At 44.4% G+C, this 71,254-nt stretch overlaps 2 protein-coding genes across 3 annotated transcripts in view; both read right to left on the bottom strand.

Moving 5' to 3' along the window:
* Nucleotides 1-19,753, bottom strand: part of LOC125130000 (guanylate-binding protein 6-like) — a 30,896-nt gene extending 11,143 nt beyond the window's left edge. Inside the window, exons 1-12 of the mRNA XM_047785351.1 lie at nt 16,668-19,753; nt 16,131-16,318; nt 12,962-13,052; nt 11,918-12,076; nt 11,381-11,568; nt 9,702-9,750; nt 9,142-9,297; nt 7,627-7,817; nt 5,687-5,903; nt 4,326-4,453; nt 2,011-2,120; nt 1,613-1,809 (exon numbers count right to left, since the gene is read on the bottom strand). Of these exons, the coding sequence (XP_047641307.1) occupies nt 1,613-1,809; nt 2,011-2,120; nt 4,326-4,453; nt 5,687-5,903; nt 7,627-7,817; nt 9,142-9,297; nt 9,702-9,750; nt 11,381-11,568; nt 11,918-12,076; nt 12,962-13,052; nt 16,131-16,318; nt 16,668-16,707 (1,714 nt within the window). The 5' untranslated portion in view covers nt 16,708-19,753. The remainder of the gene's footprint in view (nt 1-1,612; nt 1,810-2,010; nt 2,121-4,325; nt 4,454-5,686; nt 5,904-7,626; nt 7,818-9,141; nt 9,298-9,701; nt 9,751-11,380; nt 11,569-11,917; nt 12,077-12,961; nt 13,053-16,130; nt 16,319-16,667) is intronic.
* Nucleotides 19,754-44,747: 24,994 nt separating this feature from the next.
* On the bottom strand, nt 44,748-69,802 carry LOC125129999 (guanylate-binding protein 6-like). 2 transcript variants are annotated; one of them, XM_047785349.1, is made up of 11 exons: nt 69,586-69,801; nt 64,816-65,032; nt 64,522-64,649; nt 59,984-60,093; nt 59,586-59,782; nt 57,801-58,046; nt 56,560-56,840; nt 55,679-55,891; nt 46,946-47,048; nt 46,423-46,616; nt 44,748-45,468 (listed from the first exon to the last, which is right to left on the bottom strand). In XM_047785349.1, exons 2-11 carry the CDS (start codon nt 65,003-65,005, stop codon nt 45,244-45,246), a joined length of 1,887 nt encoding a protein of 628 aa, XP_047641305.1. In that variant the 5' UTR covers nt 65,006-65,032; nt 69,586-69,801; the 3' UTR covers nt 44,748-45,243. The 2 variants fall into 2 exon arrangements, with proteins under 2 accessions (XP_047641305.1, XP_047641306.1); XM_047785350.1 differs by lacking the exon at nt 55,679-55,891 and having other exon boundaries at nt 69,586-69,802.
* Between the last annotated feature and the right edge of the window lie 1,452 nt (nt 69,803-71,254).

Genomic DNA, 71,254 nt, shown 5'->3' with positions numbered 1-71,254 from the left:
TGTACACGGTAGCGTAGTCGTCTATCAGAAGCTTACTGTACTCACGGCTCCAAGAGTGAAAGGCCAAATGCAACTTTTGCTCTGCTGAATCTCACATAGAAATTGAGCCATGGGATGAAAAAGAAGAGTCATACACCAGGGATGATGGACAATATGCCCTGGAATTTTAGGAATGTCATCCTGACTATTTAAGGAAAACTTTTTTTTTCCTTTTTGTCTTTTTGCCTCTTCTAGGGCCACTCCCATGGCATATGGAGGTTCCCAGTCTAGGGGTCTTAATTGGAGCTGTATTCGCCGGCCTACACCAGAGCTACAGCAATGCCAGATCCGAGCCACATCTGCGACCTACACCACAGCTCACGACCACACAGGATCCTTAACCCACTGAGCAAGGCCAGGGATTGAACCTGCAACCTCATGGTTCCAAATCAGATTCATTAACCACCGCGCCACAGCAGGAACTCCCAGTAACATTATTTTGATGCTAAAAATAATGGGTACAGAGTTAGCTAATTTTTAGCGAAAACCTCTGAAGGTTAACTGTAACTAAAATGTAACCTTAAGATGTCGCCAATAATCTATAAACTCCTCGAGGTAGAGGGTTCTGTTTGATTTGACAGTGGTCCTCTTCTGTCCAGTCATTGTCGCAATACATTGCATACCCAGAAACATGAAAGCAAGAATGAATAAATGAACTGATACCTCTCTCCAGATTTCACTAGATACACACCCCTATATATGTAACCCATTAAAATAATGTATTATCTTGTAAGGAAAACATGGGTAAATATGTGTAAATTAAGAGACAGCTATGATGTGGATGGTAAAATGAATGCTCTAATAATTATCAGAAATATGGAAAAGACACACACTTCTTCAAACTTACAGAGGACATAAAGTCATTTTTAAGATGATATAACTGTATAGGCTTAGACCAGTATATACCTCTTTGAGAAGAATAATCTCTAACTAGGTAAAATGTACTTTTTGTTTCCTTAGATAGATTTTTTTTTTGTCTTTTTGCTATTTCTTTGGGCCACTCCCGCGGCACATGGAGGTTCCCAGGCTAGGGGTCGAATCGGAGCTGTAGCCCCCGGCCTATGCCAGAGCCACAGCAACGTGGGATCGGAGCTGCGTCTGCGACCTACACCACAGCTCACGGCAATGCCGGATCCCTAACCCACCGAGCAAGGGCAGGGACCGAACCCGCAACCTCATGGTTCCTAGTCGGATTCGTTAACCACTGAGCCACGATGGCAACTCCCCTTAGGTAGATTTTTCATTGTTATTTCATATCTAACAAGTATCTGTTCAGATGTTTTCCTCAACAGAGAAAAGCAGAAGCCAAAATAGGGAACATGTGTCTGGCTTTTTGAACTAAATTACAGATGGTATGAAAAAAACAAGTTGGTTTTGAATGATTGCATTTCACTTTGCTTTTCCTAAGTGAACGTCATCTCTAGTCCCTAGAGCTTTGCAACCACTTTCCAGCCACTATTTCTACAGACTTCGAAGAGTCTCAGATACAAAAGCCACCCCAGAGGTGATGGAGCGGGTTTAGCAGATCCCACCCTATCCTGGACCATCCGATGCCCGGGCCGTGCTCTGATACCTGGAATCAGCTTCAAGGCATTCTCCAGGTACTCATCCTCTGTGACAGGGTGACCATTCAACTTCAGGTCCAGGGTGAAATCCCGAACAATCCAGATAAAGTCTGGAAAGAAACTCACAAACTCTGTGCAGTCCTCCACGCCATCGTTTTCTGAGGAGGACTTGGTCCTGATGAGCTCCGTGAGCTCTGTCACATAACTAGGACGTAGTTAAGGAAAAGAAACGCCTTACCCACAAAATTCCGATATTTTCTCACATCAGAGCATTATAAACACTGCCTTTTCCTGCGGGTTCCCTCTGCTGCGTCAGAGGAAACCAAATGACAGGGCAGGGGTCACTGCCCCGATTTCCATTCCCACAGCTCAGTGAGACGTGGTGGCTGAGTTCCTGGCAGGATACTGCAGCTGCTCCAGGGCCTGGTGGTTGATGGTGTTCATGCTGTTGTAGACGAAGACGCTGCTCAGGAGCACGGCCAGGGCGAAGATCCACGAGTCGTTCTTAGGGTCGCCCTAGAAGGCACGTTAGAACAAGAGATTTAGGGCTTACTCTCAAATTAGAAGTTCATTCACACACTTATTTTATTCTTATTTCAGTTGACATACTCACCATGCGAAGAACTTTTTTAAAGACAGACGGAGACATCAGCTTTCACAATTGCGAAGACATTTCTTGTGAATGCACGTTTTTTCACACGTAAATGTCTTCCAAGCTTCACAGAGCTTTCTTTTACCTCATTGGATGAAGTAAAATCACGTGCAGAAAAACCAGTATAGTGCCTCGTGTGGAATTACGTATCAGTAATGAGTGTTAGCACTTACTAATTATGCACATACTTATTAATTGTAGTCCATATAAAATATACCATAGTTGGCGTAACTGAGTATTTAAATTATATCCAATCAATAAATGCTCATGAGAAGTGACTGTATGTTCCCTACTTTTCTTAGATTTCAGAAGCCAGTGTCGTAAATGACAGTCCTTTCAAGATAACAATTTCAAAGCAGTGACAAACATCCATAAAAACCTATGCAAAAAGGATGACAATATCTAGAAAATGCCTGTATCTTGGTAATGGGTATAAGCAGCGGAAGCTATAGCTTTCACATTAAATTAAAACTGGGAAGTCTGGCAAGGTAGAACAGAGCTACGAACGTTGGAGAATGAGTGTTTGATATGAATGCTTCCCTGAAGTCTTGAGCTGAGTATTAAGGAAGAGGCAGAATGTGGTCATGAAGGAAAGAATGTGACCGCATAGATAACAACACCTGCAAAATTAAAATTAGAAGTGGGAAAATACAGACGTGTTGTAATTAAAATAGAGTTATTGGTTTGACTGAAGCAGAGGGTACGTGGAGGAGGAAAGGTGGGCGCTAGTGAGGCTGATGCAGGCCCTTAAAGGCCAGGCTAATTTGTTTGTATAAATTATAGCATTTTCTAAATAACGGCGTAAACACAGAACTTATTCCTTCTATAAGCAGTGTGTAAATCTATTCAAAGAGCAAATGCAAAAATAGATGATGGGAGGGAGGGGGGAATAGTGTATTTATTACTTTATTTTCCAAAACCCAATTTTGAAAAATAATCAATTAGGATAAGAAGATGCAGCACCTATCATCAATAATAAATTATTTCCATAATAAGACTATGTCATTCTTTGAAATAGGGCTTTAAAAATAAACACAGAATTTCTAGTTCCCTTTGAGAAGAAATAAAGAGCTATAGAAATGTAGGTACTATTACCAAATAATCTGAAAGTAATGGGAAAAAAAGCAAATAAATTATTTCACCTATTAGTAGAAAGCTAAAATACACAACTTCCATCTTAGTATGCTTCTTGTAGGAAAATATGTACTTTAATAGAAGTGGTTCCTTCAGAGGCAGCTCACAGCTTTCCAGAATGCTCTGTAACCAGTGGATGAACTTCGTAGAAAATGTAAACCCATCTCCTAACTCCAACCCTCAAATACTCTCTTCATCTGGCAGCTACGAAGGGGACGCAGAGACCCTTCCTCACCCCTGGGTTGGTGTTTCTCCTCCAACCTCCAGGGCAGCCTCCCCTTCACTGTAAGTGGCGGGAACCAGGAGGTGCTGCCTGGATCACCTGCCAAGACTGGAGGACTCGCCCCCAGCTGTTGGAGGGCTGGGGGAAGGGCTTCTTCAGATGCCCGCCCTCTCCATTAGAAAGGCTCCCAAAGCAGCTTCTCCATCGGGGGTCAACACCCTTGTCCCAAGGCAGAATCCTCCAAAGGGCCATTCCAGCCCAGAGCGCCCCTGGGAGCGAGGGGAAGCTGAGGACGGCGAGGCAGTGCCACCTCTTCCTCCACCCAGCCGGCTTCTCTCCCAGACACCCTCTATGAAATCCGATTGTGTGGTCTTGCCAGTGGGAATAAAGACTCTCTGAGGGCAGGACCTGTAGGTCCCTCCCTGATCTCTGCAGTTCTCAGCCCCAAGGCCTGGAACTCTGCTGTTCAGTAGCTGTTTATGGAATGAAACAAGTCACCCACACAGTGCCAAGCGTGGGATTTCTCCTATGGCGTGACTTCCTATGGCGTGCTTTCTTCCTAGGAGTTATTCAACCAAACCACAGGTCACTTCATTTACCATGGTTGGTTTACATTTTACAAATAGATCATGGCAGTTAAATTTCTAGGTTCATGAAGGCATAGGGAGAGAACCCAGAATAAAAAGTATTTCTCCGTGACTTGCTGCCTTACCTTCTCCACATCGCCCAGGCCCTCGGTGTCCAGAAGGACCAGGGTGCGGTCTGGCTTGGAGGGGTGGGGCACACACCACATCCAGATGCCCTTGGTTTCAGACCGCACTGTGGACCCCAGACGGAAACCTGCCAGGGAGGTGGAGAAAGCGACATTCAGTGACGGCAGAAAATCTAAGCAGCCGAGGGGCTACTAAGTCAGACGTACTGGAGCGTAAGTACTCAGCAGACAGGACGGTGCTTTCTCTGTTTCTTCAAGAGTGTCCTGCTTTGTGTGTCTTCTGTTTCAAGGAGGATGAGGCCAAGAAAGCGCTCCACGTGGGGACAGAGTGGCATCCATGAATCAGACATAACAGAGGTCACTGATAACCGTAACAAGAGTATTTTTTTTTTTGTCTTTTTGCCTTATCGAGGGCCACTCCCACGGCACCTGGAGGTTCCCAGGCTAGGAGTCCAATTGGAGCTGTAACCGCTGGCCTACACCAGAGCCACAGCAACGTGGGATCTGAGCCACATCTGTGACCTGCACCACAGCTCACGGCCACACCGGATCCTTAACCCACTGAGCAAGGCCAGGGATCAAACCCTCAGCCTCATGGTTCCTAGTCGGATTCATTAACCCCTGAGCCACGATGGAAACCCACAAGAGTATTTTGAAATAATGGTGAATTTTAAAGCCACAAAGACGTGGGAAAGGAAAAATTAGAAAACAATTGAGGTTATATAGTTTGCCGGACAAAACTAATGTTTAAAAAGAGGAGAGACACTGTCAAGCAGTGGCCTACAAATCTGACTGCAGCAGCTTGGTTCACTGAGAAGGTGTGAGTTTGATCCCTGGCCCAGAGCAAGTTAAGGAACTGGTGTTGCCTCAGCTGTGGCACAGGTTGCGGCTGTGGCTTGGATTTAATCCCTGGCCCAGTAACTTCCATATGCTATGGGTGGGCCATAAATTTTTTTTTTTAAAGGTGGGGGAGGAGAGGTATTAGCCACAATTAGATATGAAATTCAGGAAGTATTTTTAAGGTGATATATACTGAAACATCTCTATATATTCATGAGAATATTCCATAAAAAACCAAAATATATTTTGAGAGAAAGAAGATACATTTCTAAGAGCCCGCAATTGCTTAAGCTGGTAGGAGTTTTTGCATTAGTAGGGGTGATTTTGCTTTATGGGAATAAAACAAAGACCATGGTAACACATTACATTAAGATAGTGATTTCGTGGTGAGAATTAGAAGTGGAAGTTTGGCTTATTGAGAGGAATTTGGTTCTCCCTCCACATGACCAGGGAAGAAAACTAAGAAGCTGAGGTATCACCTGGGCGAAAGCACCTGGCCCCTGACCCAGTATAACCCTCACCATGGTTCCGTCCCGCCAGACGGTTCATCAGGTAGGATTTGCCTGTGCGATACAGTCCTACAATGGCCACCACCACCACGGGCTGAGAAATCTTCTCAAGTATCTCTAGAGCTTCCTGGTTCACTGACAGCAGCTCATTGTTGTTTTTTATCAGACAGATGGGGTCCGTCATGTTGAGGCCAGATGCCATGGCAACCTGGTAACCTAGAAGAATTTCCTGGTAGAAATAAGATCACAGAGTCATTCGCTAGCTGAGAGTTGTGCAAAGCGTCCTTCACCTTAGGACCGGGCAAGCCTTCTGTGCTTTCCAGGGGACAAAACCTAACCCAGAACGAATGTGCTGCAGAGCGTTTCCTCCTTCGTTTCCTCAACCCTCCGAGGATGCTGATGACGGCACACCAGGTGTTATCACTCTCCACAGATGTACTTCGACCGCAGCAAGATCCGAGTTATTGTTACCCAGCACGGAGGGCCTCCAATATGCTAGGCCCTATGACACATCTTAGCAAACCCAGCTAAATTGATACGTACAAAAACCTGAAACTGAGACATCAATATACCCCCTTTCAGAGAAGATAAAAGGGTCTCACAAAGGCTGGGTTAATACGTCACAGAGAAACGATTAAAAATCCAGTCGGCCGACAAATGGCAGACTAGTAAGCTCTAAGCTCTTATTTCCCAAAGGAGACATTAAAAGCAATCAAAGTATTGGCTAGAATGCCTCCATTATATTCCTGTAAAACAGTCAAAAGTATAAAGCAATCAAGCAAATTCTCTAAGAAGAAATGGCCTCATTCGAATGGTAGGAAACTCTGTGGTGGTTTTGTTTGCTCTCGGCCCACACCACTCCCCAGTGCTGTACGGCCTTGTCTGGGAAGTGGGAATTCCCAATTCCTTCCCTTGGTCCAGAGGGAACAGAGCAGATCTTGTTTCGAAAGTTCTCACCTATGTGGGGGCTACGTCTTCAGGTCTCTGTTTCACCTCACATGGACCCACATGGTAGGGGCAAAACTCGAGGTCAGGTAGAAGGAACTAGTGGGTATTGCTTAAGAAAAAATGCACAGACGTATCTCCACAGACGCCTGGACCAAGACATGACCACTGAAGATCTAAAACAGACCATGTAAGGCACCGCTGCGGTTCCCCGTTCCCTTCTTGAGACTAAAGAGGGCAGAGCAGATGGCATTTACAATGTTCCGACATGTCACGGGCTGCCTGAAGGACTGGTCTCTGTCTTACCTCACTTGGACCGCAAGCAAGGAGAAGCAGGGGGCCTTGGCTGGGAAGGCTGCAGGGAGACTGACCAGTAGACACCGCTGACAAGACATCATGCGTGTGTGACATGGAGATTTATAACACGAAAAACATGTTTGGTCTTGGTCCCTGTTCCCGGCATATAGCTTCTAAAATCCTAGCTGATGAGAGTGATGGGTTTATCTTTCGTATGACTTTTGGCCTCTTGATCTGTGGTCTGCAAGAGCTCCAGCGTGATCGAGGTGAAAGTACAGCATGGTGTTATTTGTAACAGGCTCCTTTCAACCACACCTATTTTTAAGATAGGGAGGTGACTGTGGAAAGCCCCTAGATATTCACAGACTAGAGACTGGTCACTAGGTCCAAGTCTCCCCTCTGACAGGATCTGTCTCAGGGTCCCATGAGAGCATTCAGGAATCCCTCAAACAGCAGCCCAAGAGCTGGGGAAGGTATTTATATGCACACATGCTCCGAGGTGCCAAGGTCCTCCTGGACTCCAGAAACTCAGGGAAAACAGCACGAGTGATTGGCTATAAGCCGTGAAACTCTCAGGGGTTCTACTGCATCAAGAGCAGTAAAGAACATGGTGCTTCCTTCTGTGACTTGGCTTTAACTTTCGACCCTTCTCTTCTTCAGGTCCCAGGGCTCGGTCCCAAAGTCACGGCCCAGGCCCAGCCCAGACTTACTTCCAGAATCTTAATCCTCTCATTCATTTGTCTCTGTTCGTTCTCTATTTCTCTTATCTCCTCTATCATCTGGGCTCTAAATCTCCTGAAGGCTTCTTCTTGGTCTTCCAAATCCTGCTGCAACGCTTTAGCATGTTGCTCAGGAAGCTCTTTTTCTCTCTCGGGAAAAGCCGACGCCTCTCCTTTGTCACCTGTTCCAGGAAGATTTGAGAGAGGGAAGAAAGCAACAGTCATCGCTGAGAGCTACAACCCCTCATCTCCCACACCCCCCGCGTTCTCGGTCTGGAAAAAGCAGATGGACGTCGCACTTTGCCTGTGACCCCACACAAGGGCAGTTTTGAGAACGTGCCAGGAAAGGCCCTGACTGGCAGGCTGGACCTGCAGAGGACTCCCAGAAGGACAGGCAGCCCCTTCTTTCTGCTGTTCCCCCTGTTCAGACACGTTCCTCCTGTGTCAGAGTCCCCGAGAGCACGGCAGGAACCCACCCACCCCACCGGGAGCGGAGGCTTCCACTGTGCCCCCGCGTGACGTCTTCCCCTGTCACTCAGCCCCTCTCGCACCACGGCCCTTAAGCCCTTGGAAAGCCGTGGTCTTCCAGCCGGTGCCACAGCTCTTCCAATTTCTGCTCAAGAAGCGTGTTGTCCCTGTCAGCTGCATCCCACTCCGATGACTGCGCTGCTCCAGGAGGATGGGACAGCGAGAAGGAGATTTCAGCACTGTGAGCTGCACCCCCCCAAGCCCCAGAATTCCACAATTCAAGGACCACACTGCCTGGAGAAAGACGACAGACGCGTCTCAATTCACCTGTGATTAGACACACGGGTGGGGTTGTGACTGTGCGAGGAGAATAATGGGTTGTCCAGCTGGACCTACAAGCCCGGCGTGTCTGGTTCTTTTCTGATAGAGCAAAGAGTGTTCCGAGAAGGAGAGGAATGACGAGCCCCTGGAAGTCCCTGCTGTCAAGAGACCCTTGCACGAACTCTCCCAAGACACAGTGGGTGGAGCCCTCCCCTGTATGTGCTGAGAAATGTTCTCTTTCTCTTTTGTCCTCTGTCATTTGGAGTCTTAATCCCTCATAGACTCTTTCTTGCAACTCCTGCTGCAGCTCTTTAAACTGGGCTGGGAGACACTCCAAATCCTTCTCAGCTGCCTCATTTTTGGCCTGTTCTTCTGCTCCAGGAAGAGAGTAGAGAGCAAGGAAATAAAGTCATCCTTAGACATATAACCTGCCTATCCCAGCGACGCATTTGCCCAGGTACTAGACTGTACTGAAAGCAGACAGACATGTCTAAATTCATCACACCCATGAATCCATGGCAGGTGTGAGAATGTGCTAAGAAAGGCCTGACTGACTGGCCGGATGGACCTTGAGCCAGATGTCTTGTTGTGGTCGATGTCTCAGAGGGTGTCGCGGAGGAGAGGACGTGCCTTGCTTTTAGAAGGTTCTCTGTCTGGGGTCTCAGATAGTGCTGCGGAGAACTAACCCCCCGTTTTGCACGGTCGCCTCCCATGTACCTGCTGAGGTCGTTTCTATTTCTCTTTGTTTATCTGTCATGCGGCCTCTTAACTCCTCCAGGATTCTCTCGTGGTCGTCCAACCTGCGTTCCAGCTCCATCATCTTTTGCAGAAGAAGCTTCTCCCTCTGAGCTGCCTCCAGGTTGGCTGGCTCTCCTGTGCCAGGAAGAATGCAGAAAAGGCAGCAAACGGCCATCAGCTGAGAGGCTCCACCTCCCCACCCCCCGCACCCTGTGCCAAACCCTCCACTTTCTCAGGGACCAAGCCTGTCAGGACAAAGCAGGTGGACCGTCTGCATGGACCTGTGAGCCCACATCAAGGGCAGGCTTGGGAGTTGCTAGGAAAGGCCCTGACTGGATGGCGGGCCCTACAGCCACACGGGGCCTGTTTCTGTTCAGATGCAGCAGAGTGTGCTCACGGAAGCAGACGACCACCCGGGCTGCTGGAACTTGTTCCTCTCAGCCTTCTCTGAGGGCACTGCAGGAACCTGGCCCCCCCATGGTGAGCTGAGTCCTGCTCTCTACCTGTTAAGACCATTTCTGCCTCAAGAAGGAACGCACCTGTCTTCATGGAGCCGTCCTTTGGTTTTTCTCTAGCACTCAGTAAGCCCTGGGGACCAAAAGGGGACAAAGGGGACAATGTCAGGCGGTTCTAACCTGAATTTCCACTGAGAAACTCTGAGAAAAGCACTGTTCTTCATTGCTTATCCTGATTGCGTCCAACTGCCTACATCTCGGGTTTCCACGCTCCACCTCCCTCACCCCCTCCAGCCTTCTTGGCAGTGTTGCTTCCACTACCCACGCTGTAGGTTTTAGCTGAGAAAGGAATGCCCAGGTTTACAAGTGCGGAGCTTTTGGTGCTCTCCTGTTTTTTATGTGATGTGTTTTTCTGCCTGTGGTTCTTCGGATAACATCCCACCTTGGATCACACACACATCTTTAAAAATTGTCATCCCGGGCCTCTTCCATTAAGATTGCCTAAACTCCCCTCCCCACGAGAAATCACTGTACCTTACCTTGGTACATTTGCATCGATTGTACATTTTAAATGCATGAACTGTATGTCTTGCCGATTCTACCTCAATAAAACGGTCTAGAGAAACTTGAATACTCCCATGTCAGAAAAATATATCTAAGTGCTCCACTTCCTTTTTCCTTTTTTTTTTTGTTTTTGTTTGTTTGTTTGTTTGTTTTTTGTTTTGCTATGTCTGAGGCGTGTGGAAGTTCCCAGGCCACGGACAGATCCAGGGCCCCTGTAGTAACCCAAACCATTGCAGGGACAATGCTGGATGCCTAACCCTTGCACCACAAGGAAAATCCTGCAGTTCTCTTTTGAAGACTACTAGTAAGAGCTTTATTGCCCTGAGATGTCCTCGTGAAATGTGGGGTTTGCATGCTACACGTTCGATTGTTCCTGGCATCTATAGCATCCTTGGATTCCATCCACAGAGTTGGAATAACAGGGATAAAAATTACAGCAATATTCAGACAAAGAGAGATCTGGTAAGAGGATCTTCCCATAGAAAAATGGGTTTCTAAACACAGAACAGAGTGGAAAAAAGCAACAAGCTCAACATGACGGAAATGTGCTCCAGGCGCATCTGGAAACTGAGCGAGTGTCCATTCACGGAGGAGGTCCGTGCACCTGTACAGACTCAGCTTCACAGGACCGACTTCCAGAAAAAGTGCCGGAGTGTGGAAAGGTAGCAAATAAAAGAGAGTCGCATAGTCCATGAGAACTCTCTGACCAGGAGGAAGCAGATCCTTTTACTGTGAATGCAGCAAAGCTGTGGCCGGTATGGTGGCCACCAGGGAGCAGGAGGAGCATGAAGAATCAACTCTTAGGACAAATCACAGGCACGGCTTCCCTAGGCTTTCCTGCTTCCATGAGATGGACTCGGTTAGAATACCTAGGTGATGAACCCGGGCTCCCCTTTGACTACGGCTTCCCTGGGATCATGCGGGGGCCCCTCCCGAGGGCAGCACACGCCCTCCAGGAGTGCTTTATCATCTGAAAACTGCCGAAGGGACCGAATTCCTCCAGGAAATCTGCACAAACTCACTGCGAACCCAACTCTAGGGCCTGACTCTAAGCCAGGAAAAGCTCAGGGCTTCTGGTGAATCGAAAGCCATGCTGGACAGCGGTGCTTCTCTGGGACTTGGCCCTGATTCTCCCCCCCGCCTTCCCGAGGTCCCAGACTCTATTCCACAGTCCCTGCCCAGATCCGGCATAGACTTACCTCCAGCCTCTCAATCTTCTCTCTCATCTCTCTCAGATGCTTACGTCTCTCTATCATCGCCTCTGTCCTTTTGGCTCTAAATCCCTTGAGGACTTGTTCTTGGTCCTCCAACTTGCTCAGCAACTCTGTAACCTTTTCCTCCAGTGGCTCCTCTTCTCTCCCAGTGGACTCATTTTTGGCCTGCTCTTCTGCTCCAGGAAGATTGTAAAGAGGCCAAAGAATAAAGTCAGTCCTAAGAGCTACAAGCCCTTCCCGCAACCCCATGTTCTCAGGGACCAAACTGTCTGGACAATCAGGAAGGGGACGTGTCTAAATGCACCTGTGGTCCCCCATCGGTCGCGGGTTTGAGAGTCTACTAGGAAAGGCCTGACTGGCTGGACGGACCTTCAGCCACACTGGGCCTTGTCGTGGTCAATGTCTCAGAGGGTGTCATGGAGGAGAGGACGTGCCTTGCTTTTAGAAGGTTCTCTGTCTGGGGTCTCAGATAGCACTGCGGGGAATTGACGCCCCTGTTCTGCACGGTTGCCTCCCATGTACCTGCTGAGGCCATTTCCATTTCTCTTCCTCCATCTGTCATGTGGCCTCTTAACCTCTCCAGGATTCTCTCGTGGTCCACCAACTTGTGTTCCAGCTCTGCAATCTTTTGCAGAATAAGCTCCTTCTCCCTCTGAGCTGCCTCCAGGTTGGCTGGCTCTCCTGTGCCAGGAAGAATGCAGAAAAGGCAGCAAACGGCCATCAGCTGAGAGGCTCCACCCCCCACCCCCACCCCACCCCCGCACCCTGTGCCAAACCCTCCACTTTCTCAGGGACCAACCCTGTCGGGACAAAACAGATGGTCCGTCTGCATGGACCTGTGAGCCCACATCAAGGGCAGACTTGGGAGTTGCTAGGAAAGGCCCTGACTGGCTGGTGAGCCCTACAGCCACACGGGGCCTGTTTCTGTTCAGATGCAGCAGAGTGTGCTCACGGAAGCAGACGAAGCTCTTGCTGGTGACGTTCTGAAAGTCCCTCCTGGTGGGGTCTCAGGGGACCCAGCACGACCCTCCTCACCCAGTGTGAGCCAAACCCTAACCTCCACCTGCTGCTCTCTTTGCATTTTCTTTTATCCCCTCTGTCATTTTGGCACTTGGTCCCACAGAGCATCCTTTTTGTTCCCCTAACTTTTGCTGCAGTTCCCTATCTTTCTGCTCAGGAAGTTCACTTTCCTTCGCAGCTGCCTTGCTCTTGCCTGGCTTTTCTGCTCCAGGAAGATTATAAAGCGGGACAGAGATGGCAGTCCGTCCTGAGGGCGCAACCCCCCCCCCCCACTCCTCTGCTTTCTCTGTGTGCAAACTGTCTTGACAAAGCCAACGGCCATGTCTAAATCCACCTGGTGACCACACAGCAGGGCAGAAAGTAAAATCCGCTGGGAAAGGCCCTGAATGGCTGACTGGTCCTACAACCATGGCTCAGATTGTTACTTTCAGAAGTTGCCGTGTGTGTTCACAGAACGATCGATACTCGTGGTTTCTGTAAGTTCTCTTGGTGGGAGTTTTCTGAGAGCACTGCAGCACCAAACTCCACTGTGAGCTGAGCCCTCACCTGCACCTGCGGATGACTTTTCTGCATCTCGAAGGGGGTCCCCGTTCTTTACGCAGCATTTCTTTCGTTTTTTTGTTATCCCCAGGAAGCTCTGGAGATCACAGAGGGGAAATAGATGTCAGGCAGGTCACCCCTGAACTTCCATTTAAAAAGTCTGAGAAAAGAATTGTTCTGGATCACATGCTCGGTTGCCCGCCCCTGCCCAGAGCACATGGCCCGCCATCCCGCCGCTCCCTGCCCTGCAGCCCCTTGCCAGGGTTCCTCCACCCCCCGTGCCAGCTTCCACCAGTCAGAAGACGGCGCAGTTTTACAAATACGTGTCCTTGGTGCTTTTGCATGCTTCGCATGCTGTTCTTCTGTTTGCTGCTTTTCTGATAACATCTCACCCTGGATGATATGTACCAATCTTTCAAAACTTATTTCACACTGTGAAGTAAACTTTGTCTTTTGTGACAAGACTAGAAAAAATTAAACATAAAACCTTTTTGCTACCCTTTGCCTTGGTCTTTCTCCCCACGCTGCTCTGTGAACATGCGCTATGCAGCCACTGAGCCTCCCTGTCATCAGAAATACCTGCTCAACTGTGACGAGTAACACTCAGCCAGCGTCCGGGAGGCAGCTCCTTAAAAGACAACATTCCAGAGTTCCTGGTGTGGTGCAGCGGAAACGAATCTGACTAGTATCCATGAGGATGTGGGTTCGATCCCTGGCCTCACTCCGTGCATTAAGGATTGGATGCTGTGGTCGCTGTGGTGTTGGCGGGCGGCTGGAGCTCAGATTGGACCCCTAGCCTGGGAACTTCCATATGCCGCAGGTGTGACCCTAAAAAGCAAAAAAAAAAAAAAAAATTTAAAAAGAGACAACAGTCCTTCCTGATCTTATAAGGGGCCACTCACTGCTTAGATACAGATTGTGGAAAGGAACAATCATATGTCATGTGTTGTACAGCCCTCTGTCTCCAAAACCTTATATAACTGTGCCTCAACTTCTAGAGGGCAGATCAGTTCTCAGAGCTTTTGAGATGCTCTTCTTGGGTTATAATCTTCAAATTTTGCTTGAATAGACTTTTTCCATGTCTTTCTTACATTGACTGATTAATTTTCCTGAACATATACTTGGCATGGTTGGCAGGATATCGGACACCCACCCACAGACACCTGGAGGTCACCCACAACAGGTGCTCTGCACCTCCATGGCCCATTGAACCCCCCACCCCCACCCCGGCTTCTCAGTACCTATCAGCTGTCCAGGTGAGTTCTCCTGGTCGTCAGCTCTCATTGCTTGAGTGGTGGTCTTAAACCTTTTAATCGAGCTGGTTTTCATTTTAAGATTTGGAGTCTTAAGGCACAATGGCGCATTTCCTAGGCATGACTTAAAGAGTCTGGGCAGGGAGCTCAGGGAGGCACAGGTGCCTGAGTTTTTAATAAAGTTTTAAGTTTTTTGGCTTAAATTGAAAGAAAAAAAAAAAGAGTGGGTATATGATCTGAACACAACTTTGGCTGTGAAATGAGAGACTGAATTATTCAGGTCTGAAGAATACAGGGGCGGTTTGCTCCATTCAGCCACAAGGCGTCCTCAGGGACTGAGGACCTAGCAGAAGGGTCTGGGGCTCAGTCCTCATGACAGTGTCTTAAGGAGAATCCCACTACGACCAGTGAGCCAACACTGCTCTTCCAGGGGGGCATGACCGAGGCCGATGACTAGTGCTCTGAGAGCCCGCGATGGTTTTAGGCTGTCATAGGAGAAACCGCAGCACATAAAAGACGTAGTCCTACGTCAGGAAGATTTTCTCAATCGTCTTCCTGATGTGCAATCACCGTACACTTACACTGGAACTTGTGTATCCATTATACAATTTAAATGCATGAAATTTATGGTGTATAAATTATATCTCCAAAAAAACTGTTTTTTGAGTTTATTATTACTCCCATCTCAGAAAAGAAAACTGAGGTATTCTTTTTAAGACTACTATTAAGTTTCTTTTTTTTTCTTTTTTTTTTTGTCTTTTTGCCATTTCTTGGGCCGCTCCTGAAGCATGTGGAGGTTCCCAGGCTAGGGGTCCGATCAGAGCAGTAGCCACCGCGGCCTACACCAGGGCCACAGCAACGTGGGATCTGAGCCGCGTCTGCAACCTACACCACAGCTCATGGCAACGCCGGATCCTTAACCCACTGAGCAAGGCCAGGGATCGAACCCGCAACCTCATGGTTCCTAGTCGGATTCCCTAACCACTGCGCCACGACGGGAACTCCAAGACCACTATTAAGTTTCTTAACACCCGAGACATCCTTGTGACAAGCCAGCTTTGCGCTGTGTCAGCTCTAGCTCTCCTCGTGGCTGTAGCCTCCTTTGAGTCTTTCTACAGCGGGTGATTAACAGTGAAATAAGTACCAACAAAACAAAGATCAAGAAAGACATGGTCAGAAATTCCTCCTAGGGAACCTTCTGTTATTATGACTGGAGGAGAATACCCTGAAAACGCAGCAAACTCAAAATCACTTACATGCGTTCAAGCACATCAGGAAATCTTACAAGTGTTCAGTCAAAAGGACCTCTGCGACCCTATGCTACTTGGCTTCAGAGGTCAGTCAGATTTCAAGGAAAAGTGCCTGGGTTTGGAAGAGAAGGTGATGGGAGAGAGTCATATAGTACTTCATCTCTCTCTAGCGCAGATTCTGATTCGGAGGAACTGGAATCCTTCTACTGGAAACACGAGTTGCCCTATGCCCCAGCAGGTGGCCTCTAGGAGGTAAGAGGACGAATCAGCTACTAAGACAGGTTACCACGTTCTGCTGTAGTGACTTCTCCTGCCTTTATTAGATACACTTGGTTAGAACATCTACTTGGTGAGCGGAGAACCGCATTTGAATAGGCTCCACAAGATCAACCAGGAATCCTCAACACAGCAGCAGAAGCCCTGGGAAATTTATTCACATGCCATAAGCACTTGGGGGTATGAAGTTCCCCCTGGACTCTTAGAAACTCAGTGTGAACAGAACTCAAGTGCCTGGATATTAGCCATGAAAACCTCAGAACTTCTAGTGAATCAAAGGCAGACAGGACACGGGTGCTTCTCCCTGTGACTTTGCTTTAATTTCCAGCCATCCCTTCCTGGGGTTCGAGGGCTCTGTGCACAGTCTGTGTGTGCCCTGACCCCGACCAGACTTACCTCGATTGCTTCAATCCTCTCATCCATATTTCTCAGAAGTTTCTTTCTTTCTCTTACTTCCAGGGTCATTTTGGCTCGAAATCCCTGGAAGACATTTTCTTGGTTCACCAGCTTGTGCTGCAGCTTTTTAACATGTTGCTTAAGAAGCACCTTTTCTTCCCCAGAGGTCTCTCTCTTGTCCTGCTCGGCTGCTCCGGCAAGATTTTAGAGAGAGACAGAAAGAAGAGTCAGCCCTGGGAGCTACAACCCCCACCCTGAAACCTCCACTTTCCCCGTGACCCAACTGTCTGGGAAGTGTGTTTGGAGATGTCTGCATTCTCCTGTGATCGCACATGAAGGGCAGGTGTGAGGATGTGTCGGGGAGGCCCCCACTGGCTGGCTGGACCCCAACCACAGTGCACCTTGTTCCTTTCAGATGAGGTAGGGTGTGTGCGCAGAAGGAGAGGAAGCCTCTGCTCCAGGCACTTTCTCCTGCAGGAGTCTCAGAGGACACTGCCGGGACCACCCGCCCACCAGGCGCTGAGCCCTCCCCTGTACCTGTGGAGGTCCTTTCTCGTTCTCTTCCCTCTTCTGTCATTTTGGCAGCAAGTCCTGGGTGAACGGTTTCTTGGTTCTGCTCTCTTTGCAGCTGCTCTTTAAATTGTGCTGAACAGGCTTGTTCCTTCTCAGGTGTCCATCTGTCGGCACGCTCTGCTGCTTGAGGAGAATTTTAGGCAGGGAGGAAAACAGCCCTCAACCCTGAGAGCTCCAATCATCCTATCCCAACCTCCCACTTTGCTTGTGACCCAACTGTCCGGAAAAAGCAGATGGGTATGTCTAAATTCGCCTGTGACCACAGATCAGGGCAGCTTTGAGACTGTGCCAGGAAAGGTCCCCAGTGGGACTCAGTTATAATTGTACCCCAGTGGGTGCAGTTATTTTCATATGGAGCAGAAAATACTAGTGTGTCTGCAGAAGGAGAGGAAGCTCCCTGCTTGAGTAAGTGTCAGTGGTCAGGGTTCTCAGAGGGCATTGCGGGAACCCACCCATCCCACCTGAGCTGAGACCTCCCCTGCACCTGCTAAGACCTCTTCTGCATCAGGCAGGAGCTCATCTGCAACAAGGACCTTGACAAGTTAGTCTACAAATGGATCCCCAGGCATTTTATCAATTGCAAATTACAGAGTTGTGAGGCTTGGACATAAAGTCTTCATCAGAATAAAACAATAATCTGCCAAAAGCACACCATTTCTGTTTGGTCTTCTTTTATTAGAGTCTTCAGGCTCTGAGAAATAAGGGACGTGGAGGTAAAACATAACCCTGAACAGCCACTTTATACTCACTGGATGTGCATTTTCCCCTTTCATGGATGAGACTAAGGGAAACCGCAAAAAGATATGAATTCTTTCGAAAAATCTATTTTGAAAAACTAGACTCAGCTGTGAAAGAACCACACGTTTTAGCTTCACAGAAACAAAGTAGTATCATTCCCTCCTGTTCAGAAGTGGTTTTCAAACTTTAACATAGATGGGGAGTTTCCAAAGTGATTGTAAAACCCAGATTCTCAGGCCTGAGTCTATACGTGTGACAAAAGCCACTAGTGAGTCTGATGTTTTCAAGGGACACCTTTCTATGAAAAAAAAAAAACCAAATTTTGGCTGGAGATAATTTTATCCGATAAAGTCTGTGATGTGGGACTGAATTCATTCTTCGCTGGTGATTTTCAGAGCCCTCACTGCAGAGCTCTATAAATATGAACAACCTCTTTCGATGATAATTGTCCGTAGGCTCCTGGATGCAGCGCACCCCTGTTCTCTGGATGTGCAAACCCCCACTTCTGGAAGGGGATGCTGTTTGATCAAGGAGGTCCACAGAGAGAACTGAGCCTTCCCTTTTGAAAATCAGTTGGAAAATAAGTATGAAAGTACCTTTCCTCGGTCTGCTTAATTGTGGTAAAATGCATTAACACAGTATTTACCATCGAACCACTTTTAAGTAAGTAGTTCAGTAGCATTAAGAACACTCATATCGTGTGCAGTCCTCACCGCCATCCATCTCCAGAAAGGTTTCATCTATAAAACTGCAACTCTCTATCCAATAAACACTCACTCCCAAGCCCCCTCTTCCCAGCCCCTGGCAACCACCATTCTGTTTTCTGTCTCTCTGACTTTTACACAAAGTTCCTCATATAAGTGCAACAATACAGTATCTTTCTGTGACTGGCTTATTTCACGGAGCATAGTGTCTTGCAGATTCCCTCGAGTTGGGCTCTATGTCAGAATCTCCTTCGTTTCTAAGGCTCAATAATGTTCTATCGAGTGTCCAGACCACATCTTGCCTTGCCATTCATCCACCCATGAACATTTTCTTAGGTCTCCGTTTACCTGTTGTGTGTGATGCTGCTGAGGAAATGCATTCACAGATATTTTGTTGAGACACGGCTTTCAGTTTGGGGGTCTGTATTCAGAATGAGACCTGCTAGATCACATGGAGGTTCTGTTTTGGATTTTTGTGGTGTATTTTTAGATTCCTATCAGTAGCACACAAGAGTTCCAGTTTCTCCTCACCCGCGACCTGGCTCGTACTGATTAGTTTCATGGATCTCTGCATTGTTTCTCCATTCTTTACAATATCCCTCCTTCTCTGTGGTTTTACTTTCCATGTTTTCAATTACCTACAGTCAGCTTCAGCACAGAGATACTAAATAGAGCATTTCAGACGTAAACCATTCATAAGTTTTAAATCGTGCACCATGCTGAGTAAGGGGATGTAATCGTGCGCCATCCTGCTCTGTCCTACCTGTGAATGAATCACGCCCTTGTCCAGTGTACCCGCTCGGTGTGTGTTACCTGTCTGTTAGTATAGGATCAAACAAAGTACACCTAAGGCTTGGTACTATCCAGGTTTTTGACACCCACTGGGGTCTTGGAACGTATTCCTGTGGATAAGGGGAGAATCCTGTATGTCATTTATCTTTCCTCTAACTTTTGTTATTTACTTGCTGGCTTTGGATATAGTTTGTTCTGTAATTTTTTTTTTTTTTTTTTTTTTAGGTCGTAGAGGTAGAGGTCTTTTTTTTGATGGAAGCATTTACACTATAAATTTCCTGTTTCACACAGTCTCCCCTAAGTTTTGGTATATTGCGTTATTGCTATCACTCCTCTTTAAGCATTTTTAAATTTCTCCTGTGATTTCTTCCTTGATCTATTGATAGTTTAAGAATGTGTTACTTAATTTCTTCAAATTAGTTAACGTTCCAATTTTACTTCTGTTGTTGATAACTTCATCCTTTGTGATCAGAGAAGATACTTTGTAGGATATCTGGCTTTTAAAGCCTATTGAGATTAAATTGGTGGTCAAATATACACATACGGTCTACCCTGGAAACCCTCCTATGTGCTCTTGAGGAGACTATGTATCCGGTGCTTTTGGTAGAGTGTTCTGCAGTGTCTGTTAGAGCTAGATGATTTCCTTTACTTTTCAAGTCCTCTCTTTCCTGAATCCTCTGCTGTGTGGTTACCCTCTCCACTAGTGAGAGCTGGATATTGAAGACTTCAACTATTATCATAGTTTATTGTAGTTTTTTATTTTCATTTCAATGCTGTAAATTTTTGCTGCATATATTTTATTTTCTGTTATTAGGTACGTAAGTGATTATAATTACATTTTTTATATTGAACATTTAGTTACTAGTTAATATACTTTGTCTCTTGTCACATGTTTCATCTTAAAAGACCAATTTGTCTCGTACAAGTATAGCCACCCATGCTGTCTTAGGGTTATTATTTTCATGAATAATTTCTTCCATCCTTTGACTTTCAAGCAGTTGGTGTCTTTGCTCTAAAGTAAGTGTCTTGCAGACAGCACATAGGTAGATCATTTTTGAAATCAAATCTGTCCATCTCTGTCTTTTGACTGCAGTTTAATCTATGTACATTTAGAGTAATTCCTATTAGAGAGGGATTATTGCTGCCATTTGGCTATTTGTATTCTATGCGTCTTATAACATTTGTTGGCCCTCATTTCCTACATTATAGTCTTTTATGTTTATTTGACATTTTGTACCAAAACATTTAATTCCCCAATTATTTCCTTTTGTGTGTATTCTATAGTTATTTTCTCTGAGGTTACCATGGGGATTATGTTTAATATCCCAAAGCCATAATACTCTAAGTTTATTCCAGCTTAACTGGAATAATATGCAAAATCTCTGCTCCTTTACAGTTCTGTTCCCATCTCTTTTAGTTATGTCATCCAGTGTTACTGCTGGCACAGGCAGCCCCATCCTATGATGCAGTGCGGTGGCTCTACCCAAAGCTGAGGAAACAGGGTCAAGGGGCACTGTGACTCCTGGGAAGCAAGGTCAGCACCTCACCTGAGCGAACTCCCCCCAGAACTAAGGCTTAAGCACAGGATGAGAGAAAACTGTCCGTGAGGCCCATGCGGAGGGAGACCTGCGACTCCGAGGACCTGGGGCACCTGGACACGAAGTGTTACGACACGGGTTCCACGCATGTCTTCCACCGTTTGAACTTAGCTGTTGAAAACAGCTATTAAACGCGTGATGAGGACAGCAAATACCCAACAAAATCTGGAGTTCCCGTCGTGGCGCAGTGGTTAACGAATCCGACTAGGAACCATGAGGTTGTGGGTTCGATCCCTGCCCTTGCTCAGTGGGTTAACGATCCGGCGTTGCCGTGAGCAGTGGTGTAGGTTGCAGATGAGGCTCAGATCCTGTGTTGCTGTGGATTTGGCGAAGGCCAGAGGCTACAGCTCCGATTGGACCCCTAGCCTGGGAACCTCCATATGCCGTGGGAGCAGCCCAAGAAATAGCAAAAAAGAAAGACAAAAAAAAAATCTGAGATTTTAAATTGACAATTCCAGGGGGAGTTCCCTGGTAGTCTAGGGCTTAGGACTTGGTGCTTTCACTGCTGCAGCCTGGGTGCAATCCCTGGTCTGGGAAATAAGATCACACACCACGCCATGGCCAAAAACCAAACCAAAAAAAACCCCCCATAAATCGATGATTCCAATTTAATATAAGACAGGTCTGTAAAATATAATATATGGAGAAACAGTTATAATGTTCCATGGACTGAAGGAGTTTGGGGCTCCAAAAGGGAAAAAGCTTTTGACTTCTCCTTGCTAAGAAGTCATCCAGATTCTTTGGCCACACAGTTTAAGAATCATCTTCTGTGCAGGGAAATTGAGTCATTGGGAAATTGTTTTGTTTTGTTTTTTAAATAGAAATACTCCCCAAAAATAGGATGTACCTTATAAGCCCATGAAAAAGTATATCTTAAATAAAGAGTCAGTGAAGAAAAACAAGAAGAGCAGTTTCTGCACTTTCCGTGGAGCTGGTCAGAAACATTCACGTGAAAAAACCGAGAACCAAACTCGGCTCTCAGGTGGGTCAGCACGACGCCTGGACATGTCGACCGTGGAGATTCATTAAGGAAGAAGAAAGAACTGCTCATTTCCCAGCAGCGCTGAGTTGCTCCTTCCCAATTTTCAGAAAGTCCCAGAGAGAAGCTGCCTGGGAGGGGTCAGAGGCAAGCCTGGCCCTGAGCGGTGGCTTAAGGCCACAAGGCCAGGGGACAGCAGGCTTGTTTCCCAATGCTTATGGTTGGAACTGGGGGTGAGATGAGGCTGCAAATTCTATGCGGCTCATTTGTTTTTGGATCTCATCCCCCGCCCATCCATAAATAAAGGCAATGAGAGCTCTGAGTCCAATATGTTTTCTCTCCACACCCTAAAAAAGGGTAGAATGTGAATCTAGCAAGGTGCCCAGGTTGAGAACCAATGACGAAAGGACATACAGTGAGGACACTCGAGGTTGTGGATGGAGAAAATGCCTCCCCCCCCCCCCCCCCGCCCCGTTCTCCCCCCCTCCCACAAAGCCAGGAGAAGACTCTCATCCCTCATCTCTGCAGGCAGGGTTCTTTCTGCTCCACCTGCTGCTGTCCTGGTTAGGTGACATGGTGTGAGGCTGTCACCTGCCACCCACCACTGGTCAAATGCAAATGCTGAGCTTTCTCAGAACTACAGCCACCGCCTGAACCCTGCAGTGGAGACCATCAGGCTCCATTGCCCATCCTCCCTGGCCTCTCCAACCCTCACAGCTCGGCAGGTCCATGAATTTAAAAACAAAAACAAAAACCTCCCAGTTGTTCCGCACTGATCCTGCTCGCTTACCCGCCCCCCTCCCCCGGCCTTTTCTGTTGGTATAAACCATAGGAGCTGAAAGAAACTGCATTATTTACATTCTCGTAAAGGAAAGAGTGAAAACCTGAAACGAAAAATCACAGTCATTTGGGGTTTCAGGAAGGGGGCCCTGAGGATTAGGGACTCCTCATTTGGAAACAATGAAGGATGAAAAATAGGCTTAGACCATACAGTTGTTTTTAAGAGTTGGTTAGAGAGTGAGAACGAATCATTTCCTATAAGTATAGCGTTGTAGAGTCTTTGGAATATTACATATGGTCCATATAGGAGGGTTTTTGGTTTTTTAAAATATATATATAAATTCTAAGCTTCGCCAGTGCCCAGCAGGGGGCAGCCGGGACGTCTGAGGAAGGAAGGAGGGAGCGGCCCCATTCAGATCCCCTGCGAGGGGCTGGGCATTGGGGGTTGGTCCCTCAGTTCTGGAAAGCACTTCGCCCCCTTGGCGCAGGTGAGGTAGGATGCTCTCCTCCCCGTGACCGGTCCGTGCTGCAGCCTCGCGTGGACGCTGCAGAAGGAGCAGCGCCGCATCCCAGACACAAGCTTGGCAGGCGCCCCAAACGCAGCGGATGAGCCGCCCCAGCAAAGCGCCCCGCAGGCCCCACACGCTTGGGATGGTTCTGGCCGCCAGCAGCCTTCAGGCGTGTTGTGTGGGGTCGGGGCTGGCGGCGGGGGGGGGGGGGGTGGCGTTTATTGTTGTTATTTAACAGAAAGTTGCTTGGAAGGTAAAGTTTAGGAGCAGACTTACCTGTGGGCGCGGATGCTGCACCAGGAGCCACGTGCTCGGCGGCTCTGGGTCCCCCCCCCACCCCGGGGGCTCCGCCAGCGTCTGGCTCCTCCTGAAAAGGATTCTTCTCTTTAGAAGCTGAAAAGCAGGCAGGTTACTAGAACCTGTAGCAGTCCTGTTAGGAACGCTTGAGGAGAAACGAAACTGAAAGGAAGCTTTTTTTTGTTTTGTTTTGTTTCGTTTTGTTGGTTTTTAGGGCCTCACCTGCAGCACAAGGAGGTTCCCAGGCAAGGAGTCAACTCAGAGCTACACCTGCCGGCCTCCCCACAGCCACTGCAGCGCACAGCAGGACCCCAGCCTGTCCGGGACCTTCCCGACAGCAGTCCCGATCCCCACCCCCTGAGCGAGGCCAGGAACCCGGCAAGACCCGCATCCTACCCATTGTTTCCGCTGGGCCACAGGGGGAACTCCCTCACTTGGGTTTTGTTGTTACAGTTTTTAATCTGGTTTTGAAGGAGGCTCAAGACCCAAGACTGTGGCTGAAACCCAGGCTGGCCCCTGGTCCACGGCTGGCTTCGGTGTCCTTGACTCTCAGCAGCAGGTGTAATGTGAGCAAGACAGCCGCGGGCGGAGCTGGTTCCACAGCCCCGCTCTTTTCTAGGAGAGGCAGTGGAGCCTATTTTTGGTTTTAGCTGTTTGCTTTGAATCTCCTTTTGTTTCTCTCTTATTTTAAAGTACTCTTGTTAGTAACCTAAGTACTTTTTCACTAACAACATGTGAGTTATGAAACTCCTAATTTTACGGTCCAGAAATAATCACTATTATTTTGTAGCATACTCTGCCATTTATTTTGGGGGGACGGGGGGGTGGTTGTTCTTTGAAGGATCATGGAGGTCTGGAGGTTATATGTTTTGACTGCTTGTTTCAAATGAAATAATATAAAGGTTACAAATTCAAATATTAATATTAATTCAAAATGGGTAAACATATTCATCAACACTTTTTTTTTTTTTTAAAGCTGGAACATGAAAGTTCCCATCATAGTGCAGTGGTTAACGAACCCTACTAGTATCCATGAGTCCCTGGCCTCACTTAGGATCCGGTGTTGCCCTGAGCTATGGTGTATGATGCAGATGCACCCGGATGCTGGGCTATATCGGAGGTCAGCAGCTCCAGCTCCGATTTGATCCCTAGCCTGGGAACTTTTATATGCTTCAGGTGTGGCCCTAAAAAGAAAAAAAAAATTAAAAGAAAGTGGGTGACTGGAGGAAATAGATTTTTAAATTTTTTTATTATAGTTGATATACGGTGTTCTGTCAATTTCTGCTCTACAGCAAAGTGACCCAGTTATACATATATATATATATATGTTCTTTTTCTAATAATATATTCCATCATGTCTGTCGCAAGTGACTGTATATAGTTGCTTGTCCTATGCAGCAGAATCTCACTGCTCATCCACTCCAAATGCAAACAGTTTGCATCTACTAAGCAAAAACTGGTCCACCCCACTCCCTCCCACTCCCCACTGGCCACCACAAGTTTGTTCTCTAAGCCCATGAGTTTATTTCTGTTCTGTATATAGGTTCATTTGTACCCATTTTATTTTTATTTGTTTATTTATTTATTTACTTGCCTTTTTTAGGGCCCCACCCATGGCATATGGCAGTTCTCAGATGAGGGGTTGAATTGGAGTACAGCTGCTGGCCTACACCACAGCCAGAGCAGTGCAGGATCTGCGGATCCGAGCCTCATCTTGGACCTACACCACAGCTCATGACAACTCCAGATCCCCAACCCACAGAGCGAGGCCAGAGATCAAACCCCCATCCTCATGGATACTAGTCTGATTCATTTCTGCTGCACCGCAATGGGAACCCCCAATTTGTGCCATATTTTAGATTCCACATATAAGTGATATCATATGGTATTTATCTTTCTCTTTCTGACTGACTTCATAGTATGAGAATCTCTAGTTCCATCCATGTTGCTGCAAATGGCATTATTTTGTTCCTTTTTATGGCTGAGTAGTATTCCAGGGTATATATGTATCACATCTTCTTAATCCATTCATCTGTCGATGGACATTTCAGCTGTTTCCATGTCTTGGTGCCTGTGAATAGTGTGCATTGAACACAGGGCTGCATGTGTCTTTTTCAAGGAAAGGTTTGTCTGGGTATATGCCCAGGAGTGGGATTGCTGGGTCATATGGTAGTTCTATATTTAGTTTTCTATATTAAATTATAATTATAGGTCTATATTTAGTTTTCACCAAGCTTGGTGGAGGCCGAAGCTGCGGTTATACAAGCAAGCCCTTCTAGAGAAGCAAAAGCATGATGCAGTTTCAGGCCCATGTTCTGCTGAAGGCCGGTGTTAACTGTGTGTGCACATACATTGTTGTTCATCTTTGCTGCTGGAAATGCCCCTTCGTACATGTGTCCAAAACATTTTCAAGGATGGTCTATTCTAGGCTAGAGAATTTTGAAATGTGTGACCATGGCATCAAGTCAGTGAAACCGTGCTGGCAAAAAAATACTGATTTACATTTGTGCTACTTATCACTGTTGTACCTTCAAAACCTTCAAGCCAGCATCTGCGTTGATGAAGGGAAATTAATGGAGGCAACAAGGTGTAAGCAAAAGACTCACACCAGGCTGTGCACAGGGCTCTGAATCCCTGATCCAGGCTCCTCCCCAGAGCTCTGTGAAGGGGCCAGGGCCCCAGGTCGTAGTGGGTTCTGGTTGTCAGATGGGCTTTTTCCGTGTAACCTGAGATGCTCCAGCCCAAACCTGAACAGTGGAGTCAGGTCACAGACCGGCAGAGCTCCCCAGGAAGTAAATACCCTTCCCAAACTGTAGGCAAAGTGATCAGACTTGAAGGGACATCAGGTCCTTGTAACTGAGGAGAGCTGCAGCCAATTTGGGCTATGGTTTTATGTCCAGCATTTTTCACCAAAGTTTGACAGAACCAGGTTTCTTCATGCCTTTGGCCTCTTTTCCTTCTGCTTTCTTGGCCTCTTCCGCTTCTCTCCTTTCCATCCATTTGCTCCTCCTGCTCCTTGCAATGTTATACCAGCCTGTTGAACCAGAGATTGCCATTTAGAATCAAGGTCATGCCACGCCTTCTGTTCCCAGTTGCCATGGGTACAGGTTATATGCATGTCTACACAGATACAAACCGTGTGTGTCATCTGCCATTCTAAAGACGTACAGTCATTCAATATACAGGACTTATTTCACATGAGTATGACTTCTGAAAGGCGATTCTGTTTTAGGAACCATCGTGTGTTTGTTTTAAGATGACTTAAAGTACACTCAGGAAACCTGTTTGGATTCATCTGTTTAAGTTGAGTTTAAGTTCCCTATGATCTGGCTATTTCATGTCAAATACACATGCAGCAGGGATGTGGGTACGTGTGCAGCAAAAAACAGAGAGGGCCCGATCATCACTGCCGTGTGTATAAAAGCTCTGAAGTGAATGCACGTTACCCAGTTGTCCATCACAGCCCTCTGTGATGTATTAGTTGAAGGGGCTGTGTTACAGTAATGAAAATAATGACACCAGGTTAATAGGAACGGCACGGATCAACCTCACGATTCTAACAGTGAGTATAATAAACATACATCACACTCTGTGTAATAGAATACCTATCTGATTCTGTTTACAGGCAGGGCACAGGCAGGCACGCTTTGCGTCTGATGAGAAAACAGGGCAGTGGGTATCTTGGAGCTGGCTGGAGGGTTCCTGAGATGAAAGTGGCATGAGGAAGTGCTACCTTTTTTTTTAAACCTGGGTAGCAATTCCAGGAACAGGTTTATTCTGTGAATTTCAAGTACTGTAAACTTTTGAGCTAGCCCCTTTTCTGTTTCTATGGATCCTTTCATGTAGAACTTTAAAAATTCTGGCAAAGCTCTTGAACTAATAAAAAGGCCACTTGGGACGTCATGTCTAAATGCTGTGCTTCCATAACAAAGCTAAACAACAACAACGAAACAGAAAAGAAAAACTGTTGCTACTTTTATGTCACAGTAGCAGCTAGAACTTGGACAAGGCTGTGGAAGATATGGACGGCTTAAAACCTGACCTCAAATTCAGCGTCTCATCCCAACTCTCAGGAATGTCGGCTTGGATGAGCAAATGACCAGAGTGTCAGGACACGTGGGGGTTTTATGCAGCGCTCCTTTGCAAGAAATTGGGGAAGAACTCAACAGTTTGTCTGCCTCTCCTCTTCTGCCTAATTCTCTAACCTTCTTCTGCCTAATTAATAGACTGCAAGTAAAAAGGTGTAAAAAATTATCCTCATCTTCTTGCCAGTATCAAATTGCTGAATCAGCATCAGGACAACCTTGGAAATTCCATTTTCTATGACTAAGTCAGGGTGAAAGCGAAAGTGGAACAGGGCTGCTTGGAAATCTGCCTAATGCTCAGAAGCCAGAAGCTCTTCCTTCTGACCAAATAAAATCTTGGCTTATGACAGGGAACCAAGAATAGTTTCAGAGGTGCTTGAATGTTTCTGAGAACTTGGAGAGCTGAATTTCCTGCCTACACACCCAACCCCTTCCCAGCAACCCACAGTGACTTGGTGCATGCTGATAAACTTGAAAATGTGCTTCCAAATCATTTAATTTCTGGCATGTACCATACGAGTCTAATACAAATAAATAAATCAGTGGGGCAAGGATAAAATGCTAGAAGAATAAGTACACTAAGTTTAACAGCACTTTTAAGTCCTTGAGGAAGTTAAAATTTCATTTTTATAGTTTTGTGTGTTTCGTGAATTTCTTTTCAATGAATGTGAATTATCTTTGATTATAAAAGTACACATATATGCTGATGAATATTTTCCAATTTGAAAAAGAAAACGATTTAAGGTAAAATTTTCTCTGCATTTTCTATGTAGCAGGTGTTGCAATGCAGTTGGTCATTTACGTGGTCAAGTATTTAAAAAGCACTCCTGGAGTTCCCGTCGTGGTGCAGTGGTTAACGAATCCGACTAGGAACCATGAGGTTGCGGGTTCGGTCCCTGCCCTTGCTCAGTGGGTTAACGATCCGGCGTTGCCGTGAGCTGTGGTGTAGGTTGCAGACGTGGCTCGGATCCCGCGTTGCTGTGGCTCTGGCTTAGGCCGGTGGCTACAGCTCTGATTCAACCCCTAGCCTGGGAACCTCCATATGCCGAGGGAGCGGCCCAAGAAATAGCAACAACAACAACAACAACAAAAGACAAAAAAAAATAAAAAATAAAATAAATAAAAAAATAAAAAGCACTCCTTACATCCAAAACTCTGCCACAAGTTAGGACCGAACTGGGCATGTTTATGTTATTTATATTAAGATGGGTCAACTAAGAAAGGCTGCTTGCTCGGAAGGATTGTCCTGCCCCCATGGTTTGCACAGAGCCTGGGCATATAATACAGCTGCACAGACCAAAAATGGTGTTTTATCCCCGTGAGCAAACAAGGAGGCAAAGCTTTAAGACAGCAGCTGATTGAGAGTGGGACGAATTATTATTTTATCCACATGATGATTTCATTACATAGTTTCTGCCCTTTCTATTAAATCCTGGAGGTGTTCTCAATTTACTTAAAACAGTCTTTCCCTCTTTATTTTAGTGACTGTGTTCTTTATACATACGTGCCGCGACTTACCTTATTAGTACCTGACAGATGGACTTGGGAGTTGCTTCCAATTTTGGCTGTCCTAACACCGCTGCAGTGAGTATCCTGGACAGAGTCACTTTTCAGCAGGGGACGTATCTCTATACGATAGGTCCTTAATGTGGACTTGCTGGGTCAAAGGTTTCATGCATTTTAAATTGTGATAAACAACCATACCAGCTGCACTGTAATTAACAGATATGAGAGATCCTGTTCGCCAGCCCAGGGTCCCAACGCACGTGTTATTTCTTGGTGGTTTTAGAAGTGAAACATGTAACTCATAGTTTGGATTTGCACATCTCCTTGTTTGATAACAGTAAGTGTAACATCTGTATTTTCCTCGGCTATTTTTGTGCATTCTTTTCGGGAAGCCCTTGTTGTTTTTCTCACCAATACATGAGACATATTTAGCATGAAGACATCATCTCCTTGTCTGCTATAAGTTGCAAGTGTTTTCTTCATCTTGCTGTTTGTCTAAGCTTCTAGTTCAGTTTTTCATGTTTCAGCTGGATCCATCTGAAATTTATTTTGGTAAAATATGTAAAGGAGTCTCCGATTTTTTTTTGTTTTTTCGTATGGCTACCTCTCACCAAAGTGGGTGTGAACAGAACATAACAGACTCATAGCCATTTATGACAAACACACAGCTACCATAATACTCAGTGGTGAAAAGCTGAAAGCCTCTGTGCTGTATTCTGCAACAAGACACCGATGCCCACTCTCACCAAAGTGGAAGTCCTAGTCACAGCAATCAGACAAAGACAAGAAAAACTAACTGGAAGAGAACAGGTAAAATCGGTATTGTATGCAGATGACGTGATAATCTACACAGAAAACCCTGAAGGTGCCCCCCCAAACTACTAGAAGAAATAAATGAATTCAACATAGATGGATACAAGAGCAAGGCACAGAAATTTGTTGCATTTCATCACACTAAAACTAAAACATTAGAGAAAGTAACTGAAAAATCCTGTTTAAAATTGGGTCAAAAATACAAAATAACAGGGTGTAAGCCTAACCAATGGGGTTAAAGACCTACCAGCTGAGGACCATGAAATATTGATAAAGGACACTGAGGGTGATTCAAAGAAAATTTTAAAACAATGCAAGTGAACTTACAAAACAGAAAACAAACTTACGGCTACCAGAGAGGAACGAGGAGTGGGAGGGCTAACTTAGGAGGATGGAATTAACAGACACTCACAGCAGCATGTGGAAGAGATGATCCACAAGGATTTGCTCTGTGGCAGAGGAAAGTGTCAACATTTTAGAATAGCCTATAACAGAAAAGAGTGTGAAATGTACGTGCATATACGTACAACTGAATCACTTCGCTATACACCCGAAACTAAAAAAATACTGTAAATCAAATACACTTCAGTACAAGAGGGAAAAACTGCGTATTTCATTTACTGAATATCCATATGCTTTCATTAATGCAACACACCAAATTCACCTAGAACTACACGCCAGTGTGAATTTGAGTCTCATTCTGAACTTTCTTTTCCGTTTGATTGCTACTTGAATATTCAGATATTAGCACCCGTGTGCTAATTGTTGTCATGTTCCATCATACAGTTCCAGAAAGTTCCTGCTCATGAATAATCATTTTCTCAGAATTGCATTGTATATTCTTGTTGTTAGACATTACATGTCTAGTTAAATAAGTCTTTCTTCTTTCAAAACATTTTTACCATATTGGAATAATATTAATTTATTAGCATAGACATTTCTAGTTCTATCCACTTTTACAGTTTTTTTCTTTCAGTAACATTTTAACATTACTTCAAATGAATACTGCATGCTTCGTATTAATGTTATTCTAAAGTAATTTGTTTTGATGATATAATAAATTTAGTATTTTTTCCATTATGTCTTGTTAATGTTTCCCATTTCTTTAAATTAATTATTTCAATCAAAATGCAAATTTGTTTCCTGTATTATAGGTACGAATATTCTTTGAAAATTAGTTTTTATTTTTAACACTTTTATAAATTAAAAAGCCATGACATACGTATTTTAAAAATGAGCCACATATTATAATATTAAAACAAAGGAAGATTCACTTTATGATTTCCTTAACAAGAATTCTGAAGTCTATTTCAGTTATGGGCTCAGAATTTTTTTCCCACACTAGCTAGCTTAGCAACACCATAGAGTTCCATAATGAACCCATTGCCAGCTTCCTCAAGAAACAGTGAAAACCCTGAGCTTTCATTGTTTTCACTTGCTTCAATCTTGTTTTCAGTTGATTCATCTCTTTATTGACTCCTCAGATTTCTTTTTAGGCAGATCCTCTTGGACTTATAAAAGAGAGTCCAGTTATGAAAATCTCCAATTATCAAGAGTTGAGATTTGCATTTACTTCAGCACTAAGCATGCATGCCTATCTCTACCACCTTAGAGTACTCTCTGATGGAGTCATCCAATGTTTTCATACTTGAGGACCTAGATACTGAGACGATCCGTGATTTGTGTCTTCCTAAGATGCCCTCAGCACCATCTCCCTGAGGTGAGGAGGGGCTGATGATAGGATGGGACTGAGAACCATCCCTGTAATGTGCTCTGGTCCACAAGATGCCCTTTGACAGGTAGTGCTAATTAACTGTCAAATCCAATTGAGGTAACAGGGCCACTCACATCTAAAAACTCAAGGAATGCTGACCCTGCATGAAAAATTATCAAGCTCCATGTTGAGTCAAAGGAAAAATTTTCTCGTGTGCTTAATACAAACACTTCAGATGTTTTAGCATCTCAAATTTAGGGTAAGATTAAACCTGATACTTACTTCCCAGCTGGAAGAGTCTATTTCAGATTTCCTTCACTGTTGTAGTGAAAGTTCTGTTCAATGCGGATCAAGAGGCTACAGTGCTACTCAACTGGGGCAACATAAGACCATTCTCACCACCACTACTCTTCCTTTTCCAAAACCACAATTTCGCTGTGTTGCAGTGAGTCAGAGTCATCATCCTAGAAAATCCCATCCTGAGGGCTACCTGGACTCAAGAGTCCCCAAGGCCACTCTTCTCTCCAGTAACTCAGTAGAAATACAACACACACACACACACACACACACACACACACACACACACACGTGCGAACACTTAGAAAAGTTTTATGCTCAACGTTATAATTCATTACACTGAAAGGCTACACGTTCAAACCAATAAAAACAAAAGGCGCATAGACTGGCCTCCAAGAGAGACCAGGCACAGACACTCGATTGTCCTCTTCTGGTGGAACTGTGCAGACAACATCTAACTCTTCCAGAAACAGATGAGACAAGATGAATGGGATATTGCCAACCAGGGAAGTTGACCCAAGCCTTGGCATCCAGTGATACCTGGAGGCAGTCGTGTGGGCATGGAGTCCTTCTCATTACTCAGACTGACCTTAGTCACTCAGACCCCTGTCCCTTCAGACATCAGACTGATACAGTGCATCTCAAGACCCTCGCCTTCTCTCACACTGTCAGTGTAAACTACCTGGTCTGGACCCAAGTACCACTTACGTGTTCAGGACATTCTCATTAGACAGGATATTCCAAGTGCTTAGACGTTTTCTGCCAGGAGCCAGTCAAGGACCAGAACTTTCTTTGGAATGTGAAGACGCTCCAAACCTATAGAGTGGTCCTTCACTGAACAGATGTAAGAATGAAAAGAAAATGTTGTGAGAAAGGTGAAATGAAAGATTGGGTCATCTGGAGGGTAGGTCAATGACGTATGCTAATTTTTTAAGTATCAGTGTTCTTCCTCTGAACTATGTAACTACCCAGGCGTTAGGAATATATGTGCTGTAACTTATGTTTTTAATTTTAAGACCTTTTATTTCCAGGTGATTTTTTTACTTAGCAACTTCCAGACTGATTAGGTTCTTTAGAACTGAAGGACCATTTGACAAGGAAGGCAAGCATGTGAGCCTTCAGAATTTATATCACTGATTGTCACCTTGGTGTCTACCCTAAGCCCTCTCTGTGGTTTTTTTTGTTTTTGTTTTGGGGGTTTGGGTTTTTTTTTTTTCTTTTTAGGGCCACACCCACGGCATGTGGAAGTTCCCAAGCTAGGGGTCCAGTCGGATCTACAGCTTCCGGCCTACACCACAGCCACAGCAATTCGGGATCTGAGCACATCTGCAACCTACACCACAGCTCATGGCAATGCCAGATCCTGAACCCACTGAACGAGGCCAGGAATCGAATTCACATCCTCATGGATATTAGTCAGGTTTGTTTCCCTCAGGACACTCTTTGGTTATTAAAAGATGTGAATAATGTTTAGGGTTTTTGCGTCTACAGTCCTCTGATAGATTGATCCATAATTTTCTTTTTTCGGTGTCTTTGGTTTTGTTGTCAGGGTGATGGTGCTCTCCTAGAATGAATTTGGGAGTGTTTCCTCCTCTTACACTTATCAGAATGATTTGAAAAGGGTAGGTATTCACTCTTCTGCGTTTGGTATAATTCCCCTGTGAAGCCATTTGGTCCTGGAATTTTGTTTGCCAGGGGCTTTTTTATTCCAAATTTAATTTCACTTCCAGTGTTTGGTCTGTTCAGATTGTCTATTTCTACCTGACTTCAGGCTTGGGCATTTGTATGTTTCTAGCAATTTGTGCACTTCTTCCAAAACACCCAGTTTTTTGGTGTAAAACTTTTTGTACTATTTTCTCTCTTTTTTTGGTATCTTTGCAACATCAGGGAGTCTTCTCTCTGGTTTTTTAAAAGCTTATCAATCTTGTTTATTTAAAAAAAAACAGCTCATGTTTTCATTGTCTTTTTCATACTGTTTTCTGGTGTGGGGGGGTAGTCTCTATTTTATGTGTTTTGTATCTGATTTGTTTGATTCCTTTCCTCTGCTGACTTGGGTCGTCATGTGTTCTTCTTTTTCTAGTTCCTTTGCAGGTGAAGTTGTTTATTTGAGGTTTTTCTTATTTCTTAAGGTAGGCCTGTAGAGCCATAAACTTCCCTTTTGGAATATAAATGGAAAAGTAAATCTCATCTATAAGTGGTGCTAGATTCTAGAAATGCGATTGAATTCTGTGTATTAATTTTGTATCTTGCAACATTACCAAATTGATTAATTTGTTCTAGTAGTTTTCTGGTAATGTGTAGAGGATTTTCTATGTATAGTAACATGTCATCTGCAAACAGTGATAGTTTTAGTTTTTCCTTTCCAAACTGGATTCCTTTTATTTCTTTTTCTTTTCTCATTGCCATGGCGAGGACTTCTAAAATTATGTTGAATAAAAGTGGCTTGAGCGGACATCCTTGTCTTGCCCCTGACCTTAGCAGAATTCTCAGTTTTTTGCCAGTAAGAATGATGTTAGATGTGGTTTGGACATATATGGCCTTTGTTATGTTGAGGTAGGTTCCCTCTATGCCAACTTTCTAGAGGATCTTTATCAGACATGGGTGTTGGATTGTGCCACACGCTTTTTCTGAATCTATTGATACGATCGTAAAGCTTTAATCTTCAATTTGTTAAGGTGGTATATCACACGGATTGATCTGCCAATATTGAAAAATCCTTGCATCCCTAGGATAAACCCATTTTTCATGGCATATGATCCTTTTAATGTACTGCTGGGTTCAGTTTGCTAGTACTTTTTTGAACATTTTTGTGTCTCCGTTCATTGGTGTTACTGACCTGTAATTTTCTTCTTTGCGATACCTCTGCCTGGTTTTGATATGGTGCCCTCATAGAATAACTTTGTGAACATTCTTTCCTGCAACTTTTTGGAAGTGCTTCAGAAGGATTGGTGTTAACTCTTCTTTAAATGTTTGATAGAATTGGCCTGGTCTTGGACTTTGTTTGCTGTTGGGGAATGTAAATTAATAAACCACTCTGGAAAATAGTATGGACGCTTCTCAAAAAACTAAATATAGAACCACCACATGATCCAGTAATGCTGCTCCTTGGCATGTATCTGGACAAAACTACAATTCAAACAGACACATGTTCCCTATGTTCATAGCGCTGTTCACAAGAGCTGAGACCTGGAAACAAACTAAATGTTCATCAACAGATGAAGAGCGGTGGTTCATGTACACAGCAGAATACTACTCAGCCACTAAAAAGAACAAAATAATGGCATTTACAGCAACATGGATGGAATTAGAGATTCTCATTCTAAATGAAGTAAGTCAGAAAAAGAAAGAAAAATATCATGTGATATCACGTATATGTGGAATCTGAAACGTGGCATAAATGAACCTACCTAGAGAACAGAAATGGTGTAACATTTACTTCACTAAAGTTGGTTTAATTATTTCATATTTATTTCCATTTTATGACTATACCACCATTGTTCTCTCCATTCTTTTCTTGCTAAGAACCTGGGGTGTCATTCATGGCACTGAGCACAGAGGTAAGCATGTGAGTTGGGGATATATCTCAGACTAAAATTAGTTGGTCCTATGGTATGCATTTGCTCCTTTTATGGTGGATAATAACCAACAATTCTCTAATAGGAATATTCAAACTTATATTCTCATTCAGTGTAGGAAATTTCCAATGCCTTATTTTCTCACCATTATGTAGAAGTGACAGACTTTAAATTTTTAGTTGTTTTTGTGAGTGGGTGGCTTTATTTTCTTTGAAAATTCCTAGTGGTAAGTAGGAGAGTGGAGCGTTGTTTCACATCCATTGCTTACGTGGATGTTCTCCTGTGTCTTGCCTATTCGAGATTCTTGCAAAGTCTTCTAAGGTGTGGTCTTTTTTCCTTCACTTTATGATCACTTTATACCTTCTGAAGTGGTTTTGTGTGTATACACACATATATACACACATAATACACATATGCGTAAATGTTATATGTATATATCTACATACACTGGAAATCCTTGATTTGCTTTCTCCTTCTTTCCTAGTATCTTTAGATATACTGGCAATCCTAATTTTAAGCAGTTAAAATTTTCAATTCTTTGTGTCAGTGCTTTTTTGTCCTGTTTCAAAGACTGGAGACATGAAAATCATCACTAACATTTTCTAAAAAGTTTTTTATTTTGCCTTTCACATTTGGATCTATAGTCCATATCCATATGCGATTGAGTTTGTGGGTGGTGGGGTGTAGGAACCAAGCATTGGGTGTTATTTTTCCATGAATATAACATTGGCCCAGCACCACTTCTTAAAAAATTTACTGTTTCTCTATAGTTGCCATGAATCTGCTGTCCATACATGCGTCAGTTTCTGAGCACTCTAATTTGTTGCATCTTTCCTTGTCTTTCTTGTGCACCAATACCATTCTACCTTAATTGCTTTAGCTTTATAATAAGTTTCGACATATGATAGAGTAAGCTTTTTTTTCATTTTGTTCACAATTGCCTTGGTTATTCTTTTTTTTTGGATTTTTGCCTTTTCATATATGCTTTAGAATGAATTTGCCTTTTTTCACAAATATATATTCCTTGGGATTTTGTTTGGAAGTGCCTTGACTCCACAGATAAATTTGGAAAGAAATGACTTTTAAAATAGGTCTTCCATTCTGTGATCAGTATACTATAAATAATATCATTTTTTATATATTATTTATATATAATATATATATTATTTATATAAATAATATCATTTATTAAGCCCTTTAAAATCTTTCACTATTACTCTATATTTTCCAGGGCATGGTCTTTTCCTATGTTTGTTGGGTTTATTACTTTATTACTTTGTTTACTGCTTTTAAACATGTATGTTTTAAAGAAATTTCTCTGAGCACAAATATATATACATAATAGTGCATATTTCATAAATGCAGGACTTCATGAATTTTCAAACAAAACACATCCACATTACCAGCACCCGAATACAAAGATTATATCATGACTGCCCCCCAAAACTTTTCATGCTGTAATTCCAATTCTGCCCACTCCTCTCTCCCAGTTAAGCATAACCACTATCCTGTTTTAGCACTTTACATCAATGGAATCATAAACAATGTACCATTTAGCGTTTCTTCAACATTTTGCGTATAGGCTTCGTCCATATTTCTGTATGCAGCTGTAGATTATTTATTCTCATTTCAATATATTATCCCATTCTAAATATACGTGATTTCTTCACACAATGTTGATGAACATTAAACATTGTCCAGTTTTTTTGATTAGTATGAAAAAATCGTTACAAAAATTCTTGTACGTACCTTTTAGTCCCTAGATGTGCATCTTCTTCTTATACATAAACATGGAAAATTATTGCTATAAAGGTGTATGTTCAACATTAGCAGATGCTGTTGTACAATTTCATAATGCTACTAATTTATATTTGCGCTAACGGTGGAGAGCATTCCATGGCTCCACAACCTCATCACACCTTCCTATTGTATGCTGATTTTGCATTTGGCAGATGTGTAGAGTTGAAACTGAGCAGGACCCGAAGGGGCCTTCCTGGGTACAAATCTTTTCCGAGTCCCCTGTGTCTTGTCTGTAGGAAATAGACTTCATTCAGCATCCTTAGCCTTCCCTGAGCGCCAAAGGGCAGATTCAAACAGTTGCTAATGAGGGAAGGGAGGGAGGGAATATGCAGAAATCGGGGAAAAGCAGTCAAGAAGCAGTAGTGCAGCAATGGGGCAGGATTCCTTTCCTCCACAAGGCATTTACAAGGGTATATCCTTGAGTTCTTCTGCAGGAAGGTCCCCACCTGGGTGGAGGGTGGTGATATCAAGCTGAGCACAAGAGTTCTGGAACCTCTCTGTCAGCTCGCCACCAACCAGTCAGAAGAAAGGCTGCACACAGTGGAAGACAATAAAGACCCTGACTTGTCCCCAAGTGATTCCCCCATTAAAAACTCTCATTGTCCAGCAGCATCTTCAGAACTGGTTTTGGACAGCACTCTGCCTTCTCTCCAGGTTGCCCCCGCCTAAAGAAAGCAGTATTTCCCACCAACACTTGCCTCTTGAGCACCGGATTTCCAGTGGCACGCAGCCAAACCCGAGTTCCATTGCAGGAAATACCTTGTGATTCCAAGGTATCCTACCTGTGATATCGTTTCACATGTGCACTGGCCATTTCATGTCCCCTTTTGCAATTTTATTATGAAAATGATGTCGTCTGGAAGGACAGCGTTCTTACTATTTCTTTTTTCACACAACCTTTTGTTTTGCTTTGAGATCTATGTATGGATGTGTGTATTCTGGAAGAGTTTTTTACATCGATAGAGATACAGCACTTGGATTTGCCCAATGAAACACATTTAGGCAGCTTTCACTTTTCAGTATTTCTAAGACTATCCCTAGTTTTGGCAGCACATGAGTCTGCAACTCATTGATCCGTACTATTCAGAGAGCCAGTCTCAAGAAGACATCTTGATACTCTGTCTTGACCCATGAGACATAGTAAAGAGTTTAGAACAGTCCACGATCGTGTGGCCTGGACCTCCATTCTCTTTCCCAGGAGTCTAATTTCAGAGCTCTTCTTTGTTGGCTAGTACATGACAGTCTTCTTTGCTTCACTAAGTGGATTTTTTGTAATAAGACTCATTTATCTAACCCAAGCAGCCTGTCTCAAATTATACAGCCTCCCAAAGGGCAACGCACATCAAGGATGCTCTCCATCATTTGCTGTGGCATTTGGGTGCTTTCCAGGGCTTGCTGACATCATGCTGTGTCAATGTCTGATCCCTTGCAGCTTCCCATTTGCAGTCCCGGGGCAGGTGACCTCTCCTCTTTTGGATGGTAATTCATCCAGAGCTGGAGCTGCAGATGGCACCTCCCATAACCCACTGCAAATGCAACACCATCCAAAAAGCTCCTGTGAGTGTAAGACATTTTACCAAAGATAGGGGAGAATATGTTTATTCCTAAGGTTTATTTGCCATCAGAGCTTTGAAGGAAACCAAAGCCCAGCCCTTTCTGTCTTTCTGGCTCTCCTCTCTTTTTCCTATTTTAGTCTTTCCTTTACTCACCCCTTTGTTTTGAGGAGCAATGAAAATTTCCCTAACAAAGCAGTTCTGCATCATTTTGTATTGCTTAGGTTTCTGCTGATGAAACCTAGCAGGACCCCGTGTGGCCCTCGCAGATGCAAAAGCCCCTTCATGTCCCCTGTTCACTGTTTGAAGGAGACAAGGCTTTCATCTCCTAAGCTTCCCTGGGATCCAAGGAGCAGGCTCAAGCGGGTAATGCGGCATCGAGTCGCAGGCCTCCCCCCTCCTCCGGAGGGACATAGATGACAATCAGATGCATATGTCTGCGTTCTTCTACAGAAACCAACCCCCACCCGGGGGGAGGAGGGTCACACACGCTGACCACAGGCATGTGGCCCCAGCCTGGTTGGAAGCAGGAGGTGGAGGTCCCAGAGATGTCACCCTGCCACTTCCCCACCCACCAGCCAGAACATAGCCACACAGCCTGCGCCTTTTACACTTAAAACTCTTCCGGGAGAACCATCAAAGTCGGGCTCACTGAGCAGGAGCCCCCTGTCCTCCTTGTTTGGCCCTTGCCATGAACGTTCCCTGCTCCGAACTCCCAGGTTTCGGTTCGTCTGGCCTCGCTGTTCAGCAGGCACACAGCCTTGGATGACACTGACGCATCCTTGCTTTCTGCCCCTCGTCCTCCCTACCAAGAATCGGGGGTCGGGTGTTAAAATGAGAAATCTTTGTTTACCTTTGATGCTGTTACCCCAACATCTCCTCTGCTGCAAGAAAGAAAGAGGCCATGAGGGCAAATCTAGGAATTCATGTAGTGGCCAGATTTTAACCAGATGTCCTTTTCTTCGGAGAACGGTGGTGAAATGTCCCACAAGAGCGCAGAGACCTGCAGCTTGAATTACCCATTTTAAATTCTACCCCACGGGGTTAATGCGGTTCCTGGCCAAGCAGCGGGTGCACATTCCATGGGATTTTTCTGGCCGGAGAAATACAGTGTGCCCCCCAGAGGAAGAGGGTGGTGTCGAAAGAGAGTCTGCAGAAGCCCTTTATGGGCAGGGCAGTGATTTAATTGTCTGAATGCTTTACATTCTGCCCTGGATTTAGACCTTCAACGCCAGGCTCTCCTTTTGCTCTTATAGAAAGGACACTGATTTCCCAGAAATGACCCTGTTATGAAAGGAGCTCTTCCTTGCTTTCAGTTTCAGTCTGAGCTATGTTTACAGGCCCTTGATGGTTGTCTGGCTGGCAAATCATTTTGCCAGGCCATTTTTAAGCTAATAACTATTCACCTTTAACTTACGCTATGTTTTATGTCAACCATATCTCACAAAACCAGAAGGAAAAAAAGTCCCGACTGGGAGGGTGTGCGGTTTGGAGGAAGCAAGGGGAGGAACCTGATGTGGAACAAAATCCAGTCTTCATGGCGAGAGAAGAAATATTTCACCATTAAAATTTCCTCTGCCCTTTGGCCTCATGTCTTTCTCTCCCGTGCATTGTTTATCTGCTTTATAGATCAACCAAGCTTCCGAAATAGGCAGAAACACCTGCTCACCCTTAAAGAGCAACACTCTCTTCTCCTAACATCAACAAGACAAACTTTTTTTTTGGGGGGGGGGAGCTGTGCCTGCAGCATGTGGAAGTTCCTGGGCAGGGGTTTGAACCCATGCCGCAGCAGCAACCCAAGCTGCAGCAGTGACCATGCTGAGTCCTTAACCCACGGTGCCCAAGAGAATGCCCCAGGACAACTTCTCGAAAGATTACATTCCTTCTTGACCTTGTAAGGGGCTATGATGATGCTTAGCTCTGGACTGTGCGAAGCGCCAAATTTAATGTACAGCCCTCTGTCTCAAAAACATGTTTATAATCATGCCTCAGTTTTCTGAGGGTGGAACATCTCCCTGCACTTTCCGAGGTGCTCTTCCTGGGTTATAATCCTAAAGTATGACTAGAATAAAATTGCCCATTTCTTTCTCAGATTGACTGATTGATTTTTCATTGAGCATGACATCTAAGAATTAAAGCAACTCTCTTATTTTTCAGGAGCAAGTATGTGAATGATTTTAAATCATTCACAGACAGGAGTTCCTGTTGTGGCTCAGTGGGTTAAGAACCCAACTAGTATCCATGAGGATACAGATTGGATCCCTGGCCTTGCTCAGTGGGTGAAGTATCCAGCGTTGCTGTGAGCTGTGGCACAGGTGACAGATGTGGCTCAGATCCTAAGTTGCTGTGGCTGTGGCGTAGGCCAGCAACTGTAGCTCCAATTTGACCCCTAGCCTGAAAACCTCCATATGCTGTAGTTACAGCCCTGGAAGAAAAAAGAAGTAAACCATTCACAAACAGGCTGGTAGCTGTACAAGCCCCGGACTGGCTGCTTTGCAGGCCTGATGGCATGACCAGGTACCATTATTTTTAGCAGTCTCCAATTCATTTTCACCCAGTAGTCCTGGGGAGGTTTTATTTTATTTTATTTTATTTTGGTCTTTTTCTAGGGCCGCACCCGTGGCATATGGAGGTTCCCAGGCTAGGGTTCTAATCGAAGCTGTAGCTGCCAGCCTACGCCAGAGCCACAGCAACGTGGGATCCAAGCTGGGTCGGCGACCTATACTACAGCTCACAGCAACACTGGATCCTTAACCCACTGAGCAAGGCCAGGGATTGAACCCACAACCTCATGGTTCCTAGTCGGATTCGTTAACCACAAAGCCACAACGGAAACTCCCTGGGGAGGTTTTTAAAACACAAAGTAAGACATGTCTCTTTCTGCACAAAAGTCTTAAAAGCTCACATTGCCCCCGCAGTGGCTACAGGTCCTACATCATGTGGCCCCTGCCTGCCCCTCCTCCTCACGTGTTGTCTCAGCTTCACTTCAAGTACCAGACACACACACATCTTCTCCAGTCAGGAATCTTGAACACAGACACTCCTCCTCTCTAGAGTTCACGGCTCTCATTTCTTCCCTAATTGTCTGCTTACTGAAAAGGCATCTGAACAATTGTTCTGTCGGGGACGCTTTGCAGACTGGCTCGTCTACACTGGGTGCCCTTCTGTACCTACACGGCCCCTGTGCTACAGTCCTTGACATTGCTCACCAGAAAGTCAAGGACTTCTATTTCCTTGTATAGCTTGTTCTAATGTCTCATTTATGAACTAAAAATAAAAGGCAGGACCACAGGGACCAAGGCTGTTATCCTGACCACAGAATCCTCCCTGCCTTTGCAATGCCTCCCACACTGCCCAGCACGTGGTCAGTGGTCAATGCATATTTATTGGGTGACAAAATAGAGTCACATTTCAAAGTAGCCACTTTTATGTCAGTATGGACGATATATGACTTTTGCTCTCTGCATTGTAACCTTGTTAAAAATATGGAAAATCCATAAATAATATGCAAAACATGAATGGATGAAGGCGAGTCTTGCTCGTAATGTATTTGTTGTTCTTGTCGTTGTCATCACCACCATCATCACCATGGTCACCATCATCATCACCATCGCCACCATCATCACCATCACCACCATCGCCATCATCACCACCATCGCCACCATCACCACCATCGCCATCATCACCACCATCGCCATCATCACCACCATCACCACCATCGCCATCACCACCATCATCGCCACCATCACCACCATCACCACCATCACCACCATCACCACCATCGCCATCATCATCACCATCATCGCCACCATCACCACCATCACCACATCACCACCATCGCCATCACCACCATCATCGCCATCATCACCACCATCATCACCACCATCACCACCATCACCACCATCGCCACCATCGCCACCATCACCACCATCGCCACCATCATCACCATCGCCATCACCACCATCATCGCCACCATCGCCACCATCACCATCATCGCCACCATCACCACCATCATCACCATCACCACCATCACCACCATCACCACCATCACCACCATCGCCATCACCACCATCATCGCCACCATCGCCACCATCACCATCATCGCCACCATCACCACCATCATCACCATCACCACCATTGCCACCATCATCACCATCACCATCATTGCCATCATCACCACCATCACCACCCGCAGCGTATAGAAGTTCCCAGGCTAGGGGTTGAATCGGAGCTGCAGCTGCCGGCCTGTGACACAGCCACAGCAATGCAGGAAGCAAAGGGCTGGACATCTGTCCCCTATGTCAGGCATTGGCTGTGAGCCATCCACTTTGGGCAGAGCAGCTCCTTTCATTCAAGGGGAATTCTCCAGAGGAGAGGGCTAACCAAGCAGTTGGGACAACCAAATATGTCTCCAGACATTGCCAAATGTCACCTAAGGGCAAAATCAGCACTCAGGGGGAGCTATGAGCTGGAAAGATTAAAACTATTTCTATGCAAACAAATCCCAACCTCATAATAGGTACTCCAGGGTTAGAAACCCCCAAGGCAGAAGGAAAAGCCTGGAGGAAGGGGCTGCTTAAGGATGCCTACAGATGTCTGTTTTGCCTCAAAACATTTGGGCATTCCCAATTCCCAGCACACAGGTACCAACTTAATGTCCGAGGTCCCCTAGAAGGGGGACGGGGAAGGTCATTGTCATTTGACCTTGTCCTGGCATTTCAGGATGCTTTGTCTTGGGATCCTGCCCTCCCCTCAGGAGATATATTCATGGTCTGAAACTGGCTTAGACCAAGTCTAGGGCTTGTGACTTTGTTATTGAGGCCACCTCTCAGCCTCCTGATAAACGTCCTAGATTCCACTTGATTGTTTCCTCCCCATCCCTTTGGAATCGACAGACACCTTGTTCAATTTGCCGTCTTCAGAATCTTCTCCAGCCAGGTCCGGCGGGCTGCCACACCAACCATGTTATGGACTGAGAGGCTGTGTTCTCCCAAATTTGTCTGAGGAAACTCTCACTCCCAGTGTCCCGATGTACTTGGGAGTGGGGCTTTGGGGAGGAAATTAGGTAATGAGTGTGGGGCCTTCATGACTCTGATTAGTGCCCTTATAACAAAGAATCAAGAGACTCTTCCTCTCCACCCCCCCCCCCCCATGTATGAAGACCCGTTAGGAAAGGTGCCCTCTGTAAAACTGCAAAAGCACCCTTACCAAGAACCCAGCAATGTTGGCACACAGCTTTTGGACTCATAGCCTCCAGAACTGGGAGAAACAAATGTTTGTGAAGCCACCCGGTCTATGCTGATTGGATGCAGCAGCCTGAGCTTAGGCCGTGATTCGCATCACTGTCATGTGCGGACTTGGCTTCTGAGGTTTAAAGGCCAACGTCTGGCCTCAATATGTCAGGGTTTCTCATCTCCAATACTATCAGGGCCTCTGACTCTGCAGTGGTACATTGCCACTCTGTGCTTGCCTGCGGCATAGAGGCCACCACTGAATTTCTAAGGACTGTTGGATTCCTCTCACCAGTGCGTATTCCTAATGTTCAGTATTTGCTTCTAACACCTGAAAAGTGTGAATCAGAGATATGAAGTAAGGCTACTCTAGCTGAGATATCAGAGCGTAACAGGAAAGTTTATGCCTTTATTTATTTATTTATTTATTTTGGTCTTTTTAGGGCTGTACCCACAACAAGTGGAGGTTCCCAGGCTAGGGGTCCAATCGGAACTGTAGCCGCCGCCCTACACCACAGCCACAACAATTCAGGATTCGAGCCATGTCTGCGACCTACACCACAGCTCATGGCAACACCGGATCCTTAACCCACTGAGTGAGGCCAGGGATCAAACCCGCATTCTCACGGATGCTAGTCAGGCTTGCTAACCACTGAGACACGACAGGAACTCCAGTTTATGCCTTTTTGAAGCAAATATAGAGGCTTAAAAGCCAAAACCAACAAGAAAACGAGATTGGGATGCAAACTTTATGCTTTCCAGTGTTCTGCTCTGACTCACTGAACCGGCCGATGTCATTTCTAGAGGGAATGAGCAGTTGCCTCCTCTAATAGTCAGTACCACACTCCATTTGTTACCATGATCAGTATTAGTATTATACTTATGTTTCCTTTGTTACTTGAGAAGTGGTAACACAAGCTTTCTTTACAAAACTGAAAAGATAGGAGTGTATGATAAAAGGCCTGTGCTCCTTCCATCCCTGATACCAAATGGTTCCCCACAGGAACCAACACCACCAGTTTCTAATCAATCTTCCAGAGACGGTCTCTGGCCACAATATATGAGCACACGCAGTAAGTGTATATTTTATAGAGAACAGATTATGCAACCCATATTGTACCTCATTTTCACTCTACGGTGTATCTTCAAGATGGTTCTATGTGACCCAAGTAGAGACCCACTGTCCATTTAATTACTGGCCACATAGGATTCCAGTATGTGTACATGCAAAATGTATAATACCAATTTATACAGATGGACATTTAAGGAATTTCCAATCTTTTGCCACTGAAAGCGCTGCCTCAGTGGACCTCTTGTATGAGTATGTATGAATATGTATATACACACACATACATAAACATACACATATATGATTTGCACACATTCATTTCCTAAAAGTGAACACGCTATATCAAAGAGTCCATATCTAATGTGGGCCAGGAATTAATCTCCTCTAATAGCTACTGTTTATATTTAAAGTGTTGCTGAATAAAAGTGAGATGCATACACACCAACATGGGTCAGAGCATGTATACATATTATGTATGTATAATTTCTTTAAAAGGAGAGCTACTTTTTATATAGTGAGCTCACACCTTTCACAATGTAATCAAGAAGTTTAGATGGAGAAAACAGTACTGATGCCATCTCCCTGCCGAATGCATGCAAGGCTGTTGTAATCCAGGATGTCTCAGTATCTTGATTCCTGGCGATCATATTTCTCAAGTGCTGTATCTCTGCGTTCATCTCCTGGGACTTCTTTTTAAATCCTTCCTTGAGTAGAGCTTCCTGGACCTAAAAAAAAGGGGGGGGAAAGGGAAACAAACATTTTAAATCCACTTTTTAATTTAAAAGCAAAACTTTATAAATTAAAATGTTTAGATTTTTTCGAGGGTTGTGTCAAATCTTCAAACTTCATCAAACTATCTTTGTTTTACTCTTTTGATTGTTCTCCCTTACTCAGTCATGAAAGGAGAGTTGTGTAATAAGAAATATCTCCTTGTTTGACTTGGACAGTAAGAGAAAGCAGAGTTTAAAGCCTTACAATAAAAGCCACTGTCAGGTTTTACCGGGAGGCTAAGCTGACATGAGGACAAGGGGATTTTGTCCCAGGCAAAAACTGCCGGGTAGGAGGTGGCCGCGGTCTGGTTGCACTACTTCTCCGTCCCACTCAGGGTGGCGGGTCACCCAAGGCAGAGACTGCTATCAACGCCACGTACACAGTGAGAGAATTCCTTCTATGCCTCACGGGAGCTTGGGTACCCATCACACCTGCAGACGATGCAGCAAGGGGAGAAGCTGTCACCCCCCTGCTATAAGGCCCGGATGTTTCTGATCCTTTTATGTCAGCGCAGATCAGCCTCAGGGCTTGGGTGGCAGCAGGGTTCCTGGTAATTGGCTGTGGTCTTGGTAAAGCAGATCAGGTGCTGCTCATATGAAATATGTGTGGTTGGAATATCTAATCAAGCCTCATGTGATCATTTCAGAACTCCCCAAATCCTGTCCAAATCCTATTGATATTTTCTGAAGGTGTGGAGGGGCCATCCTCATGCTGAATTCTCCGGAGTCTACTAGAGAGTCGAGTTCAAAGGCTTTGGGAGGAATCAGAGGCTTCGGGGCTCTAAGTAATCACAAGCAGTACCCGGCAGTGCTGCCCCCCACCCCGAGGGCTTGCTGTCACCTTCACCACCCCTTCCTGAGGTGCCAGGGGAACGCCCAGCAGGCGCCAAGAGGCACAGCCTGACTTACCTTCAGCTTATGCTCCAACATCTTATCCTGCTCTCTCAGGATGTTTGCTCTTTCCTTTTCCAGCTTCTCTGTCAGCTGGGCTATGTTTTCCTGGAAACTCCTCTGCTGAGCTGCCAGATGCTGCTCCTGCTCCTGCAGCTCCTGGTTCAGCAGCTCCTGCGCCTTCTCCGCTGCCTCCTTCCTGGCCCGCTCCTCTGCCCCAGGAAGGTTTAGAGAGGGACGAAAATAACGTAAGGACTCATCTCAACCCTCCTGAGCTCAGAAACCAAACTGGCAGGGGAGGCTGGAAAACCCCAAATTGTCCCCGTGTCCACACCATCCAGAGACATTTCAGAGTTGATGGGAAGGCTCTGCCTGGCTGCTGTCCAAGCACGTCCACGCCCGACTCCCCCTGCAGGTGTCAGACATGGCAGAGTTGTTCCACAGAAGGAGAGGAAGCTGCTTGTATCGGGAAGGTTTTGCTCTCCCAGGAGCCAGAGGGCCCTGCAGGAACGACCCATCCCACTGTGAGCAGAGCCCGTACCTGCTATGGCCTTCTGCCCGTCAGTGAGGGCTTTATCTGCCTGCAGGATGGATTTCTCTATTGCCACCTGTGACTGCAGGAAGCGCTGGAGGACCTTGTCGGCCTGAGGAACGAAGACACAAGTAGGGAACTCAATGTCCACTGGGGAGAGGAGTGCGGCCAAGACAAGGATGTCCAGAGACGTGCTGCTCCTTGTTTAAAATCCTGTAGCTGTTCCCTACAAACAGTCTAGGCTCCTAGAGGCACCTGTCTGTCTCTGGTCTCTGACCCAAGGCTGCCGCCCTCTACCCACCTTAGGGACCAGCCAGTCAGAGATACATCCAGTTCTATAAACTCCCAATCTCTGGAGCTTCTATAGATTTGCCTCCCGGTGTGAAACAGCTCCACACTGTGCCGCCGATGACCTCAGCCACTTACTGGCTGTAACTTAGACAAGTTGGTTTAACCTGCCTACGCCTCTCAGTTCAGATCTTTAAAATGTTAATGATAAATAATAAAAGAATAAAATAAAAAAATAAAATAAAATGTTAATGATAAACACAGATGCTTCTTAATATGATTTGAAGGATTAAAGAGACTAGGGGAAAAGCTTAGCCCTATGGCTCTAGGCAAGAAGAGGTCAACATATCTTTGTTGAATTATTTTAAAAAATTTTTACGACAGCTGATTCACATTATTCTGTCAATTTCTGCTGTACATCAAAGTGACCCAGTCATACATCTATACACCCTCTTTCTCATATTATCTTTCATAATGTTCCATCACAAGTGACTGGACATCATTTATCCCTTTGCTATACAGCGGGACCTCATTAGCTACCCATTTTAAAGGTTTGCATCCATCAACCCCGAACTCCCAGTCCATTCCACTCCATCCCCCTCCTCCTTGGCAACCACAAGTCTGCTGCCCATGTCGGTTGAGTCTCCCTGTTCTGTAGATAGGTTCACGCATGCCATGTTTTAGAGTCCACATGTAAGCGGTATCACATATCTCTCTTTCTCACCTATTTTACCTAGTATGAAAACCTCTGGTTCCATCCATTTAGCTGAAAATGGCATTATCCTGTTCTTTTTTATGGCTGAGTAGTATTCCTTTGTGTATATATATCACACCTTCTTAATCTGTTCATCTGCTGATGGACATTCAGGTTGTTTCCATGTCTTGGCTATTGTGAATAGTGCTGCAATAAACATTGGGCTGCATATATCTTTTTGAATGAAAGTTCTGTCTGGATATATGCCCATGAGTGGGATTGCTGGATCACGTGGTAGTTCTATGTTTAGTTTTCTGAGATACCTCCATACTGTTTTCCATAGTGGTTTACATATTCCTACTGACAGTGCAGAAGAGTTCCCTTTTCTCTACACCCTCTCCAGCATTTGTTATTAGTAGTCTTATTAATGATAGCCATTCTGACTGGTGTGAGATGGTACCTCATTGTAGTTTTGATTTGCATTTCTCTAATAATTACTGGTGTTGAGCATTTTTTCATGTGCCTGTTGGCCATCTGTATGTCTTCGCTGGAGAAATATCTATTTCGGTCTTCTGCCCAACTGGGTTGATTTGGGGGTTTTTGTTTGTTTGTTTGTTTGTTTGTTTTTTGCTATTTAGTGGTATGAGTGGTTTGTATATTTTGGAGATTACACGCTTGTAGGTTGCATTGTTTGTAAATATTTTCTCCCATTCTGTAGATAGTCTTTTCATTTTTTTAAAAATGGTTTCCTTTGCTGTGCAAAAGCTTGTCAGTTTGATTAGGTCCCTTTGGTTTATTTTTGTTTTTATCTCTATTGCCTTGGGGGACTACCTAAGAAAACATTTGTAGAGTCGATGTCAGAGAATGTTTTGCCTATGTTCTCTTGTAGGAGTTTTATAGCATCTTATCTTATGCTTAAGTCTTCAAGCTGTTTTGAGTTTATTTTTGTACATGGTGTGAGGATGTGTTCTAGTTTCATTGGTTTAGATATAGCTGTCCAGTTTTACCAGCACCACTTGCTAAAGAGACTGTCTTTTTCCCACTTTATAGTCCTGCCTCTTTTGTCGAAGATTAATTGACCACAGGTGACTGGGTTTATTTCTGGGCTCTCTATTCTGTTCCATTGGTTCTTATGTGTGTATTTGTACCAGTACCACACTCTCTTGATTACTGCAGCTTTGTAATATTGCCTGAAGTCTGGGAGAGTTATGTCTCCTGCTTGGTCCCCTCCTCTGCCCCCCTCAGGATTGCTTTGGCAATTCTGGGTCCTTTGTGATTCCATATAAATTTTGGATTGTTTGTTCTAGTTCTCTGAAAAATGTCACGGGTAATTTGATAGGGATCACATTGAATCTGTAGATTGCTTTGGGTAACATGGCCATTTTAACTATTAATTCTTGCAGTCCAGGATCATGGAATATTTTTCCTTTTATTTGCATCCTCTTTAATTTCCTTGATTAATGTTTTATAGTTCCCAGCATATAAAACTTTCACATCCTTGGTCAGGTTTATTCCTATTTAATTTGGGGGGAGGTGTAATTTGAAAAGGTATTGTTATCTTATGTTCCTTTTCTAGTATTTCATTGTTAGTATGCAGAAACGCAACTGATTTCTGAATGTTAATCGTGTGTCCTGCTACTTTGCTGAATTCATTGATCAGTTCAAGTAGTTTTTGTGTGGAGTCCTTAGGGTTTTCTATACATAGTGTCATGTCATCTCTATACAGTGACAATTTTACCTCTTCTATTCCAATTTGGATACATTTTATTTCTTTTCTTTGACTGATGGCTGTGGCTAGGACTTCCAATACTATGTTGAATAAATGTGGTAAGAGTGAGCATACTTTTCTTGGTCCAGACTTTAGTGGGAAGGCTTTCAGCTTTTGCTCCAGTGAGTAATAGATTGTCTGTGGGTTTGTCATAAATGGCTTTTATTGGAGTTCCCATCATGGCTCAGTGGTTAACAGATCTAAGTAGGAACCACGAGGTTGCAGGTTTGATCCCTGGCCTCGCTCAGTAGGTTAAGGATCCGGTGTTGCCGTGAGCTGTGGTGTAGGTCACAAACATGGCTCAGATCCCACGTTGCTGTGACTCTGGCATAGCCTGGTAGCTACAGCTCCGATTAGACCCCCTAGCCTGGGAACCTCCATATGCCACGGGTGTGGCCCTAGAAAAGGCAAAAAAAGACCAAAAAAAAAACCCCACAAATAAATAAATAAATGGCTTTTGTTAGTTGAGATATGTTCCCTTTACACCCACTTTGGTAAGTTTTTATCATGAATGGATGTTGGATTTTGTCAAGTGCTTTTTCTGCATCTATTTAGATGATCATGTGGTTTTTGACTTTTCTATTTTAATGTGGTCTGTGACTTTGATGGATTTGCCTATGTTGAACCATCCTTGTGAACCTGAGATGAAACCCACTTGGTCATGCTGTATGATCTTTTTTATGTATTTGTTTGGCTAGAATTTTATTGAGAATTTTTCCTTTATATTCATCAAAGATATTGGCTTATAATTTTTTTTTAGTAGTATATTTGTCAGTTTTGGTATTAGGGTTATTGTGGTATCATAGAATATCCTCGGCAGTGTTCCTTCTTCAACCTTTTGGAAAAGTTTAAGAAGGACGGGTGTAAGTTCTTCTTTGTGTATGTTTGGTAGAATTCACCTGTGAAGCCATCTGGTCCTGGACTTTCATTTGTATGGAGTGTTTTTATTACATATTCAATTTCATTTCTAGTGATGGGTCTATTTAAATGATCTATTCCTTCTTTTTTTTTTTTGTCTTTTTGTCTTTTTGTCTTTTTTTTTTTTTTGTTGTTGTTGTTGTTGCTATTTCTTGGGCCGCTCCCGCGGCATATGGAGGTTCCCAGGCTAGGGGTCGAATCGGAGCTGTAGCCGCCAGCCTACGCCAGAGTCACAGCAACTCGGGATCCGAGCCGAGTCTGCAACCTACACCACAGCTCACGGCAATGCCGGATCGTTAACCCACTGAGCAAGGGCAGGGACCAAACCCACAACCTCATGGTTCCTAGTCGGATTCGTTAACCACTGCGCCACGACGGGAACTCCTATTCCTTCTTAATAAAGTCTTTTTGGTGGGCTGTAAGTCTCTAGAGAGTTGTCCATTTCTTCTAGGTTGTCAAATTTGTTGGCACAAAATTGTTCATAGTATTATATTGGGGTTTTTTTTTTTTTGTACTTCTGCAGTATCTGTTGAGATTTCCCTTGTTCATTGCTTATTTTGCTTATCTGGGTTCTCTCTCGCTTCTTCTTGGTGAGTCTGACCAGATGTTTGTCCATTTGGTTTACTGTTTCAGAGAACCAGTTCTTGGTTTTATTGATTTTTTTCTATTGCTTTTTGAACTCTGTCTTATTGATTTCCACTTGATCTTTATGATTTCCTTCCTTCTGCTGACTTTAGGTTTTGTTTGTTCTTCTTTTTCTAATTCTTTTAGGTTGTCTGTTAATTGTTGATTTGAGATTTTTCTTGAAGAAGCCCTGTATCACTACGAACTTCCCTCTAAGGACTGCTTTTACAGCATCCTATAGATTTTAAGTGGTTGTTTTTTTCATTGTCATTTGTCTCAAGGTATTTTTTAATTTCCCTTTTGATTTCCTCTTTGACATATCAGTTTTTTAGTAGCATGTTATTTAGTCTCAATGTAGTCAGGTTTTTCTCATTTCTTTTCCTACGGTTGATTTATAGTTTCATGCCTCTGTAGTCAGAGATGATGCTTTAAGTAATTTTTATACTCTTAAATTTGTTGAAGTTAGCTTTGTGCCTCAGTATGTGGTCAATCCTTGAGAATGTTCCATGTACACTTGAAAAGACTATATAGTTTGATTTTTTTTTTTTTTGGATATAATGTCTTGAACATATCAATTAAGTCTAATTTTTCTATTGTGTCTTTTAGGATCTCTGTTGCCTTATAGATTTTCTGTCTAGAGAGGTGTTAAAATCTCCTAATATCATTTTTCCCCATCAATTTCTCTTTTTATATATGTTAGTATTTGTTGTACGTATTTGGGTGTTCCTATATTAGGGGCATATATATTGACAAGTGTACTATCCTATTCCTGAATTGATCCTTTATTATTAAATCGTGCCCTTCTTTTTCTTTCTTTATGGCCATTGTTTTAAAGTCTATTTCGTCTGATCTGAGTATAGCAACTCCTGATTTCCTGTCTTTTCCAGTCACATGAAATATCTTTTCCCATTCCCTCATGACCAATTTACCTGTGTCCTTTGCCCTAGGTGAGATTCTTGCAGTCAGCATGTTGTAGGCTCTCATTTTTTTAATTCAGTCTGCCACTGTATGTCTTTTGATTGGAACATTCAGTCCATTGACATTTAAGGTACTTACTGGTAAATATGTTTTTATTGCCATTTCAAACCTGGTTTTCCAGTTGGAGTCTTTGTTTCTCCTTTGTTGCTTTTTTGATTGTTTATTTGTTAAATTATCTCCTTTTTTTAAATGTTTGTGTCCTTTTCCTTTTGGTTCTTGTGAATGTATTTTTTGGTTTTGATTTGTGATTGCCCTGTTTCTCAAGTATGTTAACCCCTTCCTATATCTGCTTTTTTTAGCCTAAAAATCATAAAGGCTCAGACATGTTCTTTAAAAAAAGTATCTAGATTTTCTTAGTTTCCTTCTCCACATTTTATGATTTTGATGTCCTTTTATGACACTGTCATGTTTATCCTTTTGCTGTTCCTTGTATTTATTGTCACTTTGACAAATAGGTTTTTTCCTTTTAGATATGTGTACTGGCTTATTGAAGTGATTACATTCCAGTTGTGATTTTGTCCATCCTATATCTTCTTACTTCTTTTCTATTAAGAGGAGATCTTAAGTATTTCTTTTTGAATTGATTTAGCATTGCTGTACTCTTTTAGTTTTTGTTTGTTGGAGAAATTCTTTATTTCTCCTTCTATTTTAAATGATATTCTGCTGGGTAGAGGATTCTAGGCTACAGATTTTTCCTTTTGAGAACTTTGAATATATCTTGCCACTCTCTTCTGGCCTGTAATATTTCTGAAGAGAAATCAGCTTAGAGCCTTGTGTGGATTCCATTATAATTAACTCTTTGTTTTTCTCTTGCTGCCTTTAGAATCCTCTCCTTAATTGTTTCCATTTTTCTTATAATATGACTGGGTGTGTGTCTCTTTGTGTTCAACTTGTTTGGGGCCCTCTGTGTTTCCCGTATCTTGATATCCATTTCCTTTAGATTTGGAAAGTTTTCAGGCATAATTTCTTCAAATATATTTTCAATCCCTTTTTTTTCAACCTTCTGGAATACCTATTGTATGTAGATTGGACCTCTTTATATTGTCCCAAAGATCTCTTATATTGCTTTCATCTTTTTTCATTTGGTTTTCTGTCTGCTGTCCAGATTGGATGATTTCCATTTTCTATCTTCCAAGCTACTTATTTGTTTCTCTGCTTTATTTATCCTGCACTTCTGTGCCTTTAACTCAGTTTGCATCTCTGCAAATGAATTTTCTAATTTTTCTTGGCTCTTCCTTATATTTTATAGCTCCTTTCTAAAGTAATCTGCCTTACTGTTCATATCCACTCTTAATTCCTTCAGTATTTTCACTATCTCCTTTTTTGAACTTGGTGTCAGGATGCAGAAGTCTGTTTCATTGTTTACTCCTTCACAGGAATTCTCCTGTTCTTTTAACTTGGAATGGTTCATGAGTTTCTTTATTTTGCTTATATTTTTCTTATTCTGTGAGTTTAGGTAAGATAGCCAGTGTAGTCCTGAAGGGCTGTTTTTACGCAAGGGCATTCCTGAGTAGTTTGCAAGGTCTTCGTGTGTGTGTGTGTGTGTGTGTGTGTGTGTGTGTGTGAGAGAGAGAGAGAGAGAGAGAGAGAGAGAGAGAGAGAGAGAGAGAAGGCTTGCTGTCTCTTTCCTCAGTGTGTGCAGGCTGTTATCCCCCAGATAGGCATGTGCCATTGTAAGGCCTGTGCTAGCTTACAAGAAGATTGAGGCAGTGGGCAAGGCTAGCAGCCAGTGCCTGGTTATTAGGCCCTTGACAGTGGTGAGAACCAGCAGAGAGGTGGCACAGGCTGCTCCTGGTTGCAGGGCTCTGGGAAGTGGCAGTGACCCTCAGGCAGGTGTAGGCAGTGCCCAGAGCCTTTGGCAGTGGCAGCAGCAGGGCATGTATGTTCCCAGGGGAGTGAGGGCAACAGGTGGTGCTCGGATGCAGTGCCCACTTCTGAGGTGAACCCAGAGGTGACTGGGGCTGCAGATGGTACCTGTTCACAGACCCTAGTGGTGGTGGGCCATGCCTATCTCTGGAGTCTGAGATGCCTGCAGCAGTTTGCCTCCACTGCCAATAGCCCATGTAAGAGGCATCCTATTGCCTGAGAGCCTGCACAAGTGCAGAGAAAGAGATTCCTATGGTGTCCCACCCCTCCTCCTCTTGCCCTCCCCAATGATGGCACCTTGCTTCTCCTATAGGCCTAGACCCCCTCCCAGGTTCCCTCAGCTGTGGCACTTCACACCCCAGCCTGTGGCAAACTGCTCCCTAGCCCCTCAGGCTGTCTCCACATGGCCAACCCTAGTCCTCTCCCCAGGACTGACCTCCAAAGCCTAAGTCTCAATGCCTAGCCCCCACCTGAGTGTCTCAGGCTGTGGTGTTGGGGGAAGGGGAGTACCGATGGATGGTCCTTGCAGCTCTCTTTCTGCTTTTCCCTCCTCAGTCCAGCAGCTGCATTTTTCCTGAGGCATTGAAATTCCACCCTCCCCGCCCCCAGGCCCATGGCCTCCCCAGGGTGCAGGTTATTTTCCTTTTCACAGCTTACTCTAAGGAGTACTGGTCCCGTCCTGATTCCTGGGTTTTTTTCTCTCTCTCTTTTGTTCCTTTTTTTCTTTTTTCCTTCTACCTAGTTATGTGGAAGGTTTCTTGCCCGTTTTGGAGGTTTAAGGTCTTCTGCCAGCATTCAGCAGATGTTCTGAGTCAATCATTCTACATGCAGATTTTTTTTTTGCCTTTTCTAGGGCTGCTTCCCATGGCATATGGAGGTTCCCAGGCTAGGGATCTAATCAGAGCTATAGCCGCCAGCCTACACCATAGCCACAGCAATGCAGGATCCAAGCCATATCTGCAACCTACACCACAGCTCATGGCCACGCTGGATCCCCAACCCACTGAGTGAGGCTAGGGATCGAACCCACAACCCCATGGTTCCTAGTCGGGTTCGTTAACCACTGAGCCACAGTGAGAACTCCTGGAAGGATTTTTTTATGTGTTTGTGGGAGAAGGTGAGAACCACATCTTACTCCTCTGCAATCTTGATGCCCCTTAGTTGCATTATTTTTATCATTATTACCTTTTTATTATCACATTTGTTATATCACCTATGTAGCCCATTTTTCACAGGCTCACAAGTGCCATAACTTTGTATGTAATTGTCTTGGACTTGCTCTCTCACTTTGATCAGCCTTGAATACAAAGACTCTGATTTATGAATCATCAGTTCTTGGCATATCAATTATCATGTTGTTGGATAAATAAATGAATAAGTTAAATCTAAAATCTCTGGTGGATTTTAGAAATCCACGGTCATTTTGGGGGGAATGGACATTTATACTCTTCTCAAGAATAAATAGCCTTGTGTGGACCTTATGAGTTAAAGCTATCATGATGTCCCCCTACTCTCTCATTACCCACACCTGCTGCTGTGCTCTTTCATTTTCGGGAGACACCTTTGATCCTGTTCTGAGGCTCCCCCAGATCCCCTTATTCCTCACCTTTATGCCTTTCCTGGGCACTTGGCAATACTCCATTTCAAGCTTTGTCTTTGCTCTCCTGTAGAGTTCATGGCCTCCAGGAACAGAGAACATTCCTGCTGAAATACCTTGCATTAGGGTCTTTGAAAGCTGATCAAGTTTTTCCTGGCAGTATTTGGCAGATGCCTCTTCATTCTGCAGCACGAAACCCTCCTTCTTATTCTTTATGATTTCCTGCAAGGGAAATGCAGAGCGATGTCACCAGAAACAAGGAACAGAGGACACAACATTCAAGGAATCTGGTGGTGAGATTGGTCTGCGGTCCTCATGAGAAACGTGTGCTACTGGAGGCAGCAGTCACAAGACTTGATGTGCTCCCAACGCTGAAAACCCGGGAAGACGAAGGGCAAGTTTCTTAGCCTCCCTTCAGGCTTTTCATCTGAAAGGTTGGCGTTACATCACATAGTTCCTGTGGTTCCTGCAGCTGCAACATTCAGTGATTCCATCTTCAAGGATACTTGGGGAGACCTAAGTTGAACATGGCCCGGAATGAGGGTTTGCTGAGAGCAGGTTGGTCCGGGCCTCTCGGGAGTGTGTGCACAGAAAAAGAAACCAGCTTACGAATGACTTTGGGTGCTGTGAACAGGCTTGGAATCCATTGCAGTAATTACTTCAGGAAGATACCTGTACCGCTTTTGCATCAGAGATCAGAGAGACTCCCAGGGAAATTGCCTGTGGTTTGGCAGGAAAGAAAAGGAAATGCCTTTGGGAAGCTAACCCCTATGAGGACACAGACTGCTTCGTTCTCAAGTGTGTGATGGGTACAGGTTCCATAAAGACACTTCTAGTCTCCATTCTTTAAGAGGAGGAGGGAACAAATGTCAACTAGTAAGACAGCTTACCACCAGCATCTTCTGGAACTCCTGCGTGTCATCCTTGAAGGACTGCTCCATGAAGAGTGCAATGGCCTTGCTCTCGCAGTCTGCGTGCACCTCCAGCAGCTCCAGGAGCGTGTCTGTGGGGAGGCTCAGTCGCTGGGCCATCTGCTCGCTGTAGAGGTCGGCTGCCTTCTGCATGGCCACTGAGTTCTCCAGCTGGGCCAGGGTTGTCACTGCGTTCTCCAGACAAGGAACGTCTCCGGTATTGATGGCATCCACGTACGCCACCACCAGAGTCCCCAGCCCTGAAGAAGCCATGAAATTTAAGGGATAAATAGTCAGTGAGATCCAGGATTCTGAAACTACATTTCTAAAGCCACACGCACACGTACACACAAACACCCCTTCCTCCTTCAACAGTCCTCACCTTCCTTTTCCTACCGACTCTTCACTCGTATGGTTTTCCAGGCCACAGGGCTAAGAACATTGAAAATCTATCTATACCTAACAAACTAAGGGTGTCTGGAAAATATAGCTTTCCATTTTAAAAGTTTAAAGGGGGGTTCCTATTGTGGCTCAGTGGGTTAAAAACCCAACTTAGTGTCTGTGACGAGGTGGGTTGGATCCCTGCCCTCACGCAGTGGGTTAAGGCTCTGGCATTGCTGTGGCTCTGGTCTAGGCCAGCAGCGCAGCTCCTATTAACCCTTAGCCTGGGAACTTCTATATGTCACAGGTGCAGCCCTAAAAACAAACAAACAAACAAAAACCTAAAAAAAAATTAAAATTGAAAGTGAAATAGAGTACATGGGTGTTCAAATGAAACAGCATGTCAGATTATATTTATTCCCAAGTTTAAGCCTTTGAATGGATTTAGGGACTAAGAGGGATTTAGGGACAAACATTAATTTTTGGACTGATCTAACCTTCCAAAATATCTTTTGCATTCTCCTTGTGAAAAACATTGACTACATAGGACTTACGCTGAGAAAATGGAATAGCCTGCTGTTAGATAGTGATTTTTTTTTTCTTTCCTCAGAGGAGGAATTTTTCAGATAAGTGGAAGCCACAGATTTGAAATTTGGGGGAAGGATTTGTGAATCCCCTAAAGTAAGATCATTATAAATATATCCATTTCTTCATGGAGTATGCATGTCTGTAAAATCATAATTCCATGTAGAATCAAACAAAAGTACTGGAAAACACAGTTATACAAAATATTCAACATGCATCAGGCTCCATGAAAACAGGGGGAAAAAAAGACTCACGCTTCCCAATGACTGTGATTCCATCACTGAGGGTCTTGGTCTTTGCATTGGTGAAGATGTAGGAACAGAAGTTGTTTGCTTGTTCCTGGAATTTAGGATCCAGTTGGTCGTCAGACACATTCTCAATATTGGCCAGGAGATCTTTGTCATGTGTTGGTCGGTCAAAGACAAAACACTTCCGTTTTGGGAAGAAATTCCTAATGCACTCTCTGGGTAGATTGGATATTCGGGCTTTGGGATTGTTGCCTGAGAAAGAGAAAAACAGATTAGAGTGGAAAGAGTCTTGGGGCAGGTGACCAAAGGGTGTTTATGACAACAGGTGTGTGTGTGTGTGTGTGTGTGTGTCTTTGCTGTGGTTTATGCTTACAGCCCCTTTAACACAGACATTCTTTGCATCAAACACCAGTGGTCTAGCTCTGGAGAGGAATCTGGGGAGACAGCCGGCACATAACCCCATGGCTGCTGTTTCCGCCCTGTACACGGTAGCGTAGTCGTCTATCAGAAGCTTACTGTACTCATGGCTCCAAGAGTGAAAGGCCAAATGCAACTTTTGCTCTGCTGAATCTCACATAGAAATTGAGCCATGGGATGAAAAAGAAGAGTCATACACCAGGGATGATGGACAATATGCCCTGGAATTTTAGGAATGTCATCCTGACTATTTAAGGAACTCTATTTTGATGCTAAAAATAATGCATACAGAGTTAGCTAATTTTAGCAAAAACCACTGAAGGTTAAGTGCAACTAAAATATAATTTTAAGATGTCGCCAATGATCTATAAACTCCTTGAGGTAGAGGGTTCTATTTGCTTTGACAGTGGTCCTCTTCTGTCTAGTCATTGTCGCAATACATGTTTTGAGAAGGCATACACAGAAACATGAAAGCAAGAATGAATAAATCAGAAATGACATCTCTCTCAAGATTTCACCAGATGCAGGGCCTGGTGGTTGATGGTGTTCATGCTGTTAAAATAATTTATCATCTTGTAATTGAAACATGGGTAGATATGTGGAAAATAAGAGAAAGCTATGACATGGAAGGTAAAACAAATGTTCTAATAATTATCAGAAATACCAAAAAGGCATAGGTGGAAAAGACACACACTTCATGCTTACAACATAAAGTCTTTTTTTACATGATACAACTATATAGGATTAGAAAGTTTTGTTCCTCCTTGAAAAGAATAATATCTACCTAAAAAAGTGAAATGTGCTTTTGTTACTCAACAGACTTTTCACTGGAATTTCATGTAACAAGTATGAGGTCCGTTCTTTTCCACAACAGAGAAGAGCAGAAGCTAAAATAGGAACGTGTGTCTGGTATTTAGAAGGTTTTAGCACCCACTATAATCTGGATGTTGAGTTAAAAATGGTATAAAAAATAAATTGGTTTTGGAGTTCCCTTGTGAGTTAGCAGGTTAAGGACTCCACATTGTCTCTGTGAAGATGCAAATTCAATCCCTGGTCTCAGTCAGTGGGTTAAGGATCTGGCGCTGCTGTACGCTGTGGCGTGGGTCTCAGCTGCAGCTCCAAGTCAAGCCCCAGCCTGGGAACTTCCATAAGCTGCATGTGCGACCAAAACAAATTGGTTTTGAATAATTTCACTTTGCTTTTCCTAAGTGAACGTCATCTCTAGTCCCTAGAGCTTTGCAACCACTTTCCAGCCACTATTTCTACAGACTTCGAAGAGTCTCAGATACAAAAGCCACCCCAGAGGTGATGGAGCGGGTTTAGCAGATCCCACCCTATCCTGGACCATCCGATGCCCGGGCCGTGCTCTGATACCTGGAATCAGCTTCAAGGCATTCTCCAGGTACTCATCCTCTGTGACAGGGTGACCATTCAACTTCAGGTCCAGGGTGAAATCCCGAACAATCCAGATAAAGTCTGGAAAGAAACTCACAAACTCTGTGCAGTCCTCCACGCCATCGTTTTCTGAGGAGGACTTGGTCCTGATGAGCTCCGTGAGCTCTGTCACATAACTAGGACGTAGTTAAGGAAAAGAAACGCCTTACCCACAAAATTCCGATATTTTCTCACATCAGAGCATTATAAACACTGCCTTTTCCTGCGGGTTCCCTCTGCTGCGTCAGAGGAAACCAAATGACAGGGCAGGAGTCACTGCCCCGATTTCCATTCCCACAGCTCAGTGAGACGTGGTGGCTGAGTTCCTGGCAGGATACTGCAGCTGCTCCAGGGCCTGGTGGTTGATGGTGTTCATGCTGTTGTAGACGAAGACGCTGCTCAGGAGCACGGCCAGGGCGAAGATCCACGAGTCGTTCTTAGGGTCGCCCTAGAAGGCACGTTAGAACAAGAGATTTAGGGCTTACTCTCAAGTTAGAAGTTCATTCACACACTTATTTTATTCTTATTTCAGTTGACATACTCACCACGCGAAGAACTTTTTTAAAGACAGACGGAGACATCAGCTTTCACAATTGCGAAGACATTTCTTGTGAATGCACGTTTTTTCACACGTAAATGTCTTCCAAGCTTCACAGAGCTTTCTTTTACCTCATTGGATGAAGTAAAATCACGTGCAGAAAAACCAGTATAGTGCCTCGTGTGGAATTATGTATCAGTAATGAGTGTTAGCACTTACTAATTATGCACATACTTATTAATTGTAGTCCATATAAAATATACCATAGTTGGCGTAACTGAGTATTTAAATTATATCCAATCAATAAATGCTCATGAGAAGTGACTGTATGTTCCCTACTTTTCTTAGATTTTAGAAGCCAGTGTCGTAAATGACAGTTAGTCCTTTCAAGATAACAATTTCAAAGCAGTGACAGACAGGATTAAGATGGCAGAATAGAAGGACTGGAGCTCAACTTCTCTCCTAAAAACAAGAAAATTCACAACTAAAGACTGAGCAATCTCCACCCAAATGAACTGGAAACCTTAAAAAAGATACCCTACTCCAGAAGAAAAAGAGGATGCCACATCAAGAGGTAGAAGGGGCGATTTCATGATATAAACAACCCCATACCTCTGGGGTTGGAAGCTCCACAGACTGAAAACTAACTGGTTCACAGAGACTCACCTACAGGAGTGAGAGTTCTGAGCCCCACATCAAACCCTCACGTGCGGGGATCTGGCACTGGGAGAAAGGGCCCTGGAACATCTGGCATTGAAGGCCAGTGGGGCTTGTGCACAGGAGCTCCACGGGACTGAGGGAAACGGAGACCCCATTCTTAAAAGGCGCACACAGACTTTCACATGCACTGAGTCCCAGGGCAAAGCAAAGTCTCCATAGGAATCTGGGTCAAACCTGACTGCAGTTCTTGGAGGACATCCTGGGAAAACAGGGGTGAATGTGGCTTGTCATAAGGGAAAGACATTGAAGGCAAAGCTCTCGGGAATATCCAGCAGCTGCCTTTCTCTGGAGGGGGCCGTTTTGGGAAAATATGGCCCCACCCATCAGTCAGGCTGAGAAGCCCCAGACCAAACAACAATCCAGGTGGGATCACAGCCCCACCCCTCAGTAAACAGGCTGCCTAAAGACCCCTCAGGCACACAGCTGCCTCTAATCTCATCCAGAGACAAAGCTCCACCCACCAGAGGGATTAGAATCAGCCCCACCTACCAGTGGGCAGGCATCAGCCCCTCCCATCAGGAAGCCTACAGCAAGCCCCCAGACCGACTTCAGCCACAAGGGGGGCAGACACCAGACGTAAGACAGGTTACAACTCTATTATCTGTAAAAAGGTCACCACACCAAAAACCTATAAAAATGAAAAGACAGAGAACCATAACTCAGGTGAGGGAGAAAGGAAAAACCCCAGAAAATAAGCTAAGTGATGAGGAGATTCTCAGCCTCCAGGAAAAAGACTTTAGACTGTTGATGCTGAAGATGATGCAAGACATTGGAAAGAAACTGGAGGCAAAGATGGATAACTTACAGGAAACACTGAGCAAAGAGATACAAGATATAAATCTTAAACAAGAGGAGATGCAAAATACAATAACTGAAATAAAAAACTCACTAGAAGCAGCTAACAGCAGAATACAGGAGGCAGAAGAAGGAATAAGCGAGGTAGAGGACAGATTAGCGGAAATTACGGATGCAGAACAGAAAAGAAAGAAGATTGAAAACAAATGAAGAGAGTCTCAGAGAACTCTGGGACAACGTTAAACGCACCAACATCCGTATTATAGGGGTGCCAGAGGGAGAAGAGAGAGAGAAGGGGACAGAAAAAATATTCCAAGAGGTAATAGCTGAAAACTTCCTCACATAGGAAAGGAACCCCTCACTCAAATCCAGGAAGCACAACGAGCTCCATATAAAGTAAACCCAAGGAGGAATACACTGAGATACATATTAATCAAGTTGACCAACATTAAAGACAAAGAGAAAAATCTTGAAAGCAGCCAGGGAAAAGAAACAAGTAACATACAAGGGAACCCCAATGGGGTTATCAGCAGATTTCTCAGCAGAAACTCTGCAGGCCAGAAGGGAGGGGCATGATGTACTTAATATGATGAAAGGAAAAAACCTCCAACCAAGATGACTTTACCCAGCAAGGTTCTCATTCAGATTTGAAGGAGAAATCAAAACCTTCACAGATAAGCAAAAGCTGAGAGAATTCAGCAACACTAAACCAGCTTTACAACAAATACTAAAGGAACTTCTCTAGCAGAAAAGAAAAGACAGCAACAGGAAACAAAAATTCCACACATGACAAGGCTCGCCAGTAAAGGTACATATACAGTAAAGATACGAAATCATCCATGCACAATTATACCACCAAAATCAGAAATCATGAGAAGAGGTGGGTACAAATGCAGGACACTGGAGATGACCTTGCAATTAAGAGAACAACAACTTAAAACAATCTCATATACATATTGACTCTTATAGCAAAACCTCAGAATAACTGCAAACCAAAAATCTACAATTGATACACAAACAAGGAATCTCTGGAGAAGAAATATATCTCATAGTACATAAGTGCATAATCCACCATGAAGGGGGTCATTCGACATCATTCTTGGAAGGCTGAAGTCTTCTTACATCTGATTCTGATTTCCTCTCCATCAAAGAACTTATGATAATTATAATTAAATAATGCAACTGTACAATTAAATAATACAGTTCTACAATTGTATTGTTAATAACCATTTTTCTCCATGGTACAATGTAGGATCTATAATGTCTTGTTTATCACATCACCTAGAATGGTGTAATGCCTATATTGAAGAACCAATAAGATGTAGCAAATTGTGAGGACATATTTATATAGTTACACTGTTTTTTAACCAACTTCTGCATTTTATATTTTACTTATTTTCAGAGGGTGTATTATTTTTGTTATTCTTCCCAGTTAAGTTATTCTTTTTATTATGCTATATAAAATATTTAATGGTATATGAGGCTTTCTTCTTTATAAATTTTAGTTGCATAATATACACAATTTTAATATAATGCTAATTGTTAAAGAATAATTGAAATGTAATAGATAATATTAAATAGTAAGGATGAAAGCTATACAAAATGGGATAAAGTATAGAATAAATTTCCTATTTGTCCTAGCATATTTTCCATTCCTCTTCTCCAGAGGGAGTCACTTAATCTGTTTCTTAAGATCCATGATATAATAATCTGTGTGAATATAATTGTGTTTAAACATATGTATTTTATTCTGTAAAAAAATAAAAATTTCAAAATAAATAAATAAATACATAAAAATAAAAATTTGCACATAAAACAAAAAGAAATTTAGGTACTGATTCCAAATGCTTACAAAGTAAGTGGAAAAAAAAAAGGATAAAGAATTTATTTCATCCATTAATAGAAAGGTAAAATACCAAAAAAAATCTATCCTAAAATGTTTCTGTGGGAAAACACATGCTTTTAATAGAAGCAGTACCTTCAGAGGCAGCTCACAGCTTTCCAGAATGCTCTGTAACCAATGGATGAACTTCGTAGAAAATGTAAACCCATCTCCTAACGCCAACCCTCAAATACTCTCTTCATCTGGCAGCTCCGAAGGGGACGCAGAGACCCTTCCTCACCCCTGGGTTGGTGTTTCTCCTCCAACCTCCAGGGCAGCCTCCCCTTCACTGTAAGTGGCGGGAACCAGGAGGTGCTGCCTGGATCACCTGCCAAGACTGGAGGACTCGCCCCCAGCTGTTGGAGGGCTGGGGGAAGGGCTTCTTCAGATGCCCGCCCTCTCCATTAGAAAGGCTCCCAAAGCAGCTTCTCCATCGGGGGTCAACACCCTTGTCCCAAGGCAGAATCCTCCAAAGGGCCATTCCAGCCCAGAGCGCCCCTGGGAGCGAGGGGAAGCTCAGGACGGCGAGGCAGTGCCACCTCTTCCTCCACCCAGCCGGCTTCTCTCCCAGACACCCTCTATGAAATCCGATTGTGTGGTCTTGCCAGTGGGAATAAAGACTCTCTGAGGGCAGGACCTGTAGGTCCCTCCCTGATCTCTGCAGTTCTCAGCCCCAAGGCCTGGAACTCTGCTGTTCAGTAGCTGTTTATGGAATGAAACAAGTCACCCACACAGTGCCAAGCGTGGGATTTCTCCTATGGCGTGATTTCCTATGGCGTGCTTTCTTCCTAGGAGTTATTCAACCAAACCACAGGTCACTTCATTTACCATGGTTGGTTTACATTTTACAAATAGATCATGGCAGTTAAATTTCTAGATTCATGAAGGCATAGGGAGAGAACCCAGAATAAAAAGTATTTCTCCGTGACTTGCTGCCTTACCTTCTCCACATCGCCCAGGCCCTCGGTGTCCAGAAGGACCAGGGTGCGGTCTGGCTTGGAGGGGTGGGGCACACACCACATCCAGATGCCCTTGGTTTCAGACTGCACTGTGGACCCCAGACGGAAACCTGCCAGGGGGGTGGACATTCAGTGACGGCAGAAAATCTAAGCAGCCGAGGGGCTACTAAGTCAGACGTACTGGAGCGTAAGTATCCAGCAGACAGGAAGAAAACTAAGAAGCTGAGGTATCACCTGGGCGAAAGCACCTGGCCCCTGACCCAGTATAACCCTCACCATGGTTCCGTCCCGCCAGACGGTTCATCAGGTAGGATTTGCCTGTGCGATACAGTCCTACAATGGCCACCACCACCACGGGCTGAGAAATCTTCTCAAGTATCTCTAGAGCTTCCTGGTTCACTGACAGCAGCTCATTGTTGTTTTTTATCAGACAGATGGGGTCTGTCATGTTGGGTCCAGATGCCATGGCAACCTGCCAACCTGGAAGAGCTGCCTAGTGGAAATAACATCAATTTTATTATTGTTATTATTGAGCAAAACTATGGAGAGTGTTAATATCTTGTGTTTCATAACCAACACCATCATTTGAGGGAATGATGGGAACCTCTTAGTATGCCAATTCTAGGTTACATTTTTTGTCTCATGGAAATTACAAAAGTCTTACCCAGTCCTAAGTTGATGGATCTTTTGTATAGCTCTGTAGAGTATTTTGTTACTTGTAACAAACTCCTTTTCGACCATGCCCAGATTTACATTAATGAGGTGGGTTTGGAAAGCTTCTAGATAATCACAAAAATGGAGGCTGGTTGCTAGGGAAAATAACCATATTATTAGAGCGTGGGAACATTCCCAACCTCTGGGGAGCAGAGAAGAGCTGAAAGTTGAATGAACCACCAATGACCAATGATTTAATCTACTATGCCTATTTAATAAAGCCTACATTTAAAAAACCCCACTGAAGGGGCTCAGAGGGCTTCTGGTTTGATGGACGTGTGGAGGTGGCCAGAGGGTGGCGTGTCCAGAGGGGACATGGAAGCCCCACACTCGCTTCTTGATGCCGTTCCCTGTCCATCTCTTCGATCTTACTGTTCTTGGGTTGCATCCTTTCTTAATAAACCAGTAACCTAGTAGTAAACTATGTTCCCGAGTTCCGAAACCAGACTAGCAACTTATTGAACCTGAGGAGGCGACGGTGGAGAGCTGCAATGGAGAGCCAGTTAGGGAGAAGTGCAATGGATGACACTGGCTTGCAACTGGGGCATCGGGACTGGGGGGTGGGGCAGCCTTGTGGGATTGAGCCCTTCATTTGTAGGGTATGGAGTAAATCTTGTCACCCAGTGTCATAATTTCTTAGTGAGAAAAAAGGCCCACATACGTGGTAAGCAGAAGAGAAGTATGGAAAACAGTGAGTTGAGAGGAGAAATTGAATTTTTCCTTTCAGGGTGGAGACAAGCAATAAGTGATCAAAAGCCCCAAGCAGAGACACTTTGGGGAATTAAGATATTTAAAAGTAGCACATATATGGGAAAATTGAAAAAGTGCCACCTAGCTCCATGGAAGATACATGCTCAGAAAAGCCTAAAAGGACTTTAAGTTTTCTCCTTAGCTTAACTGCAAGCCTTAAAACCAAGGGCAAGCTTTTAGTGAAAGACTTCCTTGGCACAAAGCCAGTATGTAAAGAATGGGAAAGGTGACCACTTTTATAAATGCCTGATTTTCAACAACAACAATAAAAATCAAAAGCCATACAAAGAAACATGAAAATACAGACCATTCACAGGAAGAAAATTAAGTGGTAAAAAACCAACCAACCAACCAACCAACAACCCTGAAGAAACACATGCACTGGATGTTCTAGGTTGAGACTTTCAAAAATCTTTTTAGAATATGCTCAAAAAGGTAAAGGAAAACGCAGACAAAGAACAAAAGAAAGTCAGAAGAACAATATGTCCCCAAAATTAGAAAATCACCCAAGAGATAAAAATAAAAAAGGACCCAAACAGAAATTCTGGAGTGGAAAATACGATAGTTGAATTTGCAGTTTTTCTAGAGGGCATCAGACTTGAGCAGGCAAAAGAAAGAATCTGAAAACTTGAAGACAGGACATTTGAAGTTATCTGTTTTCAGGAGCAGAAGGAAAAATCATTTTTAAAAAGGGAATATAGCCTAAGAGACTCATAGGAGGTGGTCAAGTAGAATGATAGGTGCATGACTGAGGCCCTAAAGCAGAAGAGGGAGGTGGGACAGAGAGGTTATTTGAGGAAATGATGGCTAAAAAATTCCCTATGCAAGATTCATGTCTTAGGGAAAAAATTCCCTAAGACATGAATCTACAAACGCAAAAAGTTTAACAAACTCAAATATGATAATTATAGATTCATGCTAGACATAATCAAACTGTCAGAAGACAAAGAGGTGAGCTCCTACAGGATAGCTCAGGGAACTCTCTCCAATCTCCTGCGATGGAACATGATGGAAGATAATATGAGAAGAATGTATGTGTGTGTATATGTATGTGTGTGTGTGTGTATAGACTGGGTCACTTTCCTGTACAGTAGAAATTGGCACAACCTTGTAAGTCAATAATACTTTTTTATTTTTATTTTTTAATTTTTTTTTGTCTTTTTGCCATTTCTTGGGCCGCTCTCGCGGCATGTGGAGGTTCCCAGGCTAGGGGTCTAATCGGAGCCGTAGCCACCAGCCTACGCCAGAGCCACAGCAACGTGGGATCCGAGCCGCGTCTGCGACCTACACCACAGCTCACAGCAACGCCGGATCCTTAACCCACTGAGCAAGGGCAGGGACCGAACCCGCAACCTCATGGTTCCTAGTCGGATTCGTTAACCACTGCGCCACCACGGGAACTCCAACAATACTTTTTTAAAAAGTAAAAAATTTCTAATTAAAAAATAGAAACTTAAGTCCTTTTTTTTTGGTCCTTTGAGGGCCACACCCAAGGCATATGGAAGTTCCCCAGCTAGGGGTTGAATCAGAGCTGTAGCCACTGGCTACACCACAGCCACAGCAACACAGGATCCGAGCTGTGTCTGTGACCTACATGATTGTTCACTGCACCACTGGATCCTTAACCCACTGAGCGAGGCCAGGGATTGATCCTGCATCCTCATGGAGACTAGTCCGGGTTCACTACTGCTGAGCCACAATGGGAACTCCAATAAGTTAAGCCTTAAAAGCACCATTATACCATGGGTGTCCTGGTCTCATATTTTTATTGCTATTATATTGTTTCCTATAATTTCTATGCACATTTCATAATCAGAATATATAAGCATGAGATTATGTTCGCATATCTCAAATATTCAGTTTCATATTTATAGGTCAGATATTCAAGATGTATCTGATACCATCAAAAAAAAAAAAATACCACAACCAAAAATACCAACTCTATCAGTTACGCCTCACGTGGCCTTAAACAAGGCACTTCATCTACGGAAACCTAAGTTATGAAAGATAATGACAGAGGTAATGTGGGAAAATGAAAGAGGTTTCGATAATAAGATCAGATACCATAAGCTTATGTCTGAGTGCAGCATGCAACCCAAAAGAGGATTTCAGCACATGTCTGTTGAATTAGATGGAGGCTGATCTGCAGTAATTGCACTGAGCAGGTCAGTCCGTCGCAGGACGCTTTTCAACACAGACTGTAGACCTCGAGGGACTAAGAAACAAGGTCCACAAAGAAACTTTTTTAGCGGAGCAAAGCAGCAGCCAAGTCAAACACTGCCCCTGCCCCATCTCCTTTCGGCTCGTTCTTCCGCGTGGGGCGTCAGAATACACAGAGTTTAAGCACGAGCCCCGGAACGGCTGAATCAGAGCGGCTGGAAGGGTCCAGCCCCTCTAAGGGGAGAACGAGGAAGCTGCAAGAAGATGCGAGAGGAGCAACTGCAGCCAGGTCTGTCCTCCCTCCACCATTCAACCCCGAATCAAAACCGCCCACCACTCGCAGGACTAGAAATAGATGGAAGGGGGGGCGGTCACCATGCCCTGGGGGGTGCCCCTCGCTCCGGGGATGCGCACTCTTCTCCGAGCGAGTCCTTTCCCTTTTGCTCTCTTGGCTCCTAAAGACACAGACACACTCCACCCCAAAGAAGCAAAACAGCTCTGTGATTTCTTAGCTGTGAATGAGCCACAGAATTTTAAGCTTCAAATTCACAAAATGCAGCTTTTCAGTCCTGCTCAGGATTGGTTTTCAAAATTTGATCTGCAGAAGAATCATCTAAAGGGATTGTTAAATCCAGACTTATACATGTTTTAAATGTGAAAAATGACTAAATAACCAGAATATAACCATGGAAAACCAACCCGCAAATACAAGAGGGAGGGGGAGAGAGAGAACTGGGGCGAGGGGCGGGGAGCTGGGGAGAGAGAGGAAGGGGAGCTGGAGAGAGAAAGAGGAAGAGAAAGAGTGTTTTGATGAGACTGTCATCTTTTCTGGCTGCCCCCCACCCCCGGGACAGGTGGAAGTTCCCAAGCCAGGGTTCGAACCCACTCTGCAGGAGCAACCCGAGCCACTTCAGTGACAACGCCAGAGCCTTAACCCATGCTCCACAAGGGAACTCCAGAGATCGTGATTTTTAAAATAAAGCGCAGCACTGTGGGGACTAAATTTATCTCTACAGAGATATTCACAAAGCTCTCACTGTGAAGCTTTCTGAAGTATGACTAATAAAGATGAAAATGAAACTATCTCTTTACATGATAAGCCCTATAACCTCCTTGGCAGGAACTGTCTTATTCTCTGAATTCCATTGCCAGTCGCTGAGCTTGAAAGCAGGGCAGACAACTCCCATGAGGACTCTGCCAAGGAGCAGGACAGCCAGGAGGACACACGGTGCCTGAGCCTCATTTTGCCGCCCCTGCTGGTCCAGAGAAGCTGAACCTCCCCCACCGCCACCCCCACCCCGCCCTTGGATTAAAGCCAGCCTCAGACCCCTGCCCTCCAGACACCAGGACTCCTGTCCTTCCTCGGTTGTCACTTTGAGTCCGAAATCAACCTTGGTTTGCACACGAAAGAGAGGGACATACCTGCTCCACCCCCAAGGGTCCAAGAATGGTTCCGGTGGCCTCTCTCCTGTCTCACTTCTTCCTTCCACCTCTCCAGTATCAAGGCTAAAAAAGACTGAACAAGCTAGTCCTCTCTCCCAGTAAAGAGCTGTCTTCAAAGTGAAAATGAAAGTGATCCGCACTGCTGTTGCCTTTGCAGAGTCACGCCAGGAGCACCGAGCACAGCACCAACGAGGGTGATGGCGCAGGGTGAGAGGAGGCTGCGAAAGGCCAGTGCTCAGCATCACATCTGAGCACACGCCCCAGCTTTCCTTGGGCCTCCCCACGTGTAAGTTTGCTTAGGGTGGCAGAAGTTCCCTTGGCAAACAGGAAAGGAGAAAATCATGGCACAAATGTTAGCAAAATTGTATAAACCAAGCATATCTCAAGCATTTTTCTCTTAGCGTGGATCCCTGGATGCCCTTGTTCACGAAGAGCTCTTAAAATTTTAAATCTGGAGGTCCCGTCGTGGCTCAGCGGAAACGAGCCAAACTAGCATCCATGAGGATGCAGGTTTGATTCCTGGCCTCACCCAGTGGGCTAAGGATTCATCGTTGCTGTGGGCTGTGGTGTAGGTCACAGATGTGGCTCTGATTGGACTCCAGGCCTTGGAACCTCCATAGGCAGCAGGTGCGGACCTGAAAAAAAAGCAAAAAAAAAAAAAAGACTGCAGTTGCAACAGTTCTTTCCTGTCTCTCATACAACAATTTCTCCTCTCGTTGGACCTAAAAAGCAATTAAAAAAGAAAAAGTGGAGAAGAACTGGTAGAAACAGACACTACAATTTACATAATTCCACTATAGTATACAGAATCTATAAACTCTACCAAACCATAACATGCAAGACAAATTCTCTAGGCTCCAACATCAGCTTCCCAGGGAAGAAGCACAGGCCAAATCTAAGACACAAAGTCTAACAGACACTGCCACCACGTGGTAACTCAAAAATCATAATTTATCTGGTAAGAGAGGAATTTTCCTGTGAAAAGTACTTGACTGAACTCACCCATATATCACATCATGCAATACTAATTTTGCCTCTATGTGTTTCCTAATATTGACTATAATATAGGTTTTTAAAGGTTAATTGTAATGGGAGTTCCGTCGTGGCTCAGTGGTTAACGAATCCAACTAGGAACCATGAGGTTGCGGGTTCCATCCCTGGCCTCCCTCAGTGGGTTAAGGATCCGGCATTGCCGTGAGCTGTGGTATAGGTCGCAGACGCGGCTCGGATCCTGTGTTGCTGTGGCTCTAGTGTGGGCCGGCAGCTACAGCTCTGATTACACCCCTAGCCTGGGAACCTCCATATATGCCGTGGGTGCGGCCCTAGAAAAAGGCAAAAAGACGAAAAAAAAAGGTTAATTGAAATGAAGAGAGAAGTAGTGAGGTCATAAGCTCTGATGAAGAGAATGTTTCCTCTTGGGTTTTCCTTCCCAGAAAAAGAGACTTGGATACACATAGTTATCTGAGAAGTGATGGCAGGAAGCCAGAGGAAGGGAGAAGGGGGAAAGGGAGAGTAGGAGAGAGAAAGTGGAAAAGTCAAAATTCGAATTATTGAGCTGGTTACCGTTACACGTCCCAGCATGCATGTTCTGAAGAACTCCTAGAGTGCACTTCACAAGTGTCCCTTGGAGGGGCGCTGGGAGGATGTG

Source organism: Phacochoerus africanus, chromosome 6 (assembly GCF_016906955.1).
Source record: "Phacochoerus africanus isolate WHEZ1 chromosome 6, ROS_Pafr_v1, whole genome shotgun sequence".
Lineage (NCBI taxonomy): Eukaryota > Metazoa > Chordata > Mammalia > Artiodactyla > Suidae > Phacochoerus > Phacochoerus africanus.
The sequence above is the reverse complement of the archived record's forward strand: the minus strand, read 5'-3'. Positions and strand labels throughout refer to the sequence as shown.

What these genes read in the sequence shown, in the direction of transcription:
- LOC125129999 (XM_047785349.1), bottom strand. Translation starts at nt 65,005, where the DNA reads ATGGCATCTGGACCCAACATGACAGACCCCATCTGTCTGATAAAAAAC. An exon ending in TCTGGCGGGACGGAACCATG is followed by an intron (nt 64,650 to 64,815) that starts GTGAGGGTTATA and finishes CCCCCCTGGCAG; the next exon opens with GTTTCCGTCTGGGGTCCACA. An exon ending in AATCACAGTCATTGGGAAGC is followed by an intron (nt 56,841 to 57,800) that starts GTGAGTCTTTTT and finishes TGGCTTCTTCAG; the next exon opens with GGCTGGGGACTCTGGTGGTG.